This window comes from Solanum pennellii, chromosome 9 (genome assembly GCF_001406875.1).
Source record: "Solanum pennellii chromosome 9, SPENNV200".
Taxonomy (NCBI): domain Eukaryota; kingdom Viridiplantae; phylum Streptophyta; class Magnoliopsida; order Solanales; family Solanaceae; genus Solanum; species Solanum pennellii.
In genome coordinates, this window is record NC_028645.1 from 63,116,771 (window position 1) to 63,188,859 (window position 72,089).

The window sequence follows — 72,089 nt, forward strand, 5'->3', positions numbered from 1 at the left end:
ACTATATAAATATGAGATTACGAATACTGAGAGAAATAATCTCACACAATTCACTCGTAATAAAAAAAAATCACCTAAGTGACAATATATCATTTGTGTCACAATAATTTTTCAGATAAACAAAACTCTCAAAACCACTAAGACTTCATTATGAATATTACCAAATTAAAAATGAATGAACCTCTATTTATATATTAATAAACATTTTTCTATAAGAAAAATAACTAGCCAAATATGAAGACCTCAGTGTTTTAATTTTCTTTGCGGAAAACGAAGTATATAGTGCTTGAGAATCAGGGTAAATACCCAACAACGAATGAGGTGAATGAGTCATTTCTAATAGCTGATGAAATATTTGAGTTTTTTCAAAAAATAAAAATAAAAAATATAAGAGGCACTATTATAATTTGTGAATATGCAAATATATTACTAGTCAAGTTGTGTTAGAAAGTGATAGGGTCATGTAATTGAACGACGAAGTCAATGGAGCGGACGCGGTACTCAAGACCAAGCCTTAGCCCTTAGTGATTCCGTTCTTCTTTAGTCTTCCACTATTTTTTTTTTGACATTTTATAAAATATTTTAAAACTTTCTTCGTTTATTTTTAGTTATTTTAATTTTATTTTTAAAAGTTAAATTATATAAATTTTAATAAATATTTTTTATATAATTTTAATATATTTAAAAATTTTATTTTAAAATATTAAATTAATATAATCTAATTTAATTTAAAAATTAATTAATTAATACTTGAAAAAGAGAATATAACAACTAAAAAGGAAATAACATATCGAGCGAGGGTATATAATTGGGAAAGACTAATCAGCTTAGCTTGATAACCTACCAAATGCCGTTTCCTGTCTTGGAAAACGTGTTATGACTTTGCTTGACCTAATCTCCTCTTTTCGTTTTCTTTTTTTTCTTCTTTTAATCCTAAATTTAGTAGATTATATTATTTCTATTAGTTACGACTTTTTTTATTATTCTCTTCATTTCATATTAATTTATTTTTTGAAGTTTTATCTTTCATTAGTTAATATTTTGATTAGTTACTAATTAGTATTTAGTAATTTTAAATCATAAATTTTATAGTAATTAATAAGGATAAAAATAAAAAATTATGTTCAATTTATGTCTTAATCTATTTTTTTTTAAAGGTGTGAAACACCTCAAAAATTAAACTAATATGAAATGGATGGATTACCAAACTTTTATTAACTAAATAAGTCTTCTCAGATAATTTAATTAGTTATATCCTGAAATATGTTACTTGTATTAAAGTATGTATACGGACAATATTGATGTCGATACCTTGTTGAAGTCTTTCTTCCTCAATTTCAGTTTTTAGAACAATTATTAAGCCATCATTTGGACATTTAAGATTGTGTGGAATAACATATTATGATCCTAAATTAGTCACACCCCTTCTTTCGTAATATATATATAGGAATAAAATGGTGAGACAAGGCATATAATTAAGGGGTAGGATTTTTGTATGGACAGGAAAGCCAAATATGTGGAATGAGTTGGTCAATACGTTTTCTTATTGGATGGAAAATAGCAGTAGGACAACAATGAAAAATGGAGGCCAAATATAGCTAGGAGTCTGGACTAGCTCGATTATAAGGTGACTAAAATAATTGTTAGAAGCCTCAGTTTTTATGGAGCTTCATGTTTTTTCTAAAGATGTATTCTATACTATACATTATTAATTACAAAAATCTCATGTTTGGTTAAATTTGAAATGAGAAATGAAATAGTTTTTAGATAATGACTATCTATTTTGTTTTTTTATTTATCTCGATCTCACATTATTATTATTATTATATTTATCTTTTTTTATTCTCGTTTCATTATTTTTATTCTCTTATTATTATTGAGTTCTGAAGTCTTCCAACGATCAAACCTTGTGAATTATGTAAAAATCTATAGTTATTTATCTATAAAAGGATCAAAATTGACTTTTTATGACATCGCAAGTCACAACAAGTCAACACTATTTTATTATCATTATATCAACTTATCAGATTCAATGCAACACTTTTTTGGCATGATCATTAGATCTACTCTTCAAATGTTTGAGCAAATCTTGTTCATCCGCAACAAAATATTTTCTTTGTGCATCGGTAAAAAAAATTACAATCCCCAGATCGAAATGTTAGATTATCTTTTATTAATCTAACGTTATATTATATTATTCTTATTGAAAATTTACATTTTTGACTTCATTACATCCTACTCTCTTTAGGCTTCACTCGTAAAATTACCGTTAATATATTATTATATAAAAAAGAAAGAAAGGTGCGGTAAGTGCATGAGGTAGAAGAGTACGTAAGAGGGGAAGAATAGTCAAAAGATTACCGGTGGCGCCGGTCAATGGTTGATGAACCTCTATTTCATTATAATAATTATTGGTACTACCTAACTATTTCTTCTTTAATTCTCATCTTCGCCTCCTCTTTTTCTCTCTGCGGCTTTGATCATTCATTTGGTGAACCACAATGGCTGTACGTTTTCCTATTTCTTCTTGTTCATCAACAAATTCATTATCTACTTTTCTTCTTCTATTTTATTACTACATCATCATGATTTTATATTTATTTTTTTGTAGTATATTGAATCTATTTCAAAAGTAATTTATCATTTACTTTTCTCTAAATTAAGTGAGACATATTATATATGATGATTAAGTCTATTCAAAATAAAATTTGAGGTTTGAAGCTATAAAAATCTATCATCTATTTAATGTGGAATTATGTTAATTGTTTTGGTAGGTAATATTTCACTAATTAAATAGAGAGCCTCCAATAACACATTTGTATTCATTATATATATATGTTAGTTTTCTGCTTTTGCTTCAATTTTATTTTATGATTTTGATAGTCAATATTTGATTGTAATGGTGGGATTTAAGATTTTCAGTAAGAGTTTGAAAAATAATAATGTATTTCTTGAGACTTGGAATCTCAAGGTGAATTTTGAACACGTCAATCATTAAGCTAAGTCAAAATTAGAAGATTCAAAATCAACCTACCTTGTAATTTTTAAGTATTTAGAAAGTTCAGATGACCCCCTCGCTATCCGTCTGGGGTCCGTCCTAGCTTGATAGGTGTCTAGTGAATTAAGAAATGAAATGCTGAATACACTAAGGTGGGAGTTGATGCTAAATATAGTTGGGGGAAGGAGGAAAAGATTAGACAAAACTTGTATTGATCAGATAAAATTAAATATCAAAATAATTCTTCAATTAAGTTTCCAATTCATCAATTGAATCAACAATTTTACCATCAAATAGTGAGAGATATGAAGGCCATTGATTTTGCTTTGATATTTTTCTTTATACCAAACACACCCTCGTATGTTTTTCTTTCTTAGTTTTAAGTCCTCAAATCTAATTAATTTCACCGATGAGTTAATAGTAATTTGCATACTCATATTAATTATTCTATAGACATTGAACAGAAAAACAAACATATAAAAAGAACGGCTATTAATAGATCTTAGGTGAATCGATATAATAAGCATTATACACTTTAACTAGCTCCCTGCCTTCACTTAGACCTCACATCAATAGTTTATGCAATGTAAAAATGTGTTTATAAACAACAAATATGAGTGTAATATATTTTTAATGTACATAGTTATACAGTGTATATACATGATTATATATTATTTATTCAATATTGATACATTGTAGCTATGAATTTCACCTGATTGAAATTTGGAAACTAGTGGCAATAAAGAGCGATAATTCCGGTGTTTGAATACTTATAGACGGTAGTAGATTTACATACAATTTTCACTAAAGATGAGTTTTATATATAGCTGGAGTGCTAGTCAGGTTATCTGATGTGACTGTCTAGCAAGTTCCCAAATAAATGAAGAGTTAGATTCAAAATAACAAAAACACAGTTTTTAGTGATAATAAATACACGCGTTAACGGAGTGAAAAGTGCTTGTGTTAATGATGCATAGCAGAAATCTGCAATCCAAAGCTATGTTGAAATTTCCTCCAACTGTTTCTGCAGCGTCCAAATGTCCCAAAGTTTGGCAATTGGGAAAATGACGGTAATACGCCCTATACTGTATATTTTGAAAAAGCCAGGCAAACTCGTGGTACTGGAAAGATCATGAACCCCAATGATCCCGAAGAGAATCCAGATATGTTTCGTAATCTTGCTCCACCACCTGAAGTTGCTCCTCAATCCAAGCCTAGAAGACAAACAGAGGAACCACCAATTGGGCGTGGTGGACCGGCTAGGCAAACACGGGACCATAGACTAAGTAAAGAAGATGGTGAATTCCGCCAGTATGCTAATTCTCCAGCTCGTAAAGAGAATGTGGGAAGGAAAGGTGCCGATGAGCCATCTCATCAACGTGGTCGTGGATCAAATTCTGGTAGAACTGGCAGACAAAGTATAGGATCTGAACATAGCTTTGATAAATCACCGCTGCATCCACATTACCAGGCAAAGGTTAGTAATGCTGGAAGAGGTGTTGCATCTCCTGCTTGGGAAGGAAAGAACAATTCTTATGATAGCAGTCACGCTACTCCTGGAAGGTCCAAAGTTAAGCAAGACAATGTACGTTTTCACCCTATATATTCTGTTTAAGCAAGGGAAATTTAGTTTGTTGATTCCATTAATTTTCCATCTGTCTTCCAGCAGTCTGATAGAGGGGCTGCAGTTCCAAGATTCGGAGAGTGGGACGAGAATGATCCTCAATCTGCTGATAACTACACACACATTTTCAACAAAGTCCGAGAGGAAAAGCAAGGAAATCCATCAGGGACACCTAGTAGAACATCTAACAATACACAAAAGCACAACTCAGAGGAAAAGCAAAGGGTACAGTAAATCACTTCCCCTGCATTATATTTGATTTATAGCAGGATCTAAGACAACTTCTATAGGCTAGCTATAGGTTCAAACATATCTTTTTCGACTTACAATTATGTATGTATGTATATGGAAAAGAATAAATTGAATTGTACTCAATCTAGTGACGCTAAATCCTGAATTTGCCTCTTATTTGTTTAGCTAATGGTTCGTGTCCTTGTTCTGCAGAAGTGGTGTTGTTGTCCCTGGTAATTATGCAAGGGAGGACCTTGATTTTATTCCAAAACAGCCAAGGGATGTGTAAATAGTTCAACAAATTACTTGTGCAATATATTAGAGTAATTCATTTATACTTTGTTCCCACAGAATTCTGCAATTGTATTGTCAACTTGTATTGTACTTGTGTTTGTATGTTACAAACAGTGCTTGCAGATTTTTTATGCTTTCTCAATGTTGTATGTGTGAAGTCTAGTATTGTTGCTTGGTCTTTTCTGGCAATGCAAATGCTTATAATATTTGATTACTGCTCAACCATTACTTTATTCTTCTAAAACAGAATTTTGCATTTTTAATAATGAGATTTGAAGTATCTAATTATCCATAAATTTGAAGTTGATTCCTTTGCTTGTTAGTAAAATTCAAATACTGAAAAGGGTCATATTTGTCCTTGTACTTTTAGAAAAGGATTGTATTTATCCTTCGTTTTACTTTTTTTTTTTTTTATTCAACTCTGATTCATATTTACCCTTTTAATTGTGAAGTCCACATCACTCCCTCATATTATTATCCTATGTGGCTACTACATGAATATAGTCTTCTCTGATTTAATTATTATACCTCACCCCTAGAAAATTGAAAGGAATCAAGTGAAAAAAATCTTTTCCAATTATTTTCAAAACTTGGCCATCCAAGCGTATACATAAATACAATCTGCAGCTTCTACATAACTCTCAAAATTCATTACCAATCTATCTGTATCTTCTTTTCTAATAGTTACATCATTAAGCCTCTTCTCCCAATCATCTCTCAAAATTGATTTCTTTGTCCGGCGATCACTTGAATAGGGCGAGATTAATCGATCTACATCCAAAATTCTGGCTTCCCTTCCCAGGAGCGCATCTACAGAATAAAGAGAGCACGCATCACACTCTTACGTGAACTACAAATTAAAAAAAAAAAAGAGAAGATAAATAGAGTTCAACAACATAATCAATTACAATTAAGTGGATAATAGGCCATTAAATCAGCAAATAACTCAAACACACATTATTACTTCACCAAAATTCACATTCGACTTCCAAACAACTGATTTGAAGCAACAAGATTGATCAAATATGAAAGATAATGTCAAATTGGGGGCAAAAAATTGATGAAAGAATAAAAAAAATACCACGGCTTCAATTTTTGCTTAGCGGTGATACAGAATTCAGAACAATGACATTAGTGTTCAACAAGTCACCTTGAAGAACCTAATTCTTTTGGTAATTTCTTCCCTGCTTTTGGAGTTTTTTCAACCTTCTTGTCCTTCGTTGGCTTCTTCTCTGTTGGCTTTTTCTCTACTTTCAATGCCAATGGAACTGAAATGGAGAATCTCAAAATGGATTTTGAGTAAAAAAATTCATTTGAATTTTAGTTTGGGTAATTATTAAATGTAAGAAAAGGAACATATGTACCAGTACCACAATTATTTAGAGCAAAAGAATAGTAATGATTTTTTTTACTCGATTATGATTTTTTTTACTCGATTACTTTCAATTACTTTGAGGTAAGGTGTAATAATACAATTAAAGAAGATTATATTCATGTTGGTGCCACATAGGATAATAAAAGAGAATGATTTGAAATTTAACAATTCAAAAGATAAATATAAAGGGAAAAAGACTTAGTATTATTTAAAATAAATTTTTTTTATTCCCTATAATTAACGTGGCAAAAAATAAAAACCACCATTTGAACTGTAAAAAAAAATTAAAAGCTTCTTTTTACTATCACCCTGGCCCCACCCAACACCTCTTCTTCTCTTTCTTCATAGAGAACCATTTTCTTCTTTATTTTCTTTCACCATTTTTTCATACCCAATTTCTATCCAAATCATTATATCTTCACCAAAATCCTCTTCCCTCACCCCTCATTATATCCTATTTTAATGCTTATTTGATTCACCATTTTAATTATATTTGATTTCCCTCTTTGACTTTGTTGGTGGTTGATCAAATTGACCATTAAATTTAAAATAATAAAATATAATGATGGATTTGTTGGCGAGGGATGACAAAGAAGAGAAAATTAAGGAAAAGGTGTCAAATAAGTCTATTTTTGTTTTTGGTGACAGATTGATCAAGAGCTGATCAAATTCTCTTTAAAATGTAATTAGGTAAATATGGAACCAAATTAATATTTTTAAAATTTTCTAATCTTTTACAAAATACAAAAAGCACACTTTTATAATTCAAACCAAATCATTTAAAAAGAAATTTTTTTTCATCTTCCCTCCTCTCTTCTCTCTATTTTTTTACTTCCTCCCTTGGGGGATGTTCTACTTCTTCCTTAGAAATTCAAAAATCTGTCGTTACTCTTCCTCTCCATTCATTACTCTTCCTTTCCAGTCCTCCATTACTCTCTCATCTTTCTGAACTGTAATCGTGTTCGGCTAGAAATGGGTAAGTTGTTTTTTTTGAAATATTTTACAATTTTCAAAGGTTTTTTTCTTGGATTAATGAATAATAAAACGTTCTGTCGATGTAAAAATTGAATAATCGATTTAATGTGTGTATTATTTATTATTTTTGAAAGAAAATCAGTCAACTCAAAAAATCCTTATTTGAGGAAATGTATCTTCATGTATATGTATTTGTAATGTTATCATTCAGTGAAAAGTCATTTTTTGTTGCTGTTGTTGTTCTTTTTTTTGGCTACTTTGTTGATATGATTTTAGAAATATAGTGTTGTTCAGGCGTCCAAAATATATTTAGTGTATGTCGCCACGTTTTAGAGATATATTGGTCATTTGTTGTCACATAAGATTCAAATGTTGCAATAATCTGTACAGATGTGTCAATATATGATGCATATGTTGCTACATAAGATGTATATGTTGCGCAACAGCAGGTACATATGTGGCAACATAATGTTAATTTATCGCAACAGACTATCCATCAGTTGCAACATATTGCTATTATTATTTTATAATGAATTGTAAAACCTCAATATTTTTTTATTTACTTTGTAGATGAAACGATACAAGAAGTTTCATCCATGACAACAACTCAATCTTCTAAAATGAAATGCTCTTTTTGTCTATGCAAAGAATGTGAGCAGCAACATGATTATTTAAATAGTCGTGTTAAAAAACTCACTGATATTTTTAAGGAAATGTCTCATAATATTGATGTGCAAAGATCCAAGAAGACTTCACAACCTTTGAAACGTAGGAGGTTGAAAGAATCTATTTCTCAAACACTTTCTATGATTATTGAGAAGAAAGAAAAAGAGAAAAAGGCAAAGGAGGAGAAGGAAAAGGAGGAGAAGGAAAAGGAGAAGAATGCAAAGGAGGAGAAGGATAAGAAGGCAAAGGAGAAGAAGGAGAGGGAGAAGAAGGCAAATGAAGAGAAGAAGAAGGAGAAGAAGGCAAAACATGAGAAGGACAAGAAGAAGAAGGCAAATGAAGAGAAGGAGAAGGAGAAGAAGGCAAAACAGGAGAAGGAGAAGGAGAAGAAGGCAAAACATGAGAAGGACAAGAAGAAGAAGGCAAATGAAGAGAAGGAGAAGGAGAAGAAGGCAAAACATGAGAAGGACAAGAAGAAGAAGGCAAATGAAGAGAAGGAGAAGGAGAAGAAGGCAAAACATGAGAAGGACAAGAAGAAGAAGGCAAATGAAGAGAAGGAGAAGGAGAAGAAGGCAAAACATGAGAAGGACAAGAAGAAGAAGGCAAATGAAGAGAAGGAGAAGGAGAAGAAGGCAAAACATGAGAAGGACAAGAAGAAGAAGGCAAATGAAGAGAAGGAGAAGGAGAAGAAGGCAAAACATGAGAAGGACAAGAAGAAGAAGGCAAATGAAGAGAAGGAGAAGGAGAAGAAGGCAAAACATGAGAAGGACAAGAAGAAGAAGGCAAATGAAGAGAAGGAGAAGGAGAAGAAGGCAAAACATGAGAAGGACAAGAAGAAGAAGGCAAATGAAGAGAAGGAGAAGGAGAAGAAGGCAAAACATGAGAAGGACAAGAAGAAGAAGGCAAATGAAGAGAAGGAGAAGGAGAAGAAGGCAAAACATGAGAAGGACAAGAAGAAGAAGGCAAATGAAGAGAAGGAGAAGGAGAAGAAGGCAAAACATGAGAAGGACAAGAAGAAGAAGGCAAATGAAGAGAAGGAGAAGGAGAAGAAGGCAAAACATGAGAAGGACAAGAAGAAGAAGGCAAATGAAGAGAAGGAGAAGGAGAAGAAGGCAAAACATGAGAAGGACAAGAAGAAGAAGGCAAATGAAGAGAAGGAGAAGGAGAAGAAGGCAAAACATGAGAAGGACAAGAAGAAGAAGGCAAATGAAGAGAAGGAGAAGGAGAAGAAGGCAAAACATGAGAAGGACAAGAAGAAGAAGGCAAATGAAGAGAAGGAGAAGGAGAAGAAGGCAAAACATGAGAAGGACAAGAAGAAGAAGGCAAATGAAGAGAAGGAGAAGGAGAAGAAGGCAAAACATGAGAAGGACAAGAAGAAGAAGGCAAATGAAGAGAAGGAGAAGGAGAAGAAGGCAAAACATGAGAAGGACAAGAAGAAGAAGGCAAATGAAGAGAAGGAGAAGGAGAAGAAGGCAAAACATGAGAAGGACAAGAAGAAGAAGGCAAATGAAGAGAAGGAGAAGGAGAAGAAGGCAAAACATGAGAAGGACAAGAAGAAGAAGGCAAATGAAGAGAAGGAGAAGGAGAAGAAGGCAAAACATGAGAAGGACAAGAAGAAGAAGGCAAATGAAGAGAAGGAGAAGGAGAAGAAGGCAAAACATGAGAAGGACAAGAAGAAGAAGGCAAATGAAGAGAAGGAGAAGGAGAAGAAGGCAAAACATGAGAAGGACAAGAAGAAGAAGGCAAATGAAGAGAAGGAGAAGGAGAAGAAGGCAAAACATGAGAAGGACAAGAAGAAGAAGGCAAATGAAGAGAAGGAGAAGGAGAAGAAGGCAAAACATGAGAAGGACAAGAAGAAGAAGGCAAATGAAGAGAAGGAGAAGGAGAAGAAGGCAAAACATGAGAAGGACAAGAAGAAGAAGGCAAATGAAGAGAAGGAGAAGGAGAAGAAGGCAAAACATGAGAAGGACAAGAAGAAGAAGGCAAATGAAGAGAAGGAGAAGGAGAAGAAGGCAAAACATGAGAAGGACAAGAAGAAGAAGGCAAATGAAGAGAAGGAGAAGGAGAAGAAGGCAAAACATGAGAAGGACAAGAAGAAGAAGGCAAATGAAGAGAAGGAGAAGGAGAAGAAGGCAAAACATGAGAAGGACAAGAAGAAGAAGGCAAATGAAGAGAAGGAGAAGGAGAAGAAGGCAAAACATGAGAAGGACAAGAAGAAGAAGGCAAATGAAGAGAAGGAGAAGGAGAAGAAGGCAAAACATGAGAAGGACAAGAAGAAGAAGGCAAATGAAGAGAAGGAGAAGGAGAAGAAGGCAAAACAGGAGAAGGAGAAGGAGAAGAAGAAGAAAGCAAAGGAGATGGAGAAGCAGAATGAGAAGGAGAAGAAGAAGGAGAAGGTGAAGCAGAAAGAAAAAGCGAAAGAGAAAAAGAAGGGAAGAAAGTCGAAGTTGTCAGTTGTGATGTGAAGCGACAATATCCATTTGAAGGTTTTAACATTGACGGCGAGGGTCCAACTGAACTAATGTAATCCTTCTCGCAATGGATACACGAGGGTCTTTACAAGCATCATGCAAAAAAGTAAGTAAAGTAAGGTCGTTCAACTATTATTAGAATTTCTTCTTGTAGTCTAATAAATAATGATTTATAATGATTACACAATTGCAGAGGAAACAAGGAGGATCACTACTTATGCAACGGCTCAAAACTTGAATTTGACCAACTTGATTTAGTAGTTGCATTTCCAATGAATAAGGACTAGTTCTACGTAATGTCTCAACCCAATAGGTGCTAGAATGATGAAGTAAATCCATGTCCACTTTTATATGTATTGTTTAGTACATGAATATATACAATTAAATCGATACACTTGTTTCATCTATGTGTGAAGTATGTGGATGTCATATTTTACTATTTGCGTAAGAAGTCGAAGCAGCAGATTCATTCTAAGTATCAATATACCACCACTAGTTGTTTTTTCAAAACATACATTGACAATTCTAGTGAATATGAAGATAAAATCATTGACATAATGAAAGAGTATACTATACCTTCTAGAAGGCCATGGCACTTGATGGATGATGTTTATGTCCCTGTAAATAGTAATGCGGAATTTCATTGGGTCTTGACAGTCGTTGCATTGAAGGAATGGTGTATAAAAGTGTGTGATTCCATGTCCTCAATAGGTCTAATAGAAAACTATCCTCCGAGATTCAAAAGATGGCTACAATGTTGCCAAAGTACCTTGAGTTGAGTGGATTTTTTGAGCAAAATGACCGAACCAACTGATTAGTTCTCAAATGTTACCAAGGAAAGAACAAATCTCATCCATTCAAATTCAGTCATGTTACTGGTATTGCCCAACAAGAAAGCAGTAGTCTGTAAGTATCACAATATTATTTTGTCTTACGACTATCGAAATGTGATGTTATTATATTTTCTGATTGATGATATACCATGCAGAGATTGTGGAACTTTTATTGCTGTATACGCTGCGTATTTGAGTGATGGATTACAAGTACCATCATGTGGAATTAGTGCTGACACCCTTCGCTTGAGATATGCTTCACTCCTATGGAATTATGGGATTGTAAAGGCTCGAAATGGTTATGTTAGTGACAATGAAGACCCAGAGATGTGTAGAACTAAAAAAAAAAGCTAAGATCGATGAAAATGTTGTGTTTACAACCGTTGATTAGATAGGTGGTTATGTATTAAAATGTTTTTTATGATTATTTCGATTTTGTTTAAACAAATGTCAATTATGATGGAAAGGATCAAAATTATATGTGGCAACAAAGCGAATCATCTGTAGCAACATATAGTATTGCGTCGCAACATATGTAATTTCTGTACTAATAAACATGACAAGATTATATGTGGAAAAAGATCGTATATATGTCGGACATATAATATTTATGTGGCAACATATGTCACAATTTGAATTGTCCTAATTTTAAAAAAATTAAACGGCTTTAATTTTCATTTTTCTATCCCCTCTCTCCTCCTCTCTCCTCTCTTCTATAAATGTGTCATTTCGTATTCCAAGATTTGTTTATTCATTATACTAATAATTAATTTCAGTTTTCTCCTCTCCTGTCCCTTTGCCAGTACAGTACACTTCTCCTTCTCTTCCTTCTTTCACGGATCATCTTCTACAGCAAAGGCGGTATTGTGTTGTCCTCATAATTTCTACTTTATCGTTGATATATATCTTATCAGGTAATATTTAATTAAGGTTTGAAATGCATTTGCTTGCTTATCTCCTTATTATCCTGTTTTGACTTGTGGTTGCAGATACAAATATAATGGCTCCTGACCAAACAAAGATCCAGAAGAAGGCTAGGTCTAAAATTTCTAGGAAGAGGAACGAAAATACTACATTTTTAGAAAATTTTGCAACTGAAGCAGTTTCTTCTTCTCAAGCAGAAGTAGAATTTTATCAAAAGAAATTTGAACAAAGACAAGTAGTGGAGGAAGAAGATGGAAAACAAGAAGAAGTTGAGAAACAAGGGAAAATAAATAAAGTTCAGGAAGAAGAAGGGGAAAATACAGAAGTAAAAGTTGTGTCACAACAAGAAAAAATAAATGAAGTTCATGAAGAAGAACAAGAACTTCATCAAGAGTTCAATGCTAGTGGTGATGATGGGATTAAAATCATCAATGCAGACACTTTTCATGTGCATCTGCAGCCTGATGCTAATGGTGACAGCATTATTAGGTCAGTCTTGGAAAGTCCTTTCGTCAAATTCAGGGATATCCTCAAGAGAAATCGATTGGAAGATTTTTTCAGAAATAGTTGTTTTGGTCATTTTCTTGATTTACCCATTGATCACTTCCACGTATTAAAATGACCATCGTGTATGAACTTCTGAAAAGAAGTTTCATTTTTGAAAATTCCAATAAGAAGGATGAGATTCTAATTAATTATTGTGGTATGCCAGTTTTCTTTGGCATAAGAGAGTTTGCCATAGTTATAGGATAAAATGTCATCCTCCTGTTGAGCCCATCGCTGAATACATTGTTAAAACAGAACCACAAATAAAGAAAGTAGTTAAAGAAGTAAAAGAAGCAGGACAATAGTCACTGTCAACTGAGGAGCAGGACTTGATGTCCCTTGTTGGCAAAAGTTTAAAAAATTCTGACTTATTAAGTTTGTTGGAACGGGAGGATACATCAAGGAAGCACAAGGAGTCATTGTGCTTACTTTGGTTTACACATAATATACTTTTGCCGAATGATCGGGCAACACCATACTTTTAAAGTATGTCAACTTCTGTCAAGATATTAAAGCTTTCAAAAACTACCCGCGGGGTCATGAGAGCTTTCATCTAACTGTCGACTACATGTTGAAGCCTTTAGGAGAAAAGACCAGTAACTCGTTTGGGTTTTCATGGTAAAGTTGAATGTATTTATTCTTTTTATATTATATTAAGTAATAATTCAACATTTGATGATTGACATGTTTTCCTTTTTTACAGACCTGGGCATTTGAAGTCATTCCTTATTTGACCCATCAAGTAATACCAAAGATGGTATATTCCAGATCTTTTCAACCCTTCTTTTGATGCAATAAGTTATTATTAGTATATTACAAGCATATGTTGCTACATATGTGTCACATGTTGCTACAGATGATTCATCTGTTGCTACATGTGACACAAATATTGCTATAGACGAATCATGTGTTGCGACATGTGCCACAAATGTTGCTGCAGATGACTCGTCTGTTGCGACATGTGCCACAAATGTTGCTACAGACGAGTCATGTGTTGCAACATGTGACACATGTTGCTACAGATGAATCATCTGTAGCAACATTTGTGACACATGCTGCAACAGACAATTCATCTGTAGCAACAAATAATTCTTACTGATGACTCATTTTATCAATTTTAGGTTGTCCATCCATGAATTACCCCAACAGAAGAGGAATTGCAAATGTCATATCTAATTACTCTAAGGTTGGTTGAAACCATTTTTGATCCTGTTGTGGATAGAGTTAAAATGGTGTTGGCTGGAGCAACAACCATCAAAAGAGAGAGAGTTCCTAATGAAGTCATTAATGAATTAGTTGTTTTTGATGGTATTGCTGCTGATGATGGTGTTGGTGTTAGTGTTGATGATGGTGCTGGTGTTGCTGCTGGTGCAGGATAACACGAAGGGGCTACCTCTTGTAGACGATGTTGTGGCTTTCTCTGTGAGAAGTGTAAGAAACATGATGAAGATTCTATCATGTATCTACAAAAATTGAGTGAAGCTGTCAATGAATTAAAAAATAAGAGGGGTGTGAAGGGCATTGTATCAAAGAATATGCGGCACGCATATACTCCAAAGGCCAAGCGGAGAAAAGAATTATTTGTCAAGGCAATGCAAAATTTGAAGAGGAAGATGTTTGGAGAAATTCCAAGGGCTGTAATGGAGGAAGTGGTGACAGAGTACAAAAAGTTGAATATTTATAGGCATTCCTCTGTAGCTGAAAAAGAAGCAGTAGTTAAGGTGACCAGTGCAAAGGATATTCGAATGGAATAGGGCGTGCATGTTTTTATCGGTCAAGATCTCAGGAACATGACAAGCCTAACAGTTTGGTGGGAAGACTGATAATCCTACTTTTTATATTATTAACTATTTCTTATGTCTTTTTAGTGACTACTCTTCTTAACTATTTTTTATTTTAGTATATTGACGAAATCCTTAACCTCATACGTCAGAGGCATTGGAAATACCCGAACTACTATGATCCCAGAGATAGAATCCTTGATCTCAACATCTATACGAACTTCCTACATAGATATAATCAAATGAGCGATGAGGCAACAATGTCTGGTGGTAAAAGCATAAGTCAGTTAATAGAAGACTTTGTATGGGATGATGATATGATTGACTATGTCAGAGGTATTAGGCCAACACATGGAGGCATGGATTGGACTAATGCAAAAGGATTTTGACAGTCATGAACACGTCGAGTAACCATTTTGTGACTCTCGAGATTCTCTTGCACGAGGGATTGATCAATGTTTATGACTGCAACCTGATGGTTAGGGAACATGACAAGTTTTTCACACTCATACAACCTGTCTTCGAGTTGCTGCCTAAATTGTTGAAGCAGAGTGGAATAATGAATCATTTGTCAGGGAAGTTGCTCACTCAACCATGGAAATTTAATGGTCGAATAGAACCGATGGTACAAAATGCAAGTGAATCGGCGTGCAGGTCATATTCCATTGCATTCATTGAGCATTTGATTAGTCGGACAGAATTGCATCCACTCAATTCAATGTTATGTGACAATCTAATTGAACGGATGCAATATATTTGGGCTTATGGGATAATATCTCAAAGCCTAAAGCCTTGGCATTATGCTTGTAATTAAAGACAATGTTTAATTTATCAATTATGTTGTTTTATTTTATCTTAAAGACAATGTAATTAAAGACAATGTTTATTTTATCAATTTGTCTGTCACAACATTTGGCATATGTCGCTACAGATGATTCGCCTGTAGCAACATTTGTTACATATGTTGCTATATGTAGCAATATTTGAGCCATATGTTGCTACAGATGATTATATGTAGCAGCATTTGACTCATATGTTGCTACAGCTGATGCGTATATCGCAACATTCATCCGTCACAACATGTGGCATATGTTGCTACATATGATTATCTGTAGCAACATTTGACTCATATGTTTCTACAGATGATTTTATGTAGCAACAGTTGAGTCATATGTTGCTACAACTGATTATATGTAGAAACATACGAGTCATATGTTTCTACAGTTGATTATATGTAGCAACATTTGTCGTTCACAACATGTGGCGTATGTTGCTACATATAATTATCTGTAGCAACATTTAACTCATATGTTTCTACAGATGATTTTATGTAGCAACATTTGAGTCATATGTTGCTACAACTGATTATATGTAGCAATATTTGAGTCATATGTTTCTACAGATGATTTTATGTAGCAACATTTGAGTCATATGTTGCTACAACGTATTATATGTAGCAACATTCATCCGTCACAACATGTGGCATATGTTGCTACATATGATTATATGTAGCAACATTTGACTCATATGTTTCTACAGATGATTTTATGTAGCAACATTTGAGTCATATGTTGCTATAACTGATTATCTGTAGCAACTTTTGAGTCATATGTTTCTACAGATGATTTTATGTAGCAATATTTGAATCATATGTTTCTACAGATGGTTTTATGTCCATCACGACTACATAATAATTTGTTATTTGATCAGGAGTGCAAAACTACGTCTATTTAATTCCACAACTATGATAATTGCATTGGTTGTACACAACTACATAATAATTTTGTATCCTCTAAAAAATTCTTCTTGGTAATGCTTAAAAATACAAGAAAAATAACAAAGAACACCAACATTAGCTTCCAGATGCTACAACATTTGGTCTTTTTCTTCTCCTTCATCCCCCATTCGGTACTTCTTTTGATATGACTTTCATCAACAGTGTCCAACTCTTTAATTTTGTTCACCAATAGGAGAATAACGAATTTGGATCGTATATCAACATCTTCACAATCCCTCCATCTAAAGAAGTTGCATGAATTCTCCTAAAATACCAAAAAAATAAATTTTAATTAAAAAATAAAGAGATCTGAAATCTCCAAATATTTTAGAAATAAACATACATACACGATGTCGTAGACAAGATCAAAATCTGCCACCTGGATTGTCCTTTGACCATGAAGTTTGCATTGAAAGTAGATACCCATGTTTACAATACATTTTAATATTCAACATAGTATCATTTTCTTCATCACACATTCGACTTAGTATAGCATTTGACAACATACCATGGTAGTACCGAAATTTGGTATAACCAAAGGCGAATCAAATATAGAACAGTGAGACTGACTATAAAATCAAATAAGATCATTACATTTAATGTGAAGCGACAGGTCCTATCTAGGACATCCCAGGAGAGAGAGAGAGAGAGAGAGAGAGAGAGAGAGAGAGAGAGAGAGAGAGAGAGAGTGAAAAAAGGCGCCAAAACTGAAGCGACAAAGATGAAAAATTTGAAAATCCTATTCTTGAAATGAAAATGAAAACGAAAAGGTATTCTAGAATGGATTGGGCCTATTTACTTTTTCTTTAAAAGAATGGGTTTTTCCTATCAGTGGGCCACTTTTGAAAAAGAGTTATTTGTTATAATTATATGTTGCAACAGTTTGGTTATATGTTGCGAATTTAACAACGAAAACTGCATATGTTGCTACGGATGAAAAATCAAAGAGACACTAATAGACAATTTGATCGATTTAGGAAAGGAAAAATGAAAATTTGAACCAAAATTTAGTGATTTAAAACATAAATAATCAATAATAATAAGGTATAACATTTGAAATAACGATTTAGAAGGGTGTTATATAACTATCATATGGGTTTACACATATTTCCAATATACAAGATATCGTATCTAGGGTAAATTTAAAATAGATCCTGTGATCATCTTTAATGTTATTTACTTTTCAAAATAAGTTAGTTTTTGAAGTTTGATCACAAATATTATAAAAAGGGCTTATAAGTTAAAAAGAATTTGGTAAAGAAGCTTGTAAAGTCAAGATTAATAATAACTTCATAGGTTGATCATTCCAAATTATAAGTTTTCATCTTATATGTTTCTAGAATATGTCTAATCAAAATTTCTAAAATTAATTTATTTTGAAATGTGTTTTTTTCAAAAAGTACTTTTGTTACAAGCCACTATTTTGAAATGTTTTTGTCACAACTGTTATATTGAAATGTGTTGTTCTTAAGAGTGTTTTTGTTACAATCTATTATTTTGAAATGCACTTTTAAAAAAAAACATATTTGTTAGAATTCAAATGACTACAAGTGACACTCACACTATTACTCCAAATTCCAATGCTAGATTTATTAAAACCAAGAATTAGCCAATTTTTAAGACACTCAAAAAGTAAGTTTATAAATAAAAATGAATACTTCAAATATATACATAAATAAAATAATCCGACAAAACCCGATTATTAGAAAAGTATGCAATTATAGCAAAAGTCTAGGGTGGAATCTACAATTAGCCCAAAAGGAAAAAATATTAAAAAACAGCTAAAGCAAAGAGAGTCACATGCTTAAGCTGGTCAAGTCAAAAATAAAGTATAGTAGTAGTAAGTTTTAAGCGAGCGAAAAAAACTCAAATTCACCGCCAAAATTTGGCGCTCCTCCAAAATTCGAAATTCAAAGCAATTGTATAATGCCAATTTCAATATTCGATTTGTTTCTCCCTCCTATACTTTCGCTGTACCTTCATCTCTCTCTGCTCACCATTAATGGTACAACTCAGTATCATTTTCAGGTATTTCTTCCAAACCCTAATTTACTCTTCAATTCAACAATAAACCCTTTCTTTGTCTTTCTTTTCCAATTCTCTTTCACCATAACTGCAAAACCACCTCAGCCATTAGTCGTTCAACTAATTTCAGATCTGATAGATTTTTGTTTCATGCGATTGGAGCTGTGGCTCTTGCTAGAAATTTGTATATTCTGGAGTTATTAGTTTGGTGAAGTTATGGTGAGAGAGCAAAGTATTGAATCATTTTACACTCGGTTGCGGAGTTCAGCTCTAGCGTCAGCTTCTACATCACCACTGCTAGTTTTCCCCTCAACTTCTGATGTTGATTCACTTTGTGCTCTCAAGATAATAGGGCATGTTCTTGAATCTGATTCTGTTAGATATGCTTGTTACCCAGTTTCAAGTTTTAAAGAGATTTATAAGTATACTGGGGATAATCTAGGGGCAGCTGCTGATGAGCCAATTACGATTTTGCTGATTAATTGGGGGTGTCAAAGGGATCTTAAGAAAATTCTAGAAATTGGTCCCTTAGCACGTGTTTTTGTTGTGGATAGTCATAGACCTATACACTTGCATAATTTGAGTAACCAGAATGATAGGGTTATCGTGTTATACACTAGGGATGATGAGCAGCAGGCTGATTTAGCGTATGATTTTGATGTTTCTGCTTTGGCAAATGCTAGTGATTTGAACAGTGACGATGAGTTTGAAGCCGAATCTGATAGTGAAGATGAAAATGATAGTGAGAGTGAGGAGGAAGATGGGGATGAGATGAGGAAGAAGAGGAGGGTTTCTGCGGAAAATGAGGGCGACCCTGTTAAGCTTTTCGGGAAATTGAAGAGGGAATACTATTACATGGGTAACTTCCATGGGAAGCCATCTGGTTGTTTGATGTATGAACTGTCCCATTTTTTGAGAAAGAATACTAATGCGTTGCTTTGGTTGGCCTGTGTAGCTTTAACTGATCAGTTTGTTCATGAGAGATTAACCGATGAGCGGTATCAGGCTGGGGTAATGGAGCTAGAACAGCATATCAATAGTTCAGGCAATTTAGACTCTATCACCTCAGTTACTCTCAAGGATGGGACAAAGGTCACAGCACCAAATTCTTCAAGGATTGCATATGAGTATGAACCAAGGCTGATGTTGTTACAAGAGTGGAACTTGTTTGATTCGATGTTGTGTTCATCCTACATTGCAACTAAAATGAAGACATGGAGTGACACTGGGATTAAGAAGATGCAGCTTCTTTTAGGTCGAATGGGTTTTGCACGCGAGGAATGCAAACAAAAGTTTCAGTACATGAGCATTGAGATCAAGAGGAGAATGAAGGACATGTTTGAACAGTATTTGCCGGAATTTGGCCTCACTGATTTCTATTATAGAGGTTTCTTGCTTCTTCATGGGTATAGTTCAAAAGTTTCAGCAGCTGATGTGGTATATGGGGTTACAGCACTTCTAGAGTCATTTGTAGAGTCAGATGGCTCATGTGCCTCCAAACAGTTTGGGGAGGCTTACGATGCGTTATCCTTGACCAAGCTTGACAAGTTGGAAAATGGAATGCGACAAGCTATCAAGGTTCAAAGGGCAATTCTTAGACAAGGGAGTGCAGCGATTACCAAGAAAGGTTCTATAAGAAGTGGGAGTAAATTTAGGTGGGTGAAGCTTGAAGACTCGGCAGATGCAAAGCTCCTGTGTCATCCTCAGGCTTTAACTAAATTTGGTTACTTTTTAATGGATGCTTTACGTGAGAAAGGAGCAAGGATGAAACCATTGATCTGCATTTGCTACACCCAGGAACGAAGTAAAGTGTTGATTGTAGCAATATGTGGGAAGCCACGGCTTGGTGCAGTCCAAGGAAATGCATTTGGACTTGCATTCAGAAGTTCAGCTGAAGAGACAGGAGCTGAGTTCTTTCATGAACTATTTGAATCATCATGGATAGTTTTGGATGCAGTTGCTGTCAATTCATTCATGATCAGGCTAACAGAGAAGCTTTTGTAATGAGGTTTATTCAAACAACCTTTCTTTTTACCATTTAACTGTAGTTCTGTTCTTCAGAAGTTTAATAGTCTCCTGTGAGAAGCTCCCTTGGATTGTACTCATCCAAAATAATTCATTAGCTATGGACTTAATTCACGTATGTAACCAAGTTAGCTGCTTGTCTTCATTTGTTGTTATTACAATTTATTTTCACTTGTATTTAGTTTGATCATGTCGAAGCTATTATCATGTAACACTATGCTTCTTACTCTCTTTGTATTCTGTGTTTGATCTTCTTACTATAAGAATGTGTGCTTGCACATAAATCTTATGTATCTTAAAATGATTTTATGGAAGCTACTATCAGTTCTGTGAGGTAATGTGACTATCACCATTAATGCAGCTTTGGGATTTTGTCATTCATTTCATTGTTTGAGCTAGTATTATGGGGTGACTGAACCACTTACATTTACTTTGCCTTTAACTTCAGCATACTGCTATTAGTTGTATCATGTATGGGATAATTGCCTTTCATTTTTTGATCCTTCTTGTGATTCAGCAGATTTTTGATGCAAAAGATAGTACTCAAGAGCTATTCCCCTCACAATTTGGATGGCGTAGCTTGACTGGGAAAGATTAAGCCATTAAAGTTTTCAAAAAGTTGCATTGAAGAAGAGAAAGAGAACTTGAAATGTGTGTAGAAAGAGTTCAAAAGACAAGATTTTGAGTGAAAAAGTTCAACATTGTCCCTTGGGTTTGAACCATTGCTCAAAGTTGGCTCTATACATACCATTGTTCATAAGCAATTCAAATATTCAAAGTTCTTTTTCCTTGTCAACTGTATCAGTAAAATAACTGATCTATTACTGCAAAAGCCACCTTATCGTTATATATGGAGATAACTTGGAGGTTTCCTTTGATCCTTCCTAATTGTGCCTTTTTGAAGTCCGTTTCTTAAGAATCCTTCTCACTGTGAGTCACAATTTGTGACCTTTGGATGCCAAAGCTTTTTGAGTCCTCCTTAGATTGCCTTTAGAGGCTACTCTTTTCATAGCCTGCTCATTTCACTCTTCACTTCAGATGCTTCATTTGCCTTAATCTCCTCTTATTCATTTTTTTTTTCAAATTTCTTGGTCATCTGCGTTGTACTTCCTCCCAATCTCTTTTGTTCTTTTTTTCTCCATTTCCTTCATATTTATCTTGATGTATCTCTAGGAACTCAGCTTACAGCAAAGGGAAGGAGCTGCATTTCATGTAACACTACTATGGTGAAGAGTGATTCGAGACTTTTTATTGAGATTTCCCCCTTTTTCCATTTATTGGTCATTATCTCAACTGTTACCACTAACATCATCTTCATTCCTCTTTTTACCACTATTTTAGTTCTCTTTTTCTACACCTGAAGTGCATCTGTCATCTTTCTACTCTGATTTTGTCCATTTTCTTAGTTATTATGTTATATTTACTGTTACCAATGTCATCCGTTTCATTCTTTCACTGCCACTGTCTTCATCATCACCTTCCATCATCGTATCTGTTTGATTATATCCGTTCGGTGTAAAGCATGTTCTCCATTCTGAAAAAGAAAGGAATACTTTCCATTCTGTACTTCAACTTCAGCTCCATTTTTTCTTCTTGTACTGAACTTCCATCGTCTTGGAAAAACTGCAACTAGACTTTGTGAAATTTTACCACTGTTTCTCAACAGGAGTCTGCTTTAAACCTCTGGTTCCAGATATAATTGCAGTTGTGTTCACATTGTTTGTTATCTCAATGCCGCCATTTGTTCCTGGACAGCTTCAGCAGCATTGTCATCTTTGTAAACTGAATTGTTAGTTGAAGCATTGGCCTTGCCTTTTGCACACAAATGCACTATCACCAACTCTACTGCTTCAAATTGAAGCCTGTTAAAACTGAAAAGATGGTGAGTGTACTTGGCATGTTCAAATATATTCAAATATATTTAACCAGATAACCAACTCCAACTTTAATTTTTTTTGGCTTTGTGCACTCAGACTTTCATGTTAAGTTTCAAAAGCTTTCAGTTCTTCAGATATTGTAGCTATTACAATAAGTTGAATCCCAGTTGACCCATTCAAGGTAATTAGCAGTATTTTCAGTGAAACACTGTTTTTTCCAGAGTATATTTATACTCTAAAGGTATAACACATTAATTTAGCTAATTTTCACTTAATCACATTCCTCCTTAACCACTTATATATATATATATATATATACACTTTTTGGTATCTAAAGTAACTAGTGAAACATTGTTTTTTCTTCTTGGATACCACTAAAGGATTTTTTTTATGGTGGTTGAGGTATACCATACCATAGTTGTGTGAGGGATTATTTTAACGAAAATGGTTAAAAATACCCCTAGACTATCCAAAAAGGTTTAAATGTACCTCTTATTTATCTATCAGGCTAAAAATACCCCTCTATCTACCTTTTGACCTATTACTTCCCTTAAAACTAACATCCCTCTTATTATTATTAGTAGGCGAAATTCATCGGTGATCTCCTTAAGTTGGCACGAATTTTTACTTAGACACTTCAACTAAGTTTTGTTCATTTTAGAAACCTAATGTCATATCCCGCTATGTCATTTTGATACTTTTTGTTGACATGTCATAGAGTGTAATACACTCATTATTGGCGCGTGAAAGACTTGTTAAATCGTTTTTATTTTATTTTTTTCATCTTCTTCCTCATTTTCAGCCATCACCTACTAAAACTTACACTCCTTTTATGAAGAAATAAATTTGATAATGCTTCGGACAAAAAAAAATAATGAATTTGAACCCATTGGACTCATAATATAATGATATAATAAAAATTAAAAGAAGACAATGTGAAAATCCCTACTATAGTAAAGAAGAAGAAAAATGGAAAGTCACGAATTCATGAATAATCTCAAATTAGATTTGAGTAAAACTATGTGTGGGTTTGTTATTCTACTCGAGAAGATGATGTGGGTGGGTAAGGGGTTGGGGTTAGGGTGGGTAAAGGTGGAGAAGATGTTGGGTGGGTGGGGGAAGAGTGGAGAAAACACAAGGGTTGGGTGAGTGGGGTAGAGAAGATGATCTGGGTGGGGTTGGGTTATTTTATTTTTAAAATTTTTTGGGCAAAAATTTCACATGTTATTCACTCATTGGTCACTTTTTTTGTACTAAAAATCATTATTTGAGAATTATTTTTTTATATATATGTCATGTGTCTTCATTTAATTCGTCATTCTGACACGTCATCAGTGAGTGTATTACAAACACTTTATATATTTGATTGATAATTAAAAAAGTGTCAAAATAACACAATGGACCATGAAATGTAGTGTCTAAAATTAACAAACCCAGTTAAGGCGTCTAAGTGAAAGTTAGTTCCAACTTTAAGGGGCTATCGATGGGTTCCACATTATTATTATTTATTACATGACTCTTTCCTATTGGACAAAATTAAAACCCCAACCAACCAAAGTTAAGCCCCTCGTCCCCGACACATACCCCTGGAAATACCAAATAGAAAAATTAGGAATTTTGTTTAGAGATCTAAGTATTTAAATTTGTATAACTTACATAAATCCCATAGTGTAAGGACCTAAATTACATTCTATCCCTACTCCTTTTCAATTTATAAAAATCTCTCCAAATCAGTGTTATTCGGATGCATAGCAAACAATCCGAATACATTAAATCTGATACATTAAAACAAATCCAGTTACATTTTTAAAGAAAAAAGAATATAAAATTGAATGTGAATTCCCCAAATCATGCGTCAATTCTCTTCCAAATCCGCCCATCTTCGGTTCAAAATTTAAATTTTCTTCTCTCAATGTTATTCCAAATCTGTCTAGCATCAAATAATTCAAATTTTCTTCTTTTAGTTCTCACCCAAATCGTAATAGATTAAAAGAAGCTGAAAACAATAGCAAATACATGATGAATACATTCAAAAATCTACAAAAGCAAGATGAGTTATGAACGATACATAAGTGATGGACTTGAGGTTTCTTCACCTAGATCGTCGAAGATCCTTTCAATTTTGTTAGTAAGCTATTGCTGCATCTTTGAGGTTTTCTCTATAACAACCGGTATTCACCGTGTCTTCCGTCGAGAAGGATCTATATATCCTAAAGCTTAATTGGTGTCTTATGTACATGAAATATGAAGCTAATCAATAAACACATGTGTTCCTTTATAGTTATTAGGATTATTCAAAAATCATCTCAAAAAGATTTTATTTTAGTAAATATTTTATTAAATTAGTTTAGCTTAAAGTATACTTAAATTGCTTTATAATTAAGTTAATTATTTTTATTTCTTTAAGATTAAGAAGCTCGTAAATTAATTATATTGATTCAACTATTTCAATTTTAGCTGAATTCGCCAAAACAACTCAATTTGGCTACTTTTCAAATTTCAATGGGCTACAATTAGCAACCTCATATCAACCCAATTCTTCCTCCAAACCCATTCCACAACATTACATTCATCAACAATTCGCAACAATACATAAAACAATAACCCAAACCCCAACCTCAATCCTAGTTTCCAATTCTTCTGACCCACATTTCAGCAAGACCCGACTCGTATAGCTTTTTCTTCCCAAAGAGGAGTTGCATCTAATAACAACCTGTGTACAATACCATAGAACCGACCTTACCTCGCTTATGCTAAAATCCATCGGATTTGGCGCAAAAGCCAGTGGGTAAGCGACCATCTCTGCTCCCTGATAAGTCTTAATGCTCCCATATGTTTTGATGATCTCCTCACAAATGCAGGACTCGGTCATCTGTAGAGTATGCTCATCTAGGATCATATGCTACACAGCTGAAAATCTGTCTACGTCAGAAGTTGGTGAAGTCGTCAATGTACTACACCAACCAGAAGGGACGAGGTTGTTTGTCGAATGTGTATTAACTCTTAGCTTTTGATATATTCAAGACACTAAACAACAAATCATTCATTCATGCAAAGATAGAGAGAGAGATATTCAAGCTTCAAATATCAAGGGACCTGATGGATTACATTATTGCTTTCTGAACTAGTTGTTTCCTTGATTGCTTGTAGTTGTGCTTATATTGTAAGATTTGTTTCGCTTGTGATAGAAACGTCTCAACCTTGGGTGAATCATTGTAAGAACTTATTTGAGGGCAACTTAGTGTCTTACATCAAATTCTATATTAATAAGTTGGGTTAGTATTGTGGGGAATTCAGATATTGCTTTGGCTTATTGAGTGATAATGTATTACTCAGAAAAGAGATTAGGAGGTTGATCTATGTGTGGTTGTATGCCGAATTTTACTTTGGCTTGTGAAGTTTAGTAAAAATAGTTTAGAAGCAGGCAACACAACCAACTATGTTACACATAGGTGTCTTATGAAGTCTGTGATCAAGAAAACACTTTATGAATTGCTGAATGACATAAAACTTCAATTGCTCATCTTAAGCCTTTTGGTTGCAAGTGCTTTGTTCTGAATAATGGAAAGGATGACTTAGGCAAGTTTGATGCCAGGAGGTGATTAAGGGGTGTTTGTCGGGTACACTTCTACCAACAAGGCGTACAAAGTTTCGAATAAAAGAACTTTATGGATGAAGAGAGCATGCATGTAATATTTGATGAGTTGATAATAAGAACAATGAAGAACACAAATAAGACTTTGAATTGGAGGAGTTGATTAAGGGAAAACAGGACAAGGCAATCCAAAATCCTGGAAGAAAACAAGTGGCTAGGGAAAACGATATAGAACTCAGAGAAAAACATGGTCCATTTGGTTCAGCCCATGAGGAAATATCTCGAAATCCAGAGTGTGAAAAAGGTGAATCCGCTGCTGATGTTGAAGAAGATATAACTAGAAGGTACGGATGGAACATCAATCTTCACATCCATTGGACAATCTTATCTCCCCACTTGACTCCGGAATACAAACTACATCTAACAAAAAGAAATCTAGTTGCATATTCAGCGTCATATCAACCATTGAGCCTAAGAATATCAAAGAGGATTTAAAGGATGCTGATTGGGTGACATCAAAGCATGAAGAACTTCAACATGAAAGAAGCAAAATATGGAACTTAGTCCCTTACCTCTCAACAGAACCATTATTGCGAATATATGGGTCTTTGGAAACAAACTTGATGAGCATGAGATCATTACAAGAAATAACTCAAGACTCATGGTACAAAGATGTAATCAAGAGGAATGGATTGACTATGACGAGACCTTTGCTCCTATAGCTAGAATGGAAACAATTAGAATCTTGATAGCTTTTGCTGCCCATATGGAGTTTAAACTGTTTCAAATGGATGTCAAGAGTGCTTTCTTGAATGGGCATTTGAAGGAAGAGGTGTATGTTAAACAATCTCCGGGTTTTGAAGATGCTGATCTCCCAAACCATGTGCTAAAGTTGTATAAAGCTCTGTATGGCCTAAAGCAAGCTCCTAGAGATTGGTACGAGCGCCTGTCGAAGTTCCTCCTTGCAAAAAAGTTCAAGAGAGGTAAAATTGATAATACTCTATTCCTGGAATCAAGATTTAAGGAGTTGTGTATACATAGATGATATCATTTTGGAGCTATTTCATATTCATTAGCAAAAAGTTTGCTGATTTAATGGGTAGTAAATTCAAAATGAGCATAATGGGGGAGCTTACTTTCTTCTTAGGACTGCAGATCAAACTGTCTTCTCAGGGCACATCAATATGTCAATAAAAGTACATAAAGGAATTGCTCAAGAATTTCAACCTTCTTTAGGCAACAATCATTGATACTCTCGTGAGCACGAGTGTGAAACTCGACTTGGATAATGAATGGATTGATGTTAATCAAACCATGTACAGGGTAATTATTGGGTCACTTCTGTACCTCACTGCAAGTAGGTATGACATAGTCTTCAGTGTAGGGATGTGTGCAAGGTTTCAAACAGTTTAAAATAAATTACACTTTAAGGATGCCAAGCGAATTCTAACATATTTGTGGGCCTATTCTATTTTTACTGGTGATTCTTTTGATTTAATTGGTTATGCTGATGGTGATCATGCAAGTTTTCTTATTGATCGAAAAAACTCATCAGACATGGCACACTTGTTTGGATCATCACTGATTTGTTGGGGCACTAAGAAGTAAAATTCAGTGGCACTGTCTACAACAAAAGCAGAATATGTGGCTGCTACATCATGTTGTGCTTAATTTCTATGGATCAAGAAACAACTGAAAGACTTTGGTGTTCTCTCAGACATTATTCCTCAAATATGCGACAAATTAGTGTAATGAATATGGCCAAAAATCCTGTTTAGCATAAGAGGACATAACATATAGATGTGAGGCACCACTTCCTAATTGAAAAGCAAAATGTGGTGTTGAGTTTCTGTAAGACAGAGGTCCAGTTGAATTTACTTTTGGTACCTTACCACAGGTATACACTTATGGCATGTTGGATGAAGGGAAGATCTAACCATACAGGAAGGGCTATATAACAAATGGGACCTGGTCCCCGAAAGATTAGTATCACTTATGCTACACTGTGTGTCTGTCAATGGTCACTGCCACGTTTTCCTTACCCATTTATAGCGTTAGTTTCAGACGTCTTTTCACTTTAAATTTAAGAGTCACTCATTTTCAGGGACTCGATACTCCATGTGCTTAAATACATTTGGTCTTAGTGAATCCAAACATCCTAATCTCTTCGTAATCCAAGTTTCCTCAAGAAAGGACTAGAATCACCTCATTGGATCGAACCTACACTTGTGTAGAAGATAGAAGAAATATGGATTAGTACAAACCATATGTACCAAGTATGGAAACATATACAAGTAAAACATTTGAAAACATGCACAAAAGGACATTTGGTTATAAACATGTTATGTTCACTTTAAAAGCCTCTATGCACATTCCAAGAACACATATACAACTATAACACAACAATAAGACATATCCATACTCTTAAGTAACATCATAATAGAGTCATAGTCAACATTTTATATTATAGTTTATTCTATCAATATATTATGAGACCTTACTTGTAACTCCAAACTCAAGTCTACTAGTGCAATGTGTATGTGAAGCCCCATATCCCCCCCGAATCAAACTATCAAGAAGATCACAAACATAGTTATTTACCTCATACATCATCAGAACAAGTATAGCCAACAACATACATACCAAGTGAGACCAACATCATGTATATCATGTGAAACCAACATCATACATATCATATGAGACCAACATCATGCACATCATATATACAGAAAGAACTACCCTAGAACTCCTCTCAAGATCCACTTGAGAAATGTATAGGTAAAGTCTCATACCCTTACCTACACCAAGTAACACCTCTTAAGTAGTCCTAGTTGGTGTTTATCTTTTTACTTTCATTCATTCATTCATGTTAACATTCGAAATACTTTGTTATAACAAATATAGACCATGTGAGCTACATGATATACGGTGTCAACCCCTCACATCGAATGGAGGGTATCCTACTTGCCAAGGTAAGATATAAACATTTGTAATAGCATCTAGGTGGATCCACTAGCTAAGGTTCCTATGAGGGTACATAGTTAAGGAAATAGGAGGTTGTTACTAGAAACACTTTTATGCTAATTAGAATTATAGTTTCCACCTCATGTGTGAACCACCTTTCTTTTGTGAAGGAAAACCTCTCATTGTCAAGTTCACTTGGTGCTAAGCTAAATTTCCCTTTTAAAGCGTCTTTAAGTCTTTATTAACATTAATTCATAACATAAGCATTAGGAGTCTAACACTCATATAACATATACACAGATCATAGGTTTTAGGATGAGAAAATTCTTTCATCACAAACCCAACATCATGTGAGAATAGTACTTTGTGACCATAGTCATTAAATGTACATAAGAATTACCTCCAATTCCCCTTAATAGCAGACCTACCATCATCTCACAATCATCACATTCATATCATTATAATGCATTCATAAATCCATCATTCATACTTCAAGTAATCAACATTACCAAGATAAACTTACAATACTACAATAGAATGTTCATAGCCTTGAAGGTCTTACACATGACCTTCAAGATACCCTTGCAAGATTCATCCCAAATTCGTAATATTCATCCATCAAATAGGTTATCATCATCATACAATAGTCAATTATACAAGATATACTCAATTACCTCACCTCTAATCATTACTCAAAATAATTCAAGAGTTAGGGTTAAAGAGAAGAGGAACATTCATGGATCTTTTGAGAATTAGGTTAAAAACCTAAGATAATACCTAAATTCATTAATAAACATTAATAATCAATCATTATCAATCAATTCTAGACCAAATAATTCAAGTTTGAAAGAGACCCACTAAATAAAATGTAGAAATTTGGAACAACGTTGAAATCAATTTTGAAGGAACCTTTTGGGAAAAGGAGTTCCAAGAGTAAAGAGTTCCCATACCTTTATAATCCTTAAGGATTAATGAAGAAAAGCCTTTTTATTGAACCCTACTTGAAGCTTTGACCTTCTTCTTTGATGGGGTATTTCATTAATGAGAGAATCTAGAGAGAAGTGAGAGAAATTTGATTTTCAATTTGGGGATTTGTTGTGATGTGGGAATGAGTGTAAAATGACCTAAAGTCATTATATATTAAACCCCTAAAATACACCTCAACAGACACCTTCACGAGCCGTGAAGGAGACCACAACTCGTGGTGTGGTGTGGCTCGTGAAGAGTGATGAAGTAGCCACCTTAATGTGCCACCCTTCTAAAATTTTTAAGTGAAGACCACGACCAAGGACCTTGCCTGTCAAGTGCACCACGAGTCATGAGGTGGCTCCTGGTGTCTTGGGCAGTAGCTACCCCAACTTTGGTCTCTCAAACTCCTAAGGAAAGTCCAAGACCATCCTCTTAGATCATCAAGTGCACCACATGTCGTGAAGTAGGTCGTGGTGCCTTGGACAGTAGCTAGTCCAAGATTCCTCATTTGTCGTTGGCCAAGGCAACTCCATGAGCCCCCCACTTGCTCGTGGTCATGCTCGTGGAGGTTGAAGAAGTAGCCTCCCTATTTTGGGGCAGCCTTGGCTTGCCCCTCAAGGTCGGCGCTCCTCCCTTGGCCTTGACCCCTTAAACCCCTCCTTAGGTGCATTTATAGATGTACAATATTTTTTCATAGTCAAACTTTTAGACACCTCTTTTAAACCATCCCACTAGCACTAACACTACATTAGCCTAGGTATTTATTCCACCGGACGTCATGGTGGTTTTTAATTCCCTCATGAACTTATCTTCTAAAACTAAGTTATTTACCCTAAGATATGAACACAAACATATTTATAATCCTTTTAAAGTCATTATACTAGGCATAAAGCTCTAGCTTAAGTCATTGGATTTTCGAGGTGTAACAAGCGAATAGTAATAATGGAAAACCAAACGGTGCTGAATGGTAGAGTCTTCGACTCTGGCATTCTTACAGTGTTTGGAATGCCCACTTTTTTTTAATTTTGTTTCTCTGCATATTTGGGATCATTCTTTTGAAGCCATAATACCATACTTGCATGAACCTGATGTGCGAGAATGCTACTATAAAATAGAGCTTTTAAGTGATGAAGGGGTTAGGACTACCGTTAAAGAAGTGAAGATTTTTCTTGATGAGGAAACTCTGGGAATTACTATGGGTGTGCCTGTGAAAGGGATTCGGTCAATTGAAGCCTACAAACCCTCCTGTGAGTTCACTAAACATGCTATAAAGCGAGGGGACATAAAGCGAGCAGGTCTACTAGAGAAGTTTCTGAAAGGGGAATACCAGCTATCCTTTGAGTTCATGAATAAGGTACTGCTACCAAGGACAGAGAAGACATTTGTAGCATTTGCTGACCTATTTCTCATGGAAAAGCTGGATGAACTCGAGGAAATCAATCTTTCTTCTATAATGCTTGAACATATGCCCAAGGTGATGACTTGGAAGTTAGCCAAACATGGCATCCCTTATGGCTATTTGCTACACTATGTGTTCAAACATTTCGAATTACCTCTTGGAAGAGGAGTACCAGGTACCGTCAAGCAAATGTTTACAATTGTTACTCTTTTTGGGAGTGTGAAAGTGTTGAAGGGAAGGTTAAGGGTAGGTCTCAGGTAGAAGATCTTCTAGACCATGAAGCCTCTCTCAAATGGGAATTGACTGACCTCACAGTGATCTTGAATGATAAGTCATTCAAGACCATGTTGATGCGAATGAGCGAATGTCTTTGCTGATGTGAACCCTTACCCCCTCCTTATCCATCCTAAATGTGTCCTTTCTCCTTCTCCTCTTCATCTCCGTACCAAAAACCCTAGTGGTTGTGTGTACTATTCTTTCTGAATCATGTGGTCAGCTTTTGTGATCTAATGCTATTTGTTATTGTGCCCTGTTCAGTATGCTTGCTTTTATGCTTACCTGTATATGTTTAATGTAGCCCATGGCCATAATTCTTAAATGTTTTGCATGCAAACCACATATGTTTACTTCCATTCCTTTTCAATGATGTCAAAAGTGAGAATTAAGGTGAACTATTGTGACATTAAAATGGAACGGAACTAAGGAGGAAGAATAGTGATAGGGTGAACAACTATAGGGAATTAATGTAATTTTTGAATGAATGCTTAACACTCAAGTGAGGATGCTTGTAGGTTGTTCGTTATCATCAAAAAAGGGGAAATGATAAGTCTTAATGCTCCTATATGTTTTGATGATTTCCTCACAAATGCAGGGACCCGGTTCTCTGCAGAGTATGCTGGTCTTGGACCATGCTATACAGATGGAATCATAAGTTGGTGAAGTCTTCAGTAAACTATAACAACTAGAAGGGACGAGGTTGTTTGTCCAATGTGTATTAAATTTTGATGTTTGATATATTCAAGACAACAAACAACAAATAATTCATTCATGCAAAGAGAGAGATTCAAGCTTCAAAACAACAAGAGACCTAATAAATGACATTATTGCTTCCTGAACTAGTTGTTTTTTTGATTGCTTGTATTTGTGCTTATATTGTTGGATTTGTTTTTCTTGTGGTAGAAACATGTCAACTTTAGGTGAATCATTGAACTATGTTGAGGGCAACTTAGTGTCTTACGTCAAAGTCTATATCAATAAGTTGGGTTAGTATAATGGGCAATGTTGGCATTGGTTTGGCTCATTGAGTGATAGTGTATTACTCAGAATAGATATTAGGAGGTTAATATCTCTGTGTGGTTGTAAATTGATTTTTTCTTTGACTTGTGAAGTTTAGTAAAAGCAGTTTGGAAATCCTGTAAGACAGATCGTGATTTTACTCCCTTGGGCAAGGAGGTTTCCACTAAAGTATGTGTGCCATCTTTACTTCTAGTCCTGATTTTATATTCATTAAAATTGTGTTGAAGAGTTGGTCCCATCCTACTTATTGGAAGTGTACATTTCAACACTCCCCAATGTCTCTTTTCCCCTTTTCGATTATGTCAGAGTCCTACCAAGTCACCTTTCCACTGTTGGAATTGGAAAAAAGGAAAGAAATTCAAACTCTTCTTTGAATTTTCCAATGTATTTCTCCCTAGGAAATCAACGCTAATTTCATCTATTTAATGTCGTTTTCTATCCAAGTTGGAGGAGAGTAGAAAAGTTGGATAAGGGGAGAAGAGATATGAAAAAGATAAAAATTGATAAAGAGAAAGAATTACAAGTTGAAAAGGTCACACAATAAATACACATTATATATATTTCTTCTCATCATTTCCTTATAATTTATTTATTTATTTATTTTAGTCCTCGAAGTTTCTCGATTTTGTGGTAGAAGAATCAATTCTCTCAAGCTTGTTGTCTTCTTGAGTTCACTGCTCCAAAAGAGGTGATTTAGGTGATGCTTGACAGGGTCTAAATTGAACTCTTTTCATCATCTCCGTGAGTATTGAGTTAGCTTTTGATGTTCAAGGTGAAAGAAAAACTGATACAAGTCTCGAAAAATCCTAAAATGGATTGTATACACTAAGTATAAATTGATATATTGGTTGAGTGCAATATATATAGGTCCAAAAATCATATAGGTGTCTGGAAAGTGAATTAGGCTGCATACACTTGGTTTACAGTTCGATATACAGAAAATGGACTAAAATACAGTCTATAAACATAAATATACGCTCATTGTATATGAGATTTTCGGGGACAAAAATGGGCCGGCCTATCTTTCTCATAAACAAATGGGAAACTTACATAAATATACTATAATAACAAAATATTTACCGTTTATAGCAATAATATTTCTTTTTCACTTGATCACTTTTAATTCATTTATAATACAAGTTCAATTCATATTACAAAGAACAATTTTTTATTCACATATAATACAAATTTTAACGATAAACAATTCATTTATCATACATTTTAATTCACTTATAATACAATATGTCAAACTTTTACCAAACAAACATAATATATTTTTAAAAACAATTATAATTCATATATAATTCATATAAATTGCATACATGATTCACTTTTAATACATATGACAGATTTAACATAGTATTGCTATAAATGGTAATAAATAAAAAGTATTGCTAGAATCAATAATTATTTATTAAAATGGATCAATTTATGTGAATTTTTCTAAACAAATCAGGCGAAAATGGGCCAAAAGGCCCGTTAAATTTGAGATTTTTGTCAAAAAGGCCCACATTCTAACTTTCTTATTTTACTCTTATTATTTGTATTAATTCTTATCCTTCTATTTGATTTGGTTTAATTTAATTTGATTTGGTTTAATCAATTAAGGAGTAATTTTCTTAAAAATAAAAAATTATTATTCTTTGCTTAACTACTTTTTAAAGTTAATATTATAAATTATGTTTATAATCATTTTTCTAAAAATTAGACAAAATATATTCTAACCAATTCGTAGGATAAACGTGTATTAGCGAACACTTGAAATGCTTAAAAACCTTCTTGAAATGCAAATGATAACCTTTTACCCATTTTCTCTAAATTTTTCAAGACTTAATTTGTTAGTCTTTTTAAATTATAATTTTTCTTAATTTCTTTAAAAAATTAAGTGGCGACTCTTTTGTAAGTATTTTTCTGAAATTGTTTTATACATAGAACACTTCAAAAATGACTTTTTTAAAGATAGTAAAATTATAGCATAACAGTCTCCTTTGGCGAATGTTCAAATCCTTTTGAGTGAAAACATACTTCAAACTCTTGTGGTCGATAAACACATCTACATTAACAATATATAAGTAATGTCTCCAGATCATTAAAGCAAACACTACTGTTGCTTACTCCAAATTGAAATACCGTGGTTTCACGGTATTTTTAATCCTTTTTCCTTAAGTTTAGTGTGTGTCCAAAAGTCTTTGTATATTGATTTTTATGTAAGTTTCCCTTTATTTGCAGGAAATCTGTCTAAAGATGAACGCGAAAGTTTTTGAGCAAGAAATGCAGAAAAGTTACCACCTACGGAGCTTGTGACGGTCCGTCGTGCCTGTGACGGTCTTAGGTGGCATCGTAGTGAGAATGCTGAAGAAAGATGGGGAAGTCTAACCAAGTGTGGGGTTACGAAGTAAATGATACACCGTCGTAGCCATGACGGTCCGTCCTTCTGCTTCGTCGTGATGATCAGAGAAGAAGTCCCAGTACCCAAATTCCAAGAGTTTAAGTGTTATGGAACGGAGACCCTCGACGGACCGCCGTGCCTGTGACGGTCCGTCGTACCTATTCGTCGAGGGTAATGAAGAAAGCAGCAGAAGGATCTGTAAAGTATAGGATGACGGAGGCCATGACGGCCCATCGTGACCACGATGGCCCGTCACGAGGTCCGTCGACCCAGCCGCGTTTTGACAGATTTTCAGCAAATAGAGTCCTTCTTTTATTAGGTTTTTGTTTTTTATAAATAGTTCGAAAAACCTCGTTTTGGGGGTTAGACTCTCATATAGTTAGATTCTCTTATGTTAGACTTTTTGTTAGTAGACTTTGTGATTGTGTTATACTTTCGAAGAATCTTTAGTCCTCGATTAATTTCAGTAATTCAGACACTTTTTCTGTAATTGATTGTTGGTGCGTTTGTTGATTAATCAAGTGAACTTCTGGATTTTATTCTTTCTCATTGAAGTAAGTGCATGAATTCTTATATTACATATATGAATATTGTGATTATGACTATGGTAACTAAACTCCATAACTAGGGTTGTGGGAACCATGGGTGAATAATAAGGTAAAATCTAACTAAAAAACAATTCTAGAATAGTATCTTGCATGTATTGATAATTCTTTCGTTTAGAAGTCTTTTTAACGGATGGCGAACGTTAGAACTTGCCTTAATGCTACTTGCCGAACCAAGGAGGTAGATAATAGGAACACAGATTTAGTATATACTATCTAATTGGCTAGTATTAATTGGTACGAGGTAATAACTTAGTCAAATATCGAATACAATGCTTAATATGAGGTAAAGGTAAGGGTTAGTATAGCAACACACGTAGCCGGACCAAGGTGCGGAGTGAAATTTTCTAGATGCCGGACCAAGGATTTAGAAATACATAACTTATCACTTTGCATGCAAGATACTAGGAAAGAATTGTTATAATTAGAATTATCAAGTTAGGAACTTGTGGGGAACACTTAAACCCTAGTTACTGTTATTAATTGATTAAACTTCAAGGTTTGGTTCTGTTAATTGGTTACTTTAATTTAGTTAGTTATCTTTAGTAATTTAGAAATAAAAACCCCCTTTTGTTGTCTTTTGTTTTCTAAGTAAATAATTGACTAAATAATAGTAATAATAGATTGAAGTTAAGTCTAAACTATTTTCCTCGTGGGAACGATCCCAACCTCATTAGTTGGGTTCTTTACTTGATACGACTGCTTTACTTCTTATTTGAGAAGTAAGTTTGAGCGTATCACAAATCATGAGTAGGATAATTCTTTTCATTAGTCTTCAATTGCCTTGAGGCATAATCGATTACCTTTCAATGTTGTATCAAAACACAACTAAGACCAATTTGTGCACCATCATAATAAACTATAAAACCATTTGATGCTTATGGTAATGTTAAAATAGGACTTAAGTGAGTCTATCCTTCAACTCTTGGAAACTCTTCCCACAACTTTCGACCATAGAAATTTCACCTTCTTTTGAGTCATTGTCGTCAAAGACGAAAACATAGAGGAAAATCATTTTACAAACCTTCTTAAGTAACTGTTCAAACTCAAGAAACTCCGTATTTGACGTGGACAAAGGTATAGGACGATTCTTAACCACCTCAGTCTTTTTAGGATCAACTTGAATACCCTCACCAGAGATAATATGGCCATGGAAAGCAGCATATCTCAACCAAAACTCACATTTGCTAAACTTAGCATACAATTCATGATCCTTGAAAAGTTACAACACAATCCTCAAATGCTCAACATACCCATCCTTACTCTGTGAGTAAATTAAAATATCATCAATAATGCAATCACAAACATATCATGATATTGATTGAAGACTTTACTCATCAAATTCATGATCGCTGATAGGGCATTAGTCAAACCAAATGACATTACCAAAAACTCATGGTGACCATACCAAGTTTGATAAGTCATCTTCATAATGTCACTCTCCATCTCCCTCAATTGGTTATAACCCAACTGAAGGTCAATTTTTAGAAGTAACTTGCTCATTGAAGTTGGTAAAATAAATAATCAATCATTGGAATAGGATACATATTTTAAATGGTTACATCATTCAATTTCCGTTAATCACTGCACATTCGAAGGGAAATAACCTTCTTTCGGACAAACAACACTGGAGCACCCCATGGAGTGGTACTCATTTTAAAAAAATCCTTATCCAACATATCCTTCAATTGGTCCTTTAACTCTTTAAGTTCTATCGGGATTGTTTCTCCTTTGATGACTCCTTAAGGGATGTCAATAGGGGCCATACAATAAGAAAAATATAAATAGGCAACATATATTGGAGAAGGTCGATACCGAAGTCTATTTCCCTTTCGGGAGGAATACCAACAAAATCATTATGAAATATTTAAAAAAACTCATTCACAATCGAAACTAACTCAAGAGTGGGGATTTTAGAATATGTATCCCTAACCCCGACTAGATAATAAATGCAACCCTTAGAATTATTTTTTCTAGCCTTTGCCAAAATAGAATCTGACCCTTAAGAGCATTATTTCCCCATTTCCATGACATGATAGGTTCGTTGAGAACCTTGGATATGACCAATTGGGTATATGAAAGCATATCATGTAGAAAGTCAGTTCATCCCAAAAGTAACATCAAAATCTAACATATCAAGCTCTATAAGAAAACATAAATAGAACAATTTCTATAAACTCTCTTAGCAACAATAGAATCACCAACAAGAGTAGAGATATGAAAGAGATTTAAAAGGATTTTTATACCAACATTAGATCTCACTGTCATATAAGGAGTAAAAATGATAACATAACACATAAACCAATAAGGCATAAACCTCAAGGTGAAATACTCTCAACATATTGTTCACAACATCAAGAGAAACCTCGTGATCCTGTCGAGTCTAAAGAGCATAAATTTTTTTTCTGGAGTACCCGAACCGGAACCAATAGGCTAAGCTTGCATACCATCCCTTTCCTTAGTAGGAAGCAATGGGTAATCTCTAATTTTATGACCACTCTTTCCATAATTAAAGCAATCATCCGTACCAGTTAAATATTTATCATCATGTTTCGTGTCGCAACGTATGCAATTAGGCATCGATGAGCTACCAATATTTCCTCCGTGAGGCTTAAAGTTTAAACATCCTATCCTTGTTGAGCTTTGAGGTCGAAGCATTAGAATAATATTTAACAAAAACCTTTGTTGGAATTTAGAACAGCTTTGTCCACTGGACTAAGAATGAGAGAAATCACCCTCACCCACAGTAGCCCTTTTGGACTCCCTTGCCCGCTCTTTGAGTTTCTGTTATTCAATTTGTTGGGCATGTAATATCAAACATGAGATATCCATCTCTTTGATTAGCATAACAATTTAACATTTTTTGACAACCAAGTCAGAAATATCCTACACAAACTTACTCATCCTTGCCCTATAGTTGGTAGCCATAGTTGGAGCATACTTAGCCAATTGAGTAAAATCCAAAGCATACTCATTCACAGTCATATTACCTTGTCAGAGATTATGATTTGAAGCACTTTTGCCTTCCTCATCTTAAAAGGGAAGAAACGATCAAGAAAAACTACTATAAATTTCTCTCAATCAAGTGGACATGTATCTATATCCCCCTCACCTTTCATTTTTCAACCAAAGTTGAGCAACACACTTTTGTTGATAAATGAACAATTCCGCCTTCTCTATTGTAGATACTCTCATAATTCCCACTATCTTGTAAGTCTCACCAATGAACTCTTAAGGATCCTCATCCACTTTTAACCTATGAAACTCCAAGGGATTTATCCTAGTGAATCCTTTTGTCCTTGATATCGTTGCACCCACATTTAGGTTCATATGAGGAATGACGTCTCTATTATCTTGGACCATCATATATTGAATCAGTACTTGAAAAATGGCTCAAAATTTGGCATAATTCATTTGTTCGGCCAAAGGATCAATCAAAACTTGAGAACCCTCAGGCTCGACATTGTTGCTCACATTCTTTCTCATATAAGCTCTTAGAGGGCCATACCTTAGAAAGAACTGTACAAGATTTAGAAGAAGGATGATTATAGTGTTAAACTCTATAACACGACTTAGAGTAACGAAATAAGTGAAGGTTCCTATATGCTACTTTTTCTCCTATTCATAAAGTAGGCGTTTTACACTCATGAACGAAATACTTCTCAACACGACTTGTCAGTCATCCTAAGACCTTTTTTAAAACCTTGTACTCAGAATATCAAGGTTTTCATGATCCAAAATACACCATAGATGTGACATGACGTGTAAGATCCCGAGAAGCCCTATACAATCAACTTGACATGCATACAACATAATATAACAGAGAAAAGTAGAATTTAAGTGGAAAAGATCATATCATAAATGAGTTGACACAAAAGCGGAAGTCTAATCATAGTCTCGACAAGACAATATAATGCATCAAAAGAGTGGTTAGGACGTAACTCATACACCACATACAATCATCCGAAAACTAAAGACATAAAAGTAGAGTAAAGATGGCATGGTCCTTAGAACATGAGGACTCACCAAGTCTTCAACGATTAATCAAATCAACCAGTCATGAGCAGAAGAAAGAGAAGTTTCAGACCCTACATTAATAAAAAATCTAGGCACAAATATGAATTAGTGCATGAAATGTACTAAGTATGGAAAAATGGATAAAACACGAGATATGATCATAAGAGGACACAAAAGAAAACATGATATGCATGACCAAACTAAAACATATTGAAAAGCCTTTAAGGACATAAATAAAAAATGTGGTCAATGCATCTTAAAACTTAATGAAAGCTTTATAGAAACCTTAAAAGCAAGTTAGTTCATTTTTTGGGACATTATCATTAACCAATATAGATCACATGAGCTATAACATGAAATTTGGTGTCTTGCTCCCACAACAAAAGAGAAGTCCTACCTTCCAAGGTAAGGACCAGGAACTTCTAGCTTAGGTGGATACACTAGCTATGTATTTATAAGATAAATTCTATGACGGCTCATAGTTAGGGATAATGTTATTGCTACTATATGACCGACCTCTACTAACAAGAAGTCCTCCATCTCAATGTGTTCTCGATGATAGTAAAGTCCCAACAGATTTAGTCATAATCATATTATCATACTTGGAAAAGAACAATTTAAAACACCGATCCAATCTTAAATCATCATGTAACGACTGGTTCCCGTCATTATGGAAAATCCGATGGGGAAAGAATTTGGTCCAGAAAACTTTTGAGTTATGACTTACAATTCCTAGCTAGTCCAGATTTGAGAAAATCTGAGCTAGGTGAGATTTTGGAAAATATGGTAATGTATGAAAGAATTAATAATGAATTTGATAACATGAGTGGATATTCAAGATGCTAGGGATCCCATATGACTTTACAAAATCAAATTCGGATGAGCAGAACTCCTGAAACTGATCTTAAAGTAGATGGGTAGTGTTTGAACATCAAGGGTTGAATGTGTGTTGTGAAATGGGGGTTTCAAAATTTGAATTTTGAGCTTCTGTCTCTATGGAAGCCGCAGGGCTGCTGTGGCAGAATGGGGCCGCTACAACAGGGCAGTTGAGACTTAAATGGGTAAGAAGCCTCCAAAATATTATTTTCTGAAAAACTTTAATTCTTGAGAGCTAAGAGATAACCCAGGGTAAGTTTTTGATAGTTTTCCACAACTTCTAGCGTTAAAGGTAATAATATTATTACTCACTTAATCCATTTTTTGATCCGTAGAACTTAGATTCTTGGGTAATTATCATTTAGGAGGGGGGGGGGGGGTTTGCCCTAAAGTTAATGGTGGGAAAAGACCTAAATGAACATTAAGATCTTGGGTTTGGTCTAGGATTGATAATGCCAATTATAATCCGAGTAATTAATCCTTGTTTATTGATCCTTGCATTAATTGATTGTTTTTATACTAAGAACAAGTGAAAAGAATCCGGATATTGAAGACTCAAGTGTCTTAGGTGGATTCAAACTTGATTTCGAGGTAGGTGATAGTTTGATTTCCTATATGTGTAATGTATTTAGTTAATTGCTTCATTGTATGCATGCGTATATGTGAATAAGGCAATGCGAACTAAATATGATGAATGATCATGTATGAACAACTACATGTCATGATCCTAATACTTGATTACATGACTATGAGTAACATCATGATGATGGGTGTTATTATGATTGTGGTTGTGCTAATTGGATCAGGTGTCACGTTTCGACATATGCAGTGGATCCGGTGTCACGTTCCGACACATATATTGAATCGCGTATCATGTCCTGACACATATATTCGATCGGGTGTCACATTGCGACGCATACTTTGGATAGTGCGTCACGTTCTCACACACTGACAATTTGGGTGTGGGTTCATGAGAGGACCATTGTGATTATTACATCCATGTGTATTATTATTGATAATGTTGAATTGTACATTTCTCTTGAAATGGTAACTGATCTATATATTATGTATTTTTGTGCTTAACTAATCTATATATTATGTATTTTTGTGCTTACTGTGTTGTAATTACTTGCCTGTATTTGGCATACTAGGGTGGCTGCGTGATCCTACTAGTCCAATGAGATTGTGTACTGATACTCCATTTGTTCGTTCTTTATTGAGTACATGACATCTTCAAATGACTATGGATAGACCTCATTGAAGAAATTAGTGATCACGACCGCCTTTTTCGAACTTACTACGGAGCTCGGGGCTTTGAGATTCCCTGTGATGGTGGAATTTAAGGGTGAGCCAGTTCTTTCAGACTCCATGGATCCTTTAGTTTTGTCTAGTCCATTCTCTTAGGACTCAGACTAGTTTTAGACATTTATTATGTCAGCTTCGGGGTTGTTCCCCTTTTTCTTAGACTTTTTGAACTTTTGAGTTTTGGTACAATAATTTTCAAATTCTAGGGGTTGTTTTCCGCAATAATTTTGATAATTGTTTATTTAATCTTTCAGAGTTTATGGGAACTCTATTTTGATTCTACATTTAAACCTTTTTTCGTATCTTTAAATATCTAGCTTTTTGTTAAGTTGCTTAGTCGGATTGTAGTAAAGGTTAGTGTGGGTGTCAATGACGATGATCTGGATCCTGACACATCATAGAGTTAATCCTTTAAACCATGATTTATGCATGTGCGAGAAATCCTTTCATCAATCATGATTTCGTAATTATGTGTGAAAAAAAAATACAGAAGCTTGAACCCTATATTTTCTTCCTTGAAGCTTGAGAGGATTTGAAGGGGATGAACTTCAAAGAGATGTGAAGATTAGAGAAAATGAGAATGTTTCGATAGGTTTAAGAATTGAAACCCCATTCATAGTTCTCAATTTTAAGTCCAAAATATCACTAAATTTGAATCCCTTCGACGAGACTCTTTCTAATATGACCCATAAACCTTACTACCTGTTAATTTCTTTTATAGTTTTGAGATCTTAAATCAAATTTCTGAATCATCCCTACGGAACAGTCCTACGATCCGCTCAACTTCCTACAATTCATCCTAAACTCTCGTAAGTCAACTTACTAGACTTTAAATTTCCAAAACTCAAATCAAGGTCTGTAATTTTCTTTCTAAGTTCTGTAGAACTTTCTACAGTCTGTAGATAAGGCCCATAGTCACTGTACTAACGCTAATAACTGAATATTTTTTTTTCAAGAATGAGATTTGTTTCAACTACTAAGAGTCTTAGATATATGCTAACATGAATTCTAATGTTAAATTTGGGTTATCAATGTTGCTTTAAATAGTTGATGACATAGTTAAGCAAGACTATTGATATTAATAACAATATTTCAATCTATCACTAAATTTCACTTGATTTTCTCAAACCCCAATGCATATTCAATTCTGAATATCCTATGACTTCAATTTAGTTAACTATCTCTAAATTCAACTATTAAATGATAGAATTCAAGTAATTGCCAATTAATTGAGTCTTCTCACTCTTACTCTCTCTTGTTAGAGTAGAGTTCAAACTCCAAACATTAATTAAAATATGAAGAAATAATTGAACACAAATTATATCAATCATATTAGAAACAATTAATCAAATACCCAAATACATGAGGCGATTCATCCATCAAACACCTCTAAGAAATGAAAATTTAACTATGTATAATTAAAGGAACAACGAATATACTATTATCTTCAGCTGAATAAGACATAATCTCAATTCCACAATAGAATCAATAATCTAAGAGTAGAAATTATGTCCTCACCCAGAACCTAGATACTTGATTTACAATGTTCTCAAATTTTCAAAAGTGCATAAGTGAGGTTTGAAAATCAAAATTTACTATTTACAAATGAGGAAAATCGAGGTCAAATTAATTATAAAGTTCTCTTCGCGTGAGTTTAGCGAGCTAAGAGTGACTCGCCAAATGGGCCTTACTCTCTCAACTTTTCTTCTGAATTTTATTAACTTCGATGACAAACATTTGTATCGCCAAACTACTTTGCTGACTCGCCATACTTGGTTTTTACAACTTTCATGCACATGCCTTGAGCTTTTTGTTAACTTTGGCAATGCACAAGTAGTTTGGCAACACACTAAATTCCTTGAGCAATATGGCCTTTCAACTTTTGCCTATTACTTCCATTCTTTTTTTACTTATTTTCCCTTTAATTTTGCTAATTGAGTGCACTTTTTACTTCAATTCATAAAACTCAAAAAAACTAATGTACAATTGGTTCAAAATAGCATTGAAGACGCCAACATCACATTTTAAATCAAAATATGGGCCTTGCCCATTTATTAAAATAAAATAAGTCCTACGTGAAATGACTTGAAACCAAAAGTGAACTAGGCCCAAAATACTCTAAGCTAAAAAGAGCAACAAACAACTAAGCTTTAAAAAGAAAACTAGATGAGTCTAGAAATATCTTCTCCAATAAAAGGGACATCTCAGATTCTGGATCTCGTCATCTTCTTCGGCAAATCAAAAAGGGTTTCTCCGGCGGTCCTCACATGTCATAAATGACGATATGTAAGCTTGGGCGACATCCACATGGGTGTCCAAAAATCTCAGGGACATCGTAGATCCAACCCAGACGTCATAGATTCAACCCGATCTAGACTTCTTCCGCTCATAACATTCTTCAATCATGTCCATTAAGGTAAGAATCAAATTTGTGAACTAACTATTGAATCGATCATTATTGAAAGATTTATGTGATAAACCCCCAATTTGTGTAGGTTGAGCTCGAACGAGATGATACTACTGCATCAACTCGTTTAGAAGGTACATTCTCAAAACTGAACTAATTGACCACATTTACAAGAATTTAGGACAAACTTCATGTGTGTTCATAGTCAATTGAACAATAATCTTCAAGTCACTAGGAATTCCCTTTGAATTGTTATTATAATCATGTCGTTCTGTCATCCTTTTCTTTGAATTATGCTTTCGCTAGTTACAAAACTTATGATGACACATCTTGGAATTCAATTGCGCTTTATGGATTGTTGTATTTTTCATTTTGGAACTTCCTTGTTCTAAGATTTGGTATTCTTTGTTCATTAATTTCGAGCAATTTTTATGCTTGTGCTGGTAAATTAGGCGTAGATAAGAATTAATTACGTGTTGTAAAGCAAAACTAAAAATATAGTTAGTTAAACAATCAATCACAATGTTCCCTCATCTAAAAATATGATTTAACACCACATCACTACCCTTTAATTTCTTCTCAATGCACCTTATGTCTATCGACTAATCATAGACCATGCCGACGATGATATGGAAGAAATGATATTAAAAAAAGGGTAAGAATATTAGAGGGGTTAGGTGTGTGGGCGAACTCACACAGACCTGAGTACTGTAAGAATATTAGCTGGGGCCACCGACAACTTTGACACATGACACAGACATTTACCTTACTTTGGTGCTCTAGTGGAACCTTCTCATCGATGGAGGCTCACTTGTTATAACCTATACATAGTCGTTCTCTCTCTCATTTGTAAGTCAGATGACTTTCTGATTCCCATAAATACAACAAGAATATACATTTTTCTTGTACAAGAAACATATATTTATTTTATCTTAGTTCTTATTTGAATCTTTATACGAAATTACCCTTAAATTTAGGGTTAGGACTCTCAAGCTCACCTACCTGCACTATAGAAGTACTAAAATTAGACTCTTTTACTCTTCAGTTGCTTTATTTCATTGTATTCACTTTTCGTATAAACAATATTTAAAAATATTTTCGTAAGATAATCCCTCAAGTCATTTCATGATGTCAAGAGTTTCATTAACTTCTCGAGACAAGTCTCGAAGCACCCTTTGAGCCTTAAGTATACCAATTTCGGATAAACGATATCCAAACATCTCTTCGTAACACAATTTCTCAAGTTATGTCATGATGTCAAGAGTTTTGTTCACTTGTTGAAACTAATAAAAAAATGCAAGAATGTTATGTCAAAAGAAGAAGCAAAGGGAGTAAAGTAAGGAGGTTTATGTTCACACTCACGGCTTAAGGCCACCAGGCCCAAAACCATTGAAATTCGTGTCACCTGCTTCTCGTTTTCTCACACGCCTTTGGGGAGCATGTGTCATCAGCCCCCGAAAGAACACACCATATTACAACATTCAAATTTTCTCTCCCATTACATCTTTCATTTTCTGAAAACCCTAGGTACTCTTCCTCTCCCATGGTTCCTCTTTGTTATCCATTCTCTCTGTATACTTTCTGAATCGTTGTTGATCAAAATTCTTCTGAATTTCGGTTCGATTTTTCTATCCATCCTATCTGTTTTCTGAATTTGTTGATTTTTTCTTGTGTTTATGCTTAATCCATCCGTTTATCGCTGTTTTGGCTGTTGATTTCGATAAAGTCCTTGTCTTTTGTTCATTTACTTGTAGTTTTGCCCTTGTGTTTGGTGATCGTTTACTGGAGAACTGTTCTATCTGAAGTAGAAGTTTGTACTGGATTTGTAGTTGCCACAGTTGTATGGTTGTTTTTGGATAATCTTACCAAATGTGCGGATTTTTTTTGGACTTCTGTACTAATGTTGTAACATTTCACTGGTTTGGGGAAAAAACATGACTTTCAAGTTCTGATTTTTCCATGCATCCTATCTGTTTCCTAAATTTGTTGTTTTTCTCTTGTGTTTATGCTTAATCCATCCGGTTATCACTGTTTTGAATGTTGATTTGGATAAAGTCGTTGTTTTTTGTTCATTTGCTTTCAATTTTACCCTTGTTTTGAGATCGTTTACTGGAAACTATTATATCTGAAGTAGAAATTTGTACTGTATTTGTAGTTGCCACAGTTGTCTGCGATGTTCTTGGATAATCTTACCAAATGTGCGGATTTTTTTTTGGAATTCTGTACTTATTGTTGTAACATTTAACTGGTTTTGGGAAAAAACATTACTTTCAAGTTGTGATTTTTCTATGCATCCTATCTGTTTCTGAATTTGTTGTTTTTTTCTTGTGTTTTTCTTCTATTTATTAATCCTCCGGTTATCACTGTTTTGACTGTTGATTTGGATAAAGTTGTTGTCTTTTGTTCATTTGCTTTCAATTTTACCCTTGTTTTGTGATCGTTTACTAGAAAAACTATTCTATCTGAAGTATAAGTTTGTACTGGATTTGTTGTTGCTACAGTTGTATGCTATGTTTTTGGATAATCTTACCAAATTTGTGGGTTGCCTTTTGGAATTCTGTACTTAATGGTTGAACCTGCACTGGTTTGGGAAAAAACATTACTTTTAAGTTATGATTTTTCTTTCCATTCTATCTGTTTTCATAATTTGTTGATTTTTTCTTTATTTTATGCTTAGTCTATCTGGTTATCTCTGTTTTGACGGCTGATTTTGATAAAGTCGTTGTCTTTGTTCATTTACATTCAATTTTACCCTTGTTTTGTGATCGTCTACTGGAAATCTTTTCTCTCTGAAGTATAAGTTTGTACTGAATCGTAGTTGCCACAGTTGTATACGATGTTTTTGGATAATCTTACCAAATTTGCAGGTTGCTTTTTGGAATTCTGTACTTAATGGTGTAACCTTCACTGATTTGGGAAAAAACATTACTTTCAAGTTATGATTTTTCTTATTGATTGGATCCGATTTGAAAGAATTTGCCATTGAAGATTGTATGTGGTGCCAATGTTAATTTCATGACTATATTCAATCAGATATGTGTCTTGTCGGAATCTAATATGTGAGACTGATTTTGGAACTTTTTACTGTCTTAAAGCAAAGTCATTTGATTCAGTTGTGCACAGTATGAAGTTATCAACTTTAAGTGCTTGATATGGCTTGTGAAGGTTTCTAGTATCACAATCACAGGGTGAATTGGCTGTCTCTTTGTTTTGTTTTTCAATGTAGAAATATATGGGATGACACTTCAAGAAGAATATGTTGCTGTTTGCTTAAATACTAATTCCATTAATTGTTTCTTCTCTGTTACATTCATCTGTTTTTTTACAAATTTACCAAGAGCTTATGTGAAAGTGCATTTTGAAACTTTAAATGTCTGAAGATTGTTTCTAATTTTCCTTATGCATTCGCATCTGTGAGGACATGTTTTGATAAAATTGCACCTTTAGTTGCTCTAAGTTTATTTATGTCCTTCCTATTCTGATGCATAATTTTGTTTGGCATCATCTTAGGATCCATACGGCTGAAGCTGCTCTTGCTTGGGAAGCACAGGCTATCATAGGATGAGCACTCAAGACAGGAGGGCTTTTCCGATGAGGTATACAAGGAATCAATCAAGAAGGAAGACGGTACTGGATGTAGATCTCAATGTGCCACCCCCATCTGATAATAGGGATCACGAAGGAACTTCAAGTCGTGTTGTTCCTGGGGATGTGCCACCTGCACAAAGAGGTGCTTCTTCAACACCTGCCCCAATTGATGTTGAGGCTCTTGATGATGATGTGATGATAATTTCTTCCCCTAGGGCACTTGCAGAAGTATGTTCCTCTATCCAAATCCAATGATTCCCTTAATAATTTTTTTGGTGGTGTGTTATCTTGTGATTGCACTTGTATCTCAACCTTATGACTAATTATATTGGAGATCTTGGTTTCCCTAGGCAAACAACAGCAACATGAGGACTCGTGGACAGGTTATTCTTGTTGATGAGGATTCTGGTAATTTTCTTTTCTCTTAAAAGCTGCACAGTTGTAGATCATGTGTGCTCTTTTGTTGCTGTAAAACTTTATCTTGCTCTATATATCAAAACATTCTAGTAAGAAATGGGTCGGAAGTACCTCACCTTGTCCCCTGTACTATTTTATCTGAATTTTTATCCTCTTCTCTTATGTTTAACAAAATTCTATTTTAGGTGCTACTTTAACGATGGTAAATTTTCTATATATTAGATATGTAAGGTACTGTAAAACCTCATATTTTTAAGATAGCGATTAAATGTAGGATCTATAATCTATTTGTCCTCATTAAATATTTATATGTTCTTATAGAATGGAGCATTAAGTTGATGTTCATTGTTGAAATTAAATGCCATGTAGGAGAATGAGTGTTCTAAATGCTTACATTAGTATGAATATTGATTAAGCACAGTGGACATTTGCCAGTACTTACATAATATGCTGTTGTATTTTTTGTGATCTTTCTGCCTATGGAGGAAAATGGGAGGTGATGTAAGTACGATGAGATTATATGGACAATTCAAGGCATGTGATACGATTCTTTGAATCAGCATCAGAGTGGTTGTATTAATGCCATGTTGGGCACTTCTTTCTCCTTGGAGAGAGACTTTGACTTTGGCTATTTCATTTGCCTCCCTTGAGATTGGTCTGATTGACTTTTAATTATTGCAGAGGATCATCTGCCGATGTTTAACAGGCGCAACATGCGCAGAAGAGTCTCAACCAATCAGTCAACAATAATGGGTGACATCTACATAAACCTAGAAGCAAATAGCAGCTTACAGGTAACTAGAGAAGGTGTTTTTATGCTGTGCCGAATGTTCTTTACAGCATGAATGTTCTTGTTTCTCACTTATTAGAGATAAAATAAGGTAAATAATGAGTGTTCTTGTTCAAGTGATTTCTTTCTCACTTATTGGCATTTGGCAGTAAAATAAATAAAATATGAGTGTTCTTGTTGAAGTGATTTTCTTTTCAGTTATATTCATAAAGTCAGTATTGAAAAAGATCTATTGCTACTAGTGTTCACAGCATAACTGTGACGTGTCTTTTGCCACAAAGGGTGTTTGGTTTGGTCGCTTAGTTATTTCTTTTGACATGTATTATTTACCTTTCTTTCTGGCCATTAACTTTCAACGTACATGTAATCATTTTCATGATCTTAGGTGCGTCTAGCCGGAAAAAAGAGAGTAAGACATTTGGTGTAGTCTAGAAGCTTAAACTCTTGCCACAATGCATCTTTTCCATAGTTTTATGGCATTGCTAGATAATTGAATTATACGTTATATATGCTGCCTGAAAATGGAGAGTAAAGCATTTGTTGTAGTGTAGAAGCTTCAACTCTAGGCCAATGTACTGGTTTTATGGCCTTGTTAGCTAGTTGTGTTCTTTCTTAGCTTCTTATTTCAAGCCTACACTTGTCGGGTTTTTGAAGAAGTTTAATTTATAGTAGCTTGTTCCTTGATTTCAATCTGAATTCATCATTAGAAATGTCTTATTCCAATTTCCAAGTTATTGCTTCTGTTGGAATCAGTTCTTTTCAATGTGACATTGCTAGCCTAATTATTGGTGTCATCTTCATGGACTTTCATCTATCAGTATATATGTGACCTGTTTAAGTCTGTTACTTGAAATCTTTTTATGCATGGTTTTTATTATTCCTTGTCATTGATGCCAGGCAGTCACTGCACAGAGGGCAATACCACCAAAGCCAATTCAACCTCCAACACCGCCAAAGCCAATTCAACCCACATTTAGCTGTCCAGTATGCATGGGAACCTTAGTTGAGGAGATGTCAACAAAATGTGGTCACATTTTCTGCAAAGCTTGCATCAAGGCTTCCATAGCTGCTCAGGGTAAATGTCCTACCTGTAGGAGGAAAATTACCATGAAAGACACCATAAGGGTGTATCTTCCTGCCGCAAGTTGATATGATAAAGGTTGGTTTTCCTATCCCAACAAACTTGGGATAAAGTCCCATCTTCTTTTTGTAGTCATTTGGTGCATATTAAGCATGCTTTTGTAGCAGTTATCTTGTGTAAATCTAGTACTAATTTTTTTTGTCATCCTTGAGCCACGGGTCCGTTGGGAACAGCCTCTCTACCTATGAGGTAGGGGTAAGGTTTTTGTACACTGTCCCTCCCTAGACCCTACTTCGTGGGACCATAGTAGGTATTTTCTTGGGGTAATCCTATTAAAGCCAAATGCAAGCCCTCTAAAATGGTGAATGTACTAGATAATCATGCAAAGTAGTCCTGTTATGATTTTTTTCCTTCTGTTGTGGCTAGTGTTATAGTCATTATTATTAGTGAATGTACTAGATAATCATGCAAAGTAGTCCTGTTATGATTTTTTTCCTTCTGTTGTGGCTAGTGTTATAGTCATTATTATTATTATTATTATTATTATTATCATTATTATTATTATAATTTGGGGGAGTGGTGGGGGATTAACTGGTGCTACCAGTTTGTAACATGGTGAATGAAAAGGCAAACACGACATGAATTTATGAGTTGAGGTTAGGATCAATAGGTTCTGGTACAATGTTTTGACCCAATAGTGAGGCACAGTGGGTTGCACCAAAGTTGTTTGCCTTTCCATTTACCCCTAATGTATTAATTCTTTGTCAGAAAGCTGGCAATTATGCTGCTTCAGAAAAAAATGTAGCTTTTATATAGATAAAATTCTCTTTTCTGAAATAGTATAGCATCAAAGTGAAAGTACTGGGCATGGAGTTGAAGAATAAGGGAGACACTGAATGCTAGGAGACTCATTTATAACATGGTAGACACTGAATTTTGGAGATTTACCTTCAGCACAACCAAATCACAACTGATATGTCCTGTATCCCATTGCCATCTTGAGATGAATTCATGCTGAAGAATTATTTTGTATTTCTGTGGTGTTTTTAAAGTTTCTTTTTTCCTTACGTAAGTTATTGCAGATAGAAAAATGCATTTTTCATGTCTCAACACTTGTATTGTATGTTGCAGGGGGGTGGCCACCATTTTATTTGGCCTGTGGAGGAATTACTTGTAAAGCCAGCTTGTTGTTAAACTAATATGAGTTGTGGAAATATCGGAGGTTTTGGGAGATGCATTGTTGGGTTCGAAGTATGAATTGGGATCACTGTTAGACTTGGATACCTTGGCTGTAGCTAATACCGTGCTCTTTTGTTTGCTTTCAAAATACTAGCTAGTGGAAACTATGGAGTTCTTGTACTTATGTTTATTACATTGTAGTTTTTGCTTGACTTAATTGCAGTTCTGAACTTAATTGTTCGGTCCTAATGATTATACTTAACTGTTAAGGGGGGGGGGAATGAAAAAAGACTTGTTAGACATCATGCTGTTCTTGGGGTGATTTGTGATCGCAAAGGTATATCTTATTTTTGCTAGTAGCTTGTTGAAATGTTATGCTCTGCAGGTGTAGGAAATATTATATTTATATCAAATTATAAGCAGGTAGAGTTTGTCGTTATGGTTTAGAATGATATCTAACCTGGCAGAAGCTGGATCTATTGCCTTGCTCTATCTGAAATTGTTTTTGTTGGGGTTGATATTTGGATTAAAATTGACTAGAATTTTTTTGAACTATGTGGAGTCAAATTCGTCGATTTTTGAAAGTTAAATCCCACAGGTGCTCGGCCTTGCTCTGTGAGGTCCTGTTAACTTTTTCGACCTCCACTCCTCGGGGGCTTATTACTAACAAGTAAATAAAATATATTTACTATTATTATTTTTTTAAAAAAATGTTTTCAACTAATAGAGTTTGTTGCTTTTACTTCTACTGGCCTATGCAGATGATACCATCATTTTTTGTTGTATGTTTATGGAAACAATTTACAATGATCATTGATAAAACACTTTACAATTGATATATTATAGGGCTGCTGGTGATATTGTTCAACAAATAGAGAACAACATATGACATACTTATTAAAGACACTTCTCCTTTGCTTATTTTGGGTGTGCCATTAGACATGCTAGGAATAGAAAATGTTATTTTTCTGCACTATCGGAAAAGGTCTATGGTAAATTGTAAACCTGGAAAAGAATGTAACTTTATTTTGAGGGAATATTTAATCCATCTATCTTTTTTCTTTCATCACTCTTCTTAAACATAAGATACATGATTTAGGAGAAAAGGGAAAACATTGTGGCTTGGGCTGATTTGTGCTTATCCAAAGAAGGGGGTGTCAGTTTAACATTGTTTTTTATGTTTCAAAACTGTAAGCTTTGATGAAATTTTAGAATTAATAAGTTGATGTGGTCCAAATTTTACGTGGAATAAATATTGCAAAGAGGCATAGACCTCAGATTGTTGAATGAAAAGAGAGTTCTAAACTTGAAAATTCATGTTGGAAGCTAGAGATAACATAGATCAGCAAATTTGATGGGAGATTACGTGGTAAATATTCTGCTCTGGATAATTTGACACAATAGGTTTAATATTTTAGTATCTTCCTATCTATAATCACAATCATATACAGATAGAGGATGTTGGTCATAACAATCTGTTAGGTTGTTTTGAACACTAAAACTTTTTTAAAGATTTTTTTGTAAATTTTAAATGAAATTTTTTGAACTAAATTTATTAAATGATAAATAGTTTTAAATAGTAAATAGTGAGTCAAGTTTGAAACTAATTTAATAAAATATGACCCTTGACCATGTATATTAGAATAAGTTAGTGAGATTTAGCAATTTTGATTCATAATTATTATTATTTTAGAAGAGAGAAAAGAAATCTGGAAGAGCTCCTCCATGTTCAAGTCGACGAGGAAAAAAAAAAGACATAAAGGTAAAGCTCCAAAATTTTCCGTTCACGGCTTTAATTGCTGCATACTAAATTATCAATCGATATTGTATTATATTGGTGGGTAAAGAATTGAATTACTAGCAATTTAAATATTCTAAATATATGTTGTAGTTTAATTTGATTTCTGAAAACCTAAGGTCACAAAATCTATCAGGGGAGTAATTATTATGTGGTAATGATGGCTAAACAATTGCCAACCATTGAAGACATGAAATTTTGTAAATGGATTTTAAATTTTAAGGTAAATGATCGATTTGCAGTTTGATTTCATGATTGCCGTAACTTGTTTCATAACCAATCGGCTTCAATTTTAATTATTATTATTATTATTATTATAATAATAATAATAATAATAATAATAATTATTATTATTATTATTATTATTATTATTATTTTGTTATCATATTATTGTAATGACCAATCAGTCATTTTTTGTTTTTCCGTGAACTCTCGATATCGACCCAAGTCGTTTTTGATGAATTTTGAAAAGTTGATTTTGAACTCTCGGTTAAAAGTTGAGATTTTTGATAAGTTTTGAGTTTGAAATGTCAAGTTTCAAGAAAGTGACTTTTTGTGTCTTCTGAAATTTTGAGTATCGGAATGGATTTCTGTCTATTCCATCAGACCCGAAATGTGAAATTTGATCAATAAGAGTTGTCGATTTTTGATTCCGAGTCTTTTTGAAGACTTGAGATTCAAAGTTGTGAAATTATGAAAATTTAGCCTTTGGGTTGACTTTGGTCAACATTCGGGGTACAAATGCACGTATCGAGATTTCTAAAGTTCCATTGAATTTGAGGGATGATTTAGGCCTAGGTGAAGTCTTGGTTGATTTTGAGAGGTCCCGAGTTTGTTTAAGCCTTTTTAGGCATAAGTTAATTTCTTGTTATTTTCACGGATGTCGGGTTAAGCAGACCTCAGATTCCTGTTTTGACGGTTCCTTTGAGTTTGAAATATTGAGTATAATTGATTTGGATATGTGGTTTGTGTGTGCGGTGTTTCAAACGAATCCTGAGAGTCCTTTCGATATTTTGAGAGTTGGTTGATATTCTGATGTCTAAGTTTTGGTGCATCTCGACTTTTGTAAGAGTTGGATCACTTTTGTGAGGTTTGCTTCAACGAGGCTTGGTTCTCCATTGCGAAGGGTCTACCCCCGTTGACCTTCGCATTTGTGAAGCAGCCATCACTTAAGCGAGCAAAAACCCACTTCACTATTTTTGACTTGGGGAACCTTCGGAGGCGAATTTTGAAGGGATTTCAGTGCTAGATCAGTGTGGTAAGTTCTCTTGATCCTAAACCTTTATTTTCCTTTGATTATTTATTTGAGATTTTGATTGGCACATGGTGAGGTTTTTCATGAACCCAAATTCTTAGGTAAATGGAGATTTTAAACTGTTTTAAGACCTTTTTCGAGATGATTTTTCCTAATGAGTTCCTATAACCTTGAGTAATGTCTTCAAGTATTATATTTTGAGTTCAAACCTTACTTTTAGAATTGGATTTTGTGTTGATTGACCACTTTCAAGAAGATTGCTAGGGATATTGTTGTTTCCAAAAAAATATTGTAAATACTTGATAATTATAAATTGTGTGGCTTCAAAAGTGATTCGTAGAGGAAGACTCAATTATTGGAGCAATTGTTGATTGATTTAAAACAAGTGACTTCCTAAACTTGTATTCTAGTTGGATTCTTATGATTCCTTCGTTGATTGCATGTTGGGAATAATGAGAATGAATTGAAGGGTTTTAATTGTCCACTTGTTATATCTATTTGAATAAAAAGGGATTGAAATGAAAATGGCTATATAATAAACACGATAATGCCTTATTGTGACCCTTGATGGTTGATTGATGAAATACTTGAAAGCATGAATTGTTGACTTAAATTATGGACTTAAATGGTATGATTTGTTTTCTCTTCCATGTTGTGTGACATTGCTTGTATGCATTGATTATGAACTTTGTGATGAGACATGTGATGAGTTATCATTCCAAGATTTTTGTTAGTAAGTGTTATTATGCCCAGGCCTTTAGTGGCGACTGTTTTTATACTGAGATCTTTGCCGACGAGTGTTATTATGATGAGGTCTTAGCAAGCGAGTGTTGTTATGCTGAGGTCTATTCTGGCAAGTGTTATAAAGCCGATGAGAAATGGTTCCAACAAGAGATTGATCATTGTGACTTGATACACTTGATGCTTATACATGACTTCCTTATAGATTGTGATTGATGTACTTGTTATATGTGATTGAAATACTTGTCATTAAGCTTGACTTATTTGATTTGTTTGATTGTTGAATCGTGAATATTGAACTATGAATATTGGGCCTATGAGCTGTGTATTGTAGAATTGCTAGGTTGGGATGATTTCTGTGCAGGTTTTTAGTTTGAGGAGGCTCAGTTGGAGTGTAAGGGGTATTCGATTTCTATCTAGTTTCTTTGTTTAGTAGGTTGCTTTCTAGGTACCATGTTGCTTTTACTCACCCCTTGTTTCTACACTTGTATAGATTTTGAGCCCGAACCTATACGATCTCTTTCTCCTTCTCTTGATCTTGAGGCTAGTCGAGGACTTGAAAAGGTAGCTGATTAGAATTTGACGGACCCTTTTTTTCTTTTTCTTACACTTTCTTTTGTATGATAAATAGAGATTAAGACTTATATCTATTTCTTAATCCCACACTTATGTATTTAGTGGCTTGTACACGTGACAACCAGATTTTAGGGGTTTAAATAAAGAAATATGTTTTTTGCTTTACCTATTCTTCATTTTACTATTTTCCACTTTTATTTCATTTTCATTGGGTTGAGGTTAACTTGTTTTGATGGGAAAATGTAGGTGTCATCACATCAATTTTTGAGTAGTAGCAAAATGATATCAGAGCCCTAGGTTCATAGGTCTCATGTGTATACAACACAAGTCTAATTAGAGCCTGAAAATCAGTATAGAGACGTCTGTACTTATCTTCAAGAGGCTACAAATATTTTTAGGGAACTTCCTTTTATTCATCATTTCTTATTTCATGGTTACCTTCGCTAGTACTGCGTTATTACGTGTTGTTTTTGAAAATACCGAGGACTAAAACTTCAATTTTTAGAGGTATAAGGGACGCAATCCCCGAGGCTATTGTGGATACCCAGTTAAGGGTAAAGGTAGGGCCCGAACGAGTGGCCATGCTCATGGAGTGGCACCGCCTTGAGATCGTGTCTATGAGGTGGCACCAGCCAGAAATAGAGCTGAAGATTAGGTTGTCCCCGGTTTTGAACTCCATTATTTCAAGAGACTTTGTTAAAGATGCTTTGTGTGTTTGAAAACCTTTCTCTAGGGGCGCAAACCCAGGTCAGTCTGGTAGTGTTCGTACTAAAAAAATTGAGTCATTACCTTTATGAGGTGTTCATAGATCATCATAATCTCTAGTATATGTGCGATTAGAGAAATATCAATTTTAGGTAGTGACTATGATTGGTCAGGGACTATGACTTGACTATCCTTTATTATCTAGGCAAGGTGAAGGTGATAGTAGATTCCTTGAGTTGAAACGCGGTAATATGAATAGTCTAGCCTTATTGTAGGTGTGACAGTGTCCTATGACTATGAATGTACAGTCGTTAGCCAATAGTTTGTGAGGCTTGATATTTTGAAGTCTATTAGGATTTTGGCTTACTTAGAGGCTCGTTGAAGTAAATTCAGTCACAACAATTAGATGATGGTGATTTATGTAAAATTCAAGATAAGGTGCTACAATGAGAACTTAGGAGGGAAAACTATTGATGGTGAGGAAGGTTTGAGGATAAAAGCTTAAAGGTTGTATTTGCGTTCTTCCGATAGGTAATTTGACTAGACTAATCATAAAGGAGGCCCATAGTTTCATTTATTCTATTCATCTATGGCCTACTAACATGTATTATGACTTAAATAAACATTATTGTTGGTATCATATGAAAAGACACATGGTAAATTTGATATTTCTACATTTGAATTGTTAGTAAGATTAGTATCACCACCAAAAGTCTAGAGGTGTGACTCAAAGGAAGTCCATACCAGAGTGAAAGTAGGATTATATCGCTAAGAAATTATTGGTAGGGTTGACACAAACTTGAATAAGTTAGATGTTATATGAGTCATTATGAATTGATTGACCAACTCTACACATTTTATACAATTCATATTACTTATTATTGAGAAATGTCAAACAAATTCTACATTTGGGAGACAGTTCACATATATGAAATAACTATTCCTATCATCTCATTGAGGCACATAATTTACATCTCATTCTTGAGATCTATGTAGAAGGAATTGAATACTCGGGTTGATTTTTGTACAATCTTTCAGCTCAGATTGATGATCAGTTTGAATGGACTATTCAGGTCCTTGAGCACATATTTCAGGCATGTGTGATCAACTTGGTGGTCATTGGAAATAATATTTCTATTAGTAGAGTTTGTATACAACAATAATACTATTCAACATTGAGATTACACCATTTGAGGTGGTGTATGATAAGAAGAGTCGATATTTGATTGGTTGATTTGTTGAATTGAGGTCCGGACTTTGGGAAAATATTTATTGAGAGATTCCTTGCACAAGGTCAAGTTGATATAGGATAGGTTTCTCATGAGTCAGAGTAGGAAAATGTGATATGTAGATTAAAAGATTTGGGATTTAGAGTTTATGACTTGAGAGTGATTTTATTGAAGGTTTCACCAAAAGTGTGATGAGATTCAGAAAAAAGAAAAAAAGTTGAGACCTAGATATAATTATCCTTTTGAGGTTGTTTCGCATGTTGATGATATGTCTTACTAGTTGACTTTACCACATGGTTTGTTATGTCTTCATCCTGTATATATAATTTAGATGTTGAAGAAGTACCATTAGATGATTATCATGTGATCGAATACTATTCAGTGCTACTTGATTAGAATTTAACCTTTGAGGAGTAGTCGGTAACTATTATGGATAGGTGAATTCAAAAGTTGAGATTGGAAAAGATTTTTTCAGAATAGATTCAATAGAAGCATCATTCAATTGAGGAGACTATTTGAGAATACGAGTCAAACATGCAGACTAGATATCCCCAATTTTTTAAGTGATCAATTAATTTTTATTCTTTTACCGTTCAAAGACGAAGATTTGTTTTAGTGATAAATTATGTAACGACTGGTTAGGTCGTTTTGAACACTAGAACACTTTCTTTTATAAAATAATTTTTCCGTAAAATTGTAAATAAAAAATTTAACTATGTTTATTTAAATTACAATTATTTGGTAAATAATGGGTCAAGTTTGAAATTAATTTAAGGGAAATTTTTCAAAATGTCAATATTTTAACATTTAAGAGGGCTCATTAGCAACACTTTCAATATTTAGTAAAAATGTCAAAATTTTAATTTGTTATGTATCTTATTTATGTTTTTATTATTTGTTTATTTAAAGAATAGAATTATTTAATAACAAAAGGGAGAAAATCAAGGGAGAAAATATTTCAAAAAAAAAGGTAACATCACTTAATTTTCTCATCAGCTACATTTTCAAATAAAACTTAAACGTTGTTCTTTTTTTCTCTCCATAATCTTAATCTTTTTTTTATTAGTTATATTCATTCCAATAGGTATGCCAAATGAATCTATAATTATTTAAGAAACATATTTATATTCATACATTTTTTTCATGTGTATTTATTTGTTTCTTCAAAAATTTTGTATTTCGTATTCATTTCAATGTATATTTTATTCGTATTTCTATTTATTCTCTAGTTTTTATTTAGAATATTATATAATAATATATAAAATACAAAAAAGTAGTATGATGAAAAAGTGAGATAATAGTTTTTAGAGAAGGAACATATCACTTAAAATTCTCATCATTAACAATTTAAAAAAAAACTCCTTTTTCATTCTATTAGATCAACTTTTCTTTGTTATGTTTTCATTTTTATTGTATACCAATATATTTTACATTTTATGTGCTCACTTTACCATTCAAATTAAAATTAATTTTTTTTTTCTTTCAAACTACAAATTGTATAGAAATTGACTATGAAATAAATAAGAATACAAGATTCTGAAAAACATCTAGCATACATAGTAAAATAATATAATGATTATACAATATTCTAAAAAAAATACAAATTAGCTGTTGAAAACAGGATACATATATGTTTAAGAAATACAAATTCATATAAGATAGCATACATAGTGAAAATGTTTAATCAGAATACAATATTCTAAAAAAAATACAAATTGACTGTTAAAAATAGAATACATCTGTGCTTAAGAAATACAAATTCATCTGAGATACGTATTTGAATGACTACAAATAAAAAAGAAATACAATGTTCTTAATAAAAATACAAATTATGAGTAAAGAAAAATAATTGACAAACAAAAATTAATATGAATATTATAAATACAATTTCGCGACCTTCTTCTATGACTCCCTCTTTCTTCTTCGTCTGATATGTTCCTTTTTTTTCAATTCTTTTCACCAAATTCAAATCTGAATCTGTGTTTATTTGTGAATTAATAACCCTATAAGCGAAATTCGAAATTATTAAATATGAATATACAAAAAAAAGTCAAACAATATATTATGTATGAATGCTTATGTGGCTTACTACAAATTACAATCTACTAAATCTAAAATATGAAAATAAAATCATAAAAATAGTGTTTCAAATACTAAAATTCCGAAATGTATAAATATTTGATGAGTATGTTAACAAACTCATATAAAAATAGAAAAAATGACGAAAAAATTGTAATACATACAATCCAAAATTCAACATAATTTTTTATTTCGAAAACAAAATCTTATGAAATTTCGCAAAATAAAAGATAATTACGAAAATACGTCTATGTATTGAGAGATTTCTTGAATTAATCGATAGATATGAACTTGAATAATTAGTTCTTCTTCAACAATGAAAGACAATAATGGTGAAAATGGTAAAAGAGAAAATAAATTTGAAAATCTTAAAGATGGAAATAAATTTAATGGTATTAAAGTCTAGAAGAAGTCTAAATGGATAGTGAATATATTTAATGTTGGACTGTTTTGAGAAATAAAAGGAAAGACAAATAATAGTATTTACAAATTATTTTTAAAATATTGACATTTTGACATTTTGACTAAATATTTTAAAATGTAGATATTTTTACTAATTAAGTTAGAATTGTAACTACTTTACTAATTTTTCATTAATTTAATACCCTATGTCACTTGACCCATATATATTAAAATAAGTTGGTAAGATTTATCACTTTTGATTCATAATTATTATTATTTTCAAAAAAGAGAGAAAAAAGAAACCTGGGAGAGCTCTGTATTGTTTATGTCGACGAGGAACAAAAAACAACATTACGGTAAAGCTCCAAAATCTTTTGTCCACAACATTTGTGTCTGCATACCAAACAAATCAGTATTGCATCATATTGGTGGAGTAAAGAATTGAATTACAAGCAAATCAAATATTCAATATATATGGTGCAATTTAATTTAGTTTTTGAAAATCTAAGATCACAAAATCTATCAAGAGAGTAAGTACGAAGGAGTAATGATGGAAACACAATTGTCAATCATTGGAAGAAATTACATGTTATAAATGGATTTTAAATTTAAGGGTAAGGATTAATTTGTGTTTGGTTTAATGGTTGATGTTGTTGATCTGTAACCAATTGAGTTCAATTTTAATTATTATTATTATTTTATTATAATATTATAAATTAAATTTTAATATACTGAGATATGTAAGTAAATATTAGGTGTATTGTATTGTATTATATGAATATCATTAGATTTTTAATATTTGGAGGAATTAAGATTTGATCCTAAGCTTTAAATTCGGGTATTATAGGAGTTGACATCAAGATCTAGAAATTTGATTATAGATTTGAGTGAATTATGGGTCTAGGCTAGCAGTATAGCAATATTGGTGTCTACGAGCTCATTTACTTACGAACAATGCATACTTGATAGATTGAGAATATTCTAAAACTTTGTGAAAGGGAAAAGATGAAATTTTGAGGATTTGTGACATGTGTTTGACATTCTAGGCATGTTAAGACTTTCTACACTTCAGTGAGAGAAGTTCTCCGATTAAAGACTAAATAAGGAATATACAATGGGTAAAGGTGAAATCTAGGGGTCTCGTACCATTGGTGTGACAAACATTGCTACGACTACCAGTATAATAAAAGGAAAAATTTATTACATTGAAATAACAAAGTGAAATTTAAAAATGTCAAAGCATATGCGCATTAGCTGATGTACTATTAACTTTGTTTCTTTTGTGTGGTTATGTTTCTTTATTGAATCTTTATAGTTGTGATGGTTGAGCTGATCATATGTTACACCAATATTAATTAATTGAGATACATCATCATCATCATCATCATCATCATCATCATCATCTTTTTTAATATTACATTGTGCATATGTATTCACATGAGATTAGGTGTGAGTAAAGAGATGACATGTGGATACCGTTTGTGTTAAGATTGATTTATGATTATAAGTTAGGCACGTGGAAATCGTCTGTGTTAAGGATAGTTTTATTTTATGATAATGCATTAAGATTAGCGGTACAAACACATGGAGATTTTCTGTGTCGGTATATGAACCTTGCGAGTCCCCCATATGTCACGAACGTTTTTTAGAAGTATCATGTATACGGTTGGGAGAGTACTTAACATTTGAGACATATCATTTCATAGTGTTGCATTACATTGCATCTCATTACATCCTACATTATAGTTTGATCATATGTTTCATTTGTGTTTGAATATTACGTGATGTTTGATTATTTATTTGATGAAATTTGACCGATATTATGTGTTTATGTCACTAATTCTTCATTGTCGATCTATGAGACATACTGGTACACATAATTTCTTACTCATACTATACTTGTTATACTCTTTTGTAGTGCAGATTGCATTTTGAATGCGAGCGTGTCTCGTGGAATCTTTCGAGTTTAAGTTGTAGTTATCTTGGAGTTGCAGTGAGATGTTTGGTTGATTCATGATCCACATCTCTCTATATATATTTATTTATTATGTTGTTATAGTATTCAAGGTGAATGGTTCTTATGTCTAAATATATCATTTTAATTTTAGACTTGCATTGTGTTTTAGAAGTTCTTGTACTTATAACATCAAATCTTTGGTGGTTAGCTTTCATATTTTATATTTGTGAAAGAGTGTTCAGATATTTTGCTTGTCACTTTTCTTTATAATTTATTTATTAAATTGAATTGATAAATTTATTGGGTTAGCTTAACTATTGATTGGGAACATATGTATCATCACAACTTGTGAGTTGGATTGTGATATTGGTCAGTTAAAGTATCGTGAAAAGTGAAGGACTGATGTATAATGAAATTATTTTTCGCATGCAATCACATTACTATGAGATTATGTCAATGATGATCCATATATGTGGGCCAAACCTTGTGTAACATCTCGTAACTTGAAATAACTAATAATAAGCTAAGAAAACAAAAATAATTATTTTTGAAAATAAGTGGGGAAATCTGGAAAATTTCCTAAGTGTAAAAGTGAGTTGTTGGTCATTTTCAAATGACCATAACTCTCATATCAGAAGAAGTTAGTGTGATTTCTTTATATGGTTGGAAAGGCCTTGAAAAGATCTTTCCAACGACGCTGAGCTTTTGCATTTTCCATGTCGTATGAGGGAGATGTGCCTTTCAAAAGTTGGAATGAGAAAAGTTCAATCCGGATTTTAGTAAGGATAAAGTAGTCTTTTCGCCCTAGTATTTCCTAATTCGTTTAAAGGGTTTATTAGGGGTAAAACCAAGTACCAATTCAGTTTTAGGAAAGTTGAGAAAGCTTAGGTCTTCGGACAAAAGAGATTAAAAAGAAAAGAGAAAAACCAAGATTTCTTCAAGAATGCTAAGGTTTCACTAGTGGAATTCGTTGGAAGGGGGGGGGGGAGGTGATCCTTATCGAGGTATGTTAGATCTTTCTGTGTTGGGTTCGGTCACCAACACACCAACAAGTTTAACTCAACAAGTTTTCTATTCATTGAATGATAATCTTGAAGTTTTTGATGAAAAATTGTTGAATGCTTGTTTGTAGAGTTGTAGTGTACTTTTATTGGTTTTGATTTGTGTTTTTGGGCTGTTTTACGAGTCTAAACTACAGGGTATTAAGTATATTAGGGATTCTAAGTGTTTGGGGAAAGATCCATGGATGTTTGGGAGGTTTATAGTTGAAAATTAGAGAAGAAAAGTCGAAAAACCCGCCAGATAAGACTTGGGGCACCGCGCCTACCACAATCCCCCAGGATAGACTCTGTCCGTCAGGCTCTGGTGCCTCGCGCCTCTCAAAGCGCAAGGGTCACCTAGAGTTCCCATTTCTCCCCCATATTTTTGTTCTAGTTCTTAAGTGATGTACCTATCATTCCTAGTTGATTCCAACACTCTAAAGTACATCTAAACATCATGAAATCATCCATAAACATGAGATCATGATCCTTGAATCCATAATCCAATTCAAGGAAAGTTAAGATCAAAGTCAAAGATGCTAAGAATCAAGTCTAAAAGTCAATAAGCTAGTCAAAGTGAGTTCTTAAAGTTTCCAAGAGTCTTCAACAAACCTTTTTAACTTTGTTTAAAGACTCAAGTTACAAGTTAAGCGAGAGTAAAGAGTTGAGTTCATTCTCAAAAGTTATAAGGGGACTAAGTAATCCCTAAGAGTTACAAACGTTTTCACATTCAACAAGTAAAGAGCTTCGGGCTAGTTTAAGACAGAAGTAATAGTTTTATGAAATGAAACAAGCAGGGAAACTATGATTTCCAAGAGAGCTTTTTAAAGCAAAGTTTTTGAGCACTAATCTCAAATCACAGAATCAATATGTTTTTAAAACATAAGAGCCAGTATAAATATTGGGAGTAGTATTGAGCACCGATGTGGGGATGCGAGTTCATAGTAACTCAAGTCTTCATTTAAACCATGTAGCCATCATGAGTATAAATTGATCATACTTTTTAGATGAACCCTTTTCATAGTATACTAGTGGATCCGTTAGGCAGTTCAGGTTCTCTACTCTGGCAAGGTTAGGATGGCTGGGCAGCGTGGGCCGAGTAACGCTGTATCATTACTATAGCTCTTAAGTGATGGTTGTCGGTTAGAGAATCTCCCACAGAAGTATTGTATTTTATATACATCAATTATTTGTATTTTCACATACATCTCAGATATTATTTGTATACTTGTATACATAGTTTACAACATGTTTCAGTCAGTTTTTCTCTATATTGCATTTACTTTTAAACTGCATACATTGAGTAAGAGTTAGTAAATCATGAGTTTTAAACACAGCCAAGGTAAGTGTTCTTTCTTACTCCTTTTCAAGCTTAAGTTTCGTTTAGCATTCCAACTCGCATACTCGTAGATTCAATGTAGTGATGCCAGTTGGCCTGCATTGTATCATGATGCAGTCGGAGGTAACGAGGATCGACATCCAGTGCACCGTTGATCCAGTCGAGCATCCAAGAGTCTGTTGATGAGCCTCCTTGCATTCTCGAGGATCCATTTATTGTTTTCTAGTTTAGTTCATTAGGTTGTTGTGGGGTCTGTACCAATATCCATCTTCAGTTATTAGAGGCTTCATGGACAATAGTCAATTAGATTGTTGAATTTGATGTCTCTTTTATCTTACATTTCAGATGTTATTAACTTTGAGACTCAAGTGTCATTTGGCTGGATTATTACATATTGATCATGTTTCCTTGCAAATGTTCTATACTGTTTATATTAAGTTAAGTTAAGTATTTCACTGAGTTAAGTAAGTCATGACAATGGTTTGCTCAAGGTCGGCAATGGTCATCGAGTGTCAGTCCTGCCCAGGGTGTTGGCTCGGAGCGTAACACCTTGATGGATAGGATATCGATAAGATAATTTCTTAGTAGGAAGAACTTTGGAGATGTTGAGACAACAAGGTGAAAATTTTTATCGATCATTGGGTAGGATATCACACTGGACGTTAGTTATGAAGATTAACTGGAATATTTTACTACGATAGCTAAAAGATTTATCCTTATCATGCTTATATTTCAGATTGTTTTTAAATCTCAAATAGTGATATTATTTAATCCTTATACTCCAACTATTAAGTTCAATGTCATATACTGGCAACAATATACTGATAGTTGATTCAAGTGTAACTCAAAGGGGTCTGTAGAAGGTGATCCTGGACCTAGTTACGAGATTTTTGTTAATTACAAATCATGAGAATAATTTTGTTTATGTTAAAGTTAGAAGATCAAAGGATGAACCTATTTTATTGGTTGAAGCCACAAGTCTCAAGATAGGATAGGAATACTTCAAATGATTGGATGTTTTTATTCATAATTCTATAGAATGTAATGTATGGTATTTGAGTGGTTCATTAGGTTATAACCTTAAAAATACATCAAATTACTAAGTTGAAGAATGTATTTTTCAATTAAGTGATGGTGGAAAATAAAAAAGTAACTTAGACAATTATTTAACTAATCAAATTTTCTACTTTACATATTTGAATCAAATTATCTATAACTCATGACAGGAACTACCAATCGAGGCAATTATCTTATTAGGAATGAATAAATCGCAAGTTCCAAATTTAAGTATAAGAAATACCAAAATAAGAAATTTAGATTGATACATCACAATAATTAATTTAATCCAAGTGATGGAATAATTTTCACAAGAAAGATAGATATTGACTATTAGATGTAGAGTTAATCTACAACAAAAGCTTTGAGATGATATGTTTATTTTGTTATCTATTTTTTCATAGTGATACTAGCTTGTAACTTAATCTGTAGAGAAGAAAATAGTAAGAGAGGTGAAGAATCATATAGTATAAAGCTGTAATAAGGGGGATTAATGGAATTTCATCTTCGTTTGAGTATGGGGATATCAAAAAACGAAAAGGAGGCTTACTAGACTACATGTATTGAGTTTAAGATTTCATCATTGATTCATGATATTTGTGACAAATCTAAATTTCCTTTGTGAGATCGATCCAAGCTGAACTTTTTCTTACTGAGTTGTCTCTTTTTTGCAATTGTTACATCCTCTCTGTGATCCCATAAAATTTTTTTTGATCAATTCACCAAGGAATGAAGATAAAGCGGCAAAGTTCACGACGTCATCCATCCAGAAGTTTCCTAATCTGTCAACATCTACTTTTTATCTTTCTGTAAATTTTGACTTTGTTACTAATTAGCTATGTTGTTTAATTTCTTTGTGGATCAAGTATTAGGCTTGGTTCTTATTGAACCTTTTTATTTTAAATAAATGAGTGTTTTATTGATATTTAATTTGAATTTTTTTTTTGAAAGAGATAAGAATATTATAATAAGTACTAGTAATAAAACAAATTGCCTATAAAGAGCTGAAAACGTTCACATTGAATGACATCTTTTAAGTATAAAGATAAACTCTTATGTTTTGAACTTGTCTTTTAAAATCTCTTGATATTCAATTATCCTGTATGATGTATGCTAAGTGACTTGTATTGGATCTTCTCCGAGACTTATACGTCATGTTGTGCCTAGGGTATACTTTGGGTCGTGACAAACTTGGTATTCACATCACAATATTTAGAAAGGTCCTAGAAAGTCTCATACGCCATGTCGAGTAGAATCTTGTTCATGAGTGTGAAGGGCATGAGATTTGCGAATGGGAGGCTATAAGATATTTAGGGAACTCCACTTCTTTCATTACCCTAAAAGTCGTGTGATAGAAGTTAACTCTATAATGTCTCTCTCCTAATACTCGACCAATGTCTACATGTTATGGACACTCGATGGGCATATGTTGAAGGGAATACAGGAGAAAATGTAACGAAAAGATCCTCCTCAAGCTCGTCAAGTATTGGTCGACCTTTTGGCCGATCAAGTGACTATTATAGATTTCAGGGCTGCTTTTCAAGTGTTTTTATCAAGCCATGACGGTTCCAGACAAGAGTAAGGTTTTTTCCCAGTGAACCCAAATTTCGGTATAGTGGCATCTAAAGTGAGCGATTTCACTAGAATGAATCCTCTGAAGTTTTATATTTCCAAGGTTGAGGAAGTTCCACAAGAATTCATTGATGAAGTGGATAAGGTGTTGATGATCATAGGAATGATGTTGGTAAAAAAGGCTGAATTGGTCGCTTATCAACTTAAGAGTGTTCCTCAAATATAGTTCAACCAATGAAAAGAAGAGAGGGCGGAAGATAAGGTTCCTCTTGATTGGAAAAGTGTAAAGTTATTTTTTTTGATAGATTCTTTCCCCTTGAGATGAGGGGAGGCAAAGGTGCTTTAGTTCATCAACCTTCGTCAAGAAAATATGTGAGTTAAGGAATATGATTTTAATTCACCCTATTGTCTCGATATGTTGCTACTGTAGTTGTTGATCCTAGGCAAGAATGAGTAAGTTGTTTCGGGTGTGTCCGAAATGGTTGTTATGGAATGTCGCACAATCATTCTTATTAGTGATATAAATATTTATTATCTTATGGTTCATTCTCAACAAATATAAGAGGAGAAACTTAAGGAAAGCTCTAGGGAGGCAAAGAGGGCTATGACCGATAATGATGACTTCTCATATTCAAAGTTTGATGGACATAATTGTTTTAAGTTTCAATAGAGGTTTTCCGGTTAAGGTTCCTCCAATTCTCCACCTAAGTTCAAATATAGGGTGTCTAACCCTAATCATCAAGGAGGAAATGGTGGTGGATATTCATTGTCTCTGTCTACTTTTACTCGGTGTGGAAAGAAACACGAGGGTAAGTGCTTAGTTGGCGTGGATGGTTGCTTTAACAATGGTAAACATGGTCATAGAATAAGGGATTACCAATCACTTGAGACCAAGGGAAGAGAAGGTAAGCAAGCTCCTCCTAATGGTTCGGGTTCAAGTGCTCCAAAGAGAGTCTTTTTGGATGCCAAATGTGGCTATGAGGTTTGATATTTTTCCAGAGGAGTTGTTAGATCATTTTTCATCTCTTACTCAAGTTGGTCATTTATTATACCTAAGAGAGTCTATAGTAAGTGTCACATCTCCTTGTCCCATAGAGTCACTCACGTTGATGTAGAGCTTGATCTGTTATATTTTGATGTTATCCTTGCTATGGATTAACTGCATTCATGTTATGCTTTTGTTGATTGTAGAACCCGTTTGGTCAAGTTTTAGTTTCCAAAGAAATGTATCTTAGAGTGGACAGGGGGGAATTCTATGCCTAAGAGTCAGTTTGTTTCTTGTCTTAAATCTAGAAAGATGATCTCTGAGGATTTCATATATAATATTTTTCGGTTAGGGATATGGATTCCAAATCCCCTACTCTTGAATCAGTCCCCAATTGTAATGAGCTTTCGTAAGTGTTTCCCGATGATCTATCAGATGTTCCTCTCAAAAGGGAAAGAGACTTAGGTATTAACCTACTTCCAAATACGCAGCCTACAACTATTCCTCCTTATCGTATGTCTCTAGCAGTTTTAAAGGAATTAAATGAGCAATTGAAAAATTTATTGGATAAGGATTTCATCCAACTGAGTATCTATCTATGGGCTGATACATTTTTGTTTTTTAGGAAGAAAAATGGTTCGCTCCGTATGTGTATTGACTACCAACAATTGAAAAAGTTCAGCTTTAAGAACAAATATCCTCTTTCAAAGATAGATTGTCTTCTTGATCAACTTGAAAGAGTAAGTTACTTCTCTACGATTGACCTCTAATCGCGTATTCATAAATTGAGGATGAAGAAAGATGACATTCTTAAGATGACTTTTTTAAATTGGTATGGCCATTATGAGTTTTTGTAATGTCGTTTGGTATGAATAATGTTTCGGACGCATTTATGGATTTGATGAATAAGGTATTTAGACAATACGTTGGTATGTTTGTGATCGTGTTCATCGATGACATACTGATCTTCTCAAGCAGCGACGATGAGTATATCGATCATTTAAGTATCATGTTGCAAGTACTCAAAGACCAATAATTTCTTGAAAATTTTAGTAAATGTGTGTTTTGGAATTTATTTTTGGTAATGGTATTAAGGTAGATCCTAAGAAGACGGATGCAATCAAGAGTTGGCCTAGACCTCTATCACCTTTGAATATTAGAAATTTGTTGGGTTTAGCCGAATACAATAGAAGGTTTGTGGAAGATTTTTCTTCGATTGCCTATCCATTAACGATATTTGACCCAAAGAAGATTAAGTTCATATGGTGAATATCATGTGAAAAAAGTTTCCAAGAATCAAAAGATAGACTTACTTCCGCTTCGGTGTTGACCTTAGCAGATGGAAGTATGGATTTGTGGTTTATTGTGATCCATCAAGAATTGGGTTAGGAGATGTCCTTATGCAAAATGAGAAAGTCATTGCCTATGCCTCAAGACAACTTAAGATTCATGAGAATAATTATCCTACATATAATATTGAACTAGCGGCAGTTGTGTTTTCTCTAAATATTTGGAGGCATTATTTATATGGTGTTCATGTAAATAGTTTTACCATTCACAAGAGTTTGCAGTATGTGTTTAAGCAGAAAGATCCAAATCTTCTCTAAAGGATGTGGTTATTGAAAAATTATGATATGAGTATTCTCTATCACCCCGACAAGACAAATGTTGTGGCAAATGCTCTTACTCGGTTATTAATCTATAATGTTGCTTACATTGAAGAGAATAAAAAAGAATTGGTTCGAGATGTTCATAAATGGACCCGATTGGGTGTTTGATTGTTTAACTCTACCAAAGGTAGTGTTATAGTTCACAATGGTTCAGAATCGTCCTTTGTGGAATATGTGAAAGCTAAGTGAGGTTTTGATTCGACTTTGGTTGAATTGAAGGAAGCAATACTAGAAGTTTATAGAGATTTTCTCCTAACGGGGAGATGGTGTGCTTAGGTATCAAGGTCATTTGTGTATCCGTAATGTTGATTACTTGAGAGGTAAATTTTCTTGAGAAGCTCATAGTTCTCGATGTATTGTGACTTTTGGAAGGTCTATTGGTGGAATGGGATGAAGAAAGATATTGAAGAATTTATGGCTAAGTGTCCTAATTGTCAAAAAGTGAAAGTTGAGCATCAAAAGCCTAGAGGTTTGTCTCAAGATATTATCATTCCTACTTGGAAGTGGAAAGATTTTAATATGGACTTCATTGTTGGTTTACCACACACCGGGCAATAACATGAATTTATTTGGGTCATTGTGAATAAAATGACCATATGAGCTCATTTTATTCCCGTAAATGTCTCTTATTCAGCAGAGGACTATGCTAAGTTGTACTTTATATAAATGGTTAGGTTGCATGGAGTTCCCTTATACGCTATCTCCGATTGTGATACTTAATTCACTTCTCAGTTTGGAAAATATTTCCAAAATGGTGTTGGTACTCTTGTTGAGCTTAGTACGCCTTTCATCCGCAAATTGATAGGCAAGTGGCGCGTACTATCCAAACCTTGGAAGATATGTTGATAACTTATGTAATTAACTTCAAGGGAAATTGGGATGATAATTTCCCTTTGATCGAGTTTGTATACAATAATAACTACCATTCAAGCATTGGGTATAGCTCCATTATGGGCTCTATATGGTAGGAGGTGTTGATCTCTTATAGGTTGGTTTGAAGTGGCTGAAGTTGCCTTGATAGGTCCTGAATTGGTATATGAAGTTATGGATAAAGTTTGTCTTATGAGAGAAAGGTTGAAAACAACTCAAAGTCGACAAAAATCTTATATCAATGTTAGAAGACGAGATCTTAAATTTGATTTAAATGAATTGTCTACTTGAAAATTTCACCCGTGAAGGGTGTAATGAGATTTGGAAAGAAATGGAAGTTTAGTCCCCGCTATGTTGGTCCATAACATATTTTGAGGCGTATTGTTAAGGTTGCGTATGAACTTGACTTGCCTAATGATTCGGCATCGGTCCATCAAGTTTTACATGTATTTATGTCAAATAACTGTGTTGGAGATTTGATATCTATATATATCTTCGAAAGTTTTGAATTTAAGGAGAATCATTCTTATAAGGAAGTTCCACTTGAGATTTTAGACCGGAAAGTTCAGAGGTTGAGAAATAAAAAAAGTTAATTTTGTAAAAGTTCTAAGGAGGAATAAGTTAGTTGAGGGTTCTTTTTAGAGGCCTAGGCGGATATCATGTCACGTTATCCTAATCTCTTTTCTTTATCCCTACTCTAGGTTGAGGTATTTAGCTCCTCATGGTTAACTCTTTTAGTGTCACTTGTCTTAGATATTCCCATGATTTCCTCCTTATCATGATTCATGAAAAACATAAATTTTAAGAAAATGAGTTAACTTGATTGATTTCTACATGTTCATGTGCGTTGAGTATGAATTGCATATAGACTTCATGATATGATGTTTTGAACATGCTTTAGCTTGGAGTTGATGTTTCCTCTTGGATATGTGCATTTATGTGATCGAATCTATGTTGAATTGTTATATTAGGTTCCTACCCTCCTTATGATTTCTTTAATCTCATTCGAGGACGAATGTTCCCAAAGGGAAGATAACGTAACACCTCAAATTCAAAAAGAAGTAGAAAATTACAAATTTTGCAGGATCTGGTCCCAGAATGAATGGTTCCACCAACTGCCCGTAGTAGCTTCGTGGGCGACTAGTTCAATTTTTTCAGAAGTGTCAAAGTTTGAGTTCTTTCCTAGGGTTCACCAGTATGGTTTGTTGTCCTATGCACGACTCGTACATAGGTATCGTAGGTGAGCCCTAGACTTTGAAAAATTTTAGAGTGAAAAGTTGAGACCCACGACTGAGAATGCACGACCCATAGGTAGAATCATGGACCATACGTAGGTCCGTCATTGAGAGTCCAAAATTCATGGTCTCTGAACTCACCGACGACCAACCAAGTTTGTGCTCTGATAGCGAACCATAGGTATGTCTATTGGTAAGGTCGGTAGCTATTTTTAGAGGGTTTTTTTTGGGTATTCTCTAATTATTCTAACCTAATACAATGTTGTTTTACCCTCTATTAG

General features: G+C 33.9%; 3 protein-coding genes and 1 pseudogene across 5 annotated transcripts; all 4 read left to right on the top strand.

Moving 5' to 3' along the window:
• The first annotated feature begins 2,375 nt into the window (after positions 1–2,375).
• LOC107029636 (RPM1-interacting protein 4) lies at positions 2,376–5,369 on the top strand. 2 transcript variants are annotated; one of them, XM_015231067.2, is made up of 4 exons: positions 2,376–2,507; positions 4,029–4,583; positions 4,665–4,847; positions 5,067–5,369. In XM_015231067.2, exons 1-4 carry the CDS (start codon positions 2,502–2,504, stop codon positions 5,088–5,090), a joined length of 768 nt encoding a protein of 255 aa, XP_015086553.1. In that variant the 5' UTR covers positions 2,376–2,501; the 3' UTR covers positions 5,091–5,369. The 2 variants fall into 2 exon arrangements, with proteins under 2 accessions (XP_015086553.1, XP_015086554.1); XM_015231068.2 differs by having other exon boundaries at positions 2,377–2,507; positions 4,668–4,847.
• Positions 5,370–11,191: 5,822 nt separating this feature from the next.
• Positions 11,192–11,821, top strand: LOC107030267 (annotated as a pseudogene).
• A 6,538-nt stretch (positions 11,822–18,359) lies between these two features.
• LOC107029430 (cell division control protein 45 homolog) lies at positions 18,360–21,309 on the top strand. The gene is made up of 2 exons (XM_015230842.2): positions 18,360–20,528; positions 21,066–21,309. Exon 1 carries the CDS (start codon positions 18,737–18,739, stop codon positions 20,522–20,524), a length of 1,788 nt encoding a protein of 595 aa, XP_015086328.1. The 5' UTR covers positions 18,360–18,736; the 3' UTR covers positions 20,525–20,528; positions 21,066–21,309.
• A 24,091-nt stretch (positions 21,310–45,400) lies between these two features.
• LOC107029274 (uncharacterized RING finger protein C548.05c-like) lies at positions 45,401–51,655 on the top strand. 2 transcript variants are annotated; one of them, XM_015230656.2, is made up of 6 exons: positions 45,401–45,771; positions 47,755–48,060; positions 48,183–48,240; positions 48,931–49,043; positions 49,937–50,198; positions 51,252–51,655. In XM_015230656.2, exons 2-5 carry the CDS (start codon positions 47,806–47,808, stop codon positions 50,186–50,188), a joined length of 678 nt encoding a protein of 225 aa, XP_015086142.1. In that variant the 5' UTR covers positions 45,401–45,771; positions 47,755–47,805; the 3' UTR covers positions 50,189–50,198; positions 51,252–51,655. The 2 variants fall into 2 exon arrangements, with proteins under 2 accessions (XP_015086142.1, XP_015086143.1); XM_015230657.2 differs by having other exon boundaries at positions 45,583–45,861.
• Positions 51,656–72,089: the final 20,434 nt, after the last annotated feature.

What these genes read in the sequence shown, in the direction of transcription:
- LOC107029636 (XM_015231067.2), top strand. An exon ending in CCAAAGTTAAGCAAGACAAT is followed by an intron (nt 4,584 to 4,664) that starts GTACGTTTTCAC and finishes TCTGTCTTCCAG; the next exon opens with CAGTCTGATAGAGGGGCTGC. An exon ending in ACTCAGAGGAAAAGCAAAGG is followed by an intron (nt 4,848 to 5,066) that starts GTACAGTAAATC and finishes CTTGTTCTGCAG; the next exon opens with AAGTGGTGTTGTTGTCCCTG.
- LOC107029430 (XM_015230842.2), top strand. Translation starts at nt 18,737, where the DNA reads ATGGTGAGAGAGCAAAGTATTGAATCATTTTACACTCGGTTGCGGAGT.
- LOC107029274 (XM_015230656.2), top strand. Translation starts at nt 47,806, where the DNA reads ATGAGCACTCAAGACAGGAGGGCTTTTCCGATGAGGTATACAAGGAAT. An exon ending in CCCCTAGGGCACTTGCAGAA is followed by an intron (nt 48,061 to 48,182) that starts GTATGTTCCTCT and finishes TGGTTTCCCTAG; the next exon opens with GCAAACAACAGCAACATGAG. An exon ending in TCTTGTTGATGAGGATTCTG is followed by an intron (nt 48,241 to 48,930) that starts GTAATTTTCTTT and finishes TAATTATTGCAG; the next exon opens with AGGATCATCTGCCGATGTTT.